The following is a 72089-nucleotide window of genomic DNA, read 5'->3' as shown; positions in this document are numbered from 1 at the left end:
TACCAGTGTGTGGGAAGTATTTCGCCTTCAATACCTGGGCACAGAGTGTGTTTGGGTTGTTCAACAGACGCCAGAACTGTTTGGCTAGGAGGGCGAGGTTGAATGATTGGAGCCATCTGAACCCGATACCTCCTGTATCTTTAGCCTGACACATTACATCCCAAGCTAACCAATATATAGGGCGCTTCGTTTCAGTTCCACCCCACCAAAATCGACTAATCAAGCCATTTATCTCAATACAAAACGTTTCCGGAAACCGAAAACAAGACATCACACATGTAGGTATAGCTTGGATTACAGATTTAATGAGAATCTCCTTACCTCCTGCTGATAAGTACCTTTCCTCCCACCCCTTCAGCCGACGCTTTATTTTCTCTTTAATTGCTGCGAATATAATTCTCTTATTTCTCCCAATCAGCGTCGGTAAGCCTAAATAGCTTGGAAATTCCCCAGTTTCCTTCACATTCAGATAGCCTGTCAGTAATTGCCTTCTGTTATCTGTTACTCCTGAACTGAAGAAGATTTCCAATTTATCAAAGTTGATAATCTGACCCGAGTACGCTTCGTAGTCTCTGAGAATCCGACATAGAGCTGTGAGATCAGCCTGGTTAGCTCTGCCAAAGATCAGGGAGTCGTCAGCAAAAAATAAATGCGAAATGCTGGGGCTGGAGCGTGCGACCTTTAAGCCATATATTTGTCCCTCCCTTTCTGCGCGGCTGATATTAGCAGACAGAGCTTCCGCACATACCAAAAATAAATACGGAGAGATGGGATCCCCTTGTCAGAGTCCCCATGTTGGTTGAACATGTCCCACAGGCTGGCCATTAATAAGAAAGGTAAATGAAATAGTAGAGATGCACATCATAATTAATCTGACAAAGTGAGCCGGAAAAGCCATTTTAGTCAGCATTTTTTCCAGGAAGTGCCACTCTACTCTATCATATGCCTTGCTCATATCTAATTTCAACGCAAAACATCCTTTTGTACCTTTTAGTCTAGTCTTCATACTGTGGAATGCCTCAAAGGCCAGGATGGCATTATCAGTGATCATTCGCCCTGGAACAAAGGCGGATTGAGTATCAGAAATCAAGCTAGACATAACATGTTTAAGACGGTTAGCCAAGACCTTTGATATCAGCTTATATAGCACATTGCAAAGAGCAATTGGTCTCAAATCCTTCATAAGAGTTGGATTTTTAACCTTTGGGATCAGAGTTATAAAGGTATGGTTCAGGTCGGGTGGCATAACACCAGTATTCAGCACATTAAGAATCATTTTCTCAACATCTTCACCAATAATAGACCAAAATTTTTGGAAAAATATAGGGGGCATACCGTCAGGGCCATGAGATTTTGTAGGATGCATTTGGGATAGAGCTAGGTGGATTTCTTCTTTTGTGAAAGGCAACGATAGGTTCTGTTGTTGTTCTGGGCTTACACTGTTATTTACTGCATATAAGAAGTCTTCACATGGCACCGCCGGTGTACTGCTAAAAAGCTGTTCGAAATAATCAGTGACAACCTCCGCCATTTGATCATTGTCGGTCTTCCACACCCCATTCTGATCATACAGCCCGTTTAGCTTGTTATTTCTCTTTCTAGCTGAACATTTGGCATGAAAATACCCTGTATTGTTGTCTCCTGATCTCAGCCATTCAACTTTGGATCTTTGCTGCCATTTTATTTCTTCTTGGCGCTGTATTTCACAAATTCTCCCTGCCACCCGCACTTCCGATTCGAACAGCTCCGGATCAGCCCTTCTTTGGATGTCAGCCAATTCGGCTTCCAATTGTCGTAGTTCCGCTCTACTGCTGTCGAGGCAACCCCCGCTCCATTGCTTGAGCCTCGCTGCTACAGCCATGATCTTCTTTTGGACTGGTTGCGATAAGCCTGCGCTATTCCACCCCGTTTCAACTACCGCTCTGCATGACGCCTCTCTCAACCACGCAGCCTCAAAGCGGAATAATCTCCTCTTCCCTCTCCGTGGTGCTTCATTTGATTCGCACTGAATTAGGATGGGATGGTGGTCCGAAGAGACTCGAGCCAAGGTAAGAACCCGGGTTCCCGGGAATAAGCCAATCCAGCTCTGATCGGCCAATGCCCTGTCAAGCCGTTCCCAAATTGCATCAGTGCCCTGTCTTCTATTGAACCATGTGAATTCCGTTCCGACAAAGCCCAAATCCATCAAGTTGCACTCCTCTATACAATCGTGAAATTCATTCATTTCCCCCTCTCCCCGAGTCCTTCCTCCTTTCTTTTCTGAGAGCCATAAGATTTCATTGAAATCCCCAAAACAGATCAACGGGAGAGGTTCCATCCCCGAAACATGTTTAATCAAATCCCAAGTTAGCTTCTTATTTATCCTCTCCGGCCATCCATAGATCCCCATTCCCCTCCATCTGACTGTGGAGTTTTCTCTGATCAAAAAATAAACACAATGGTTCGAGTATCTCGTTATCTCAAGATCAACACACTTTCGCCACCCAAAAATGAGGGCCCCACTTGCTCCAATAGAATCAATAATAAATAAATTGAAATTAGGAAAAGCTAAGTAAAAGTGACTGCAATCGTTTTTCTGAAGGCGAGTTTCCATCAAGAAAAACACATCTGGATAATTTTCCCTCATAATCCTCTTGAGGGTTCGGAACGTCCAAGTGTTACCCATCCCTTGAACGTTCCAGCTGAGTATTTTCATAATATTGGGTGGGACTAATCACTGGTCTCCACCCTTTGCTTTTCACAGATAAGAGCCTTCTTTCGGTTGGATCCTTCATGCTCATAGCTGGCTTCTGAGCAATCCTCTATTTCTCGAGTTCTTTTAGTCCCACTGACCCGGCCTTCTCCTGGTTGTTCAAATAACTGACACCTTACTCCGGCCCTTTGGCTGCCTCTAGCCAGCGATTTTAGATTTATCTTTCGGTGTTTCTGCTTTCCGCCAACACTGTCAGTTGCAACAGCGACCGTTACCATCGTTCAGTTCAGCCCTTCAATGTCCACCACCTCAGTGCGGGGTTTTTTTGCATTAAGCATCATCTGCTCTTCCTGTCTAGCTTGCATTGTTGTGCCTTCGACAGTCCCCGCCAGCACCAGGTCTTCCTCCATATCAGTTGCATCGTTGTCGTGAGTCACATGTAACTCTTTATTCAAGGTTGTGTCATTTAGGATATCTGCTCTAGGGTCCGATACCCGTACATTTTCTTCTTCCAGTGCATTCATATTTGATTCAGTATCCCTGGGGAAAGCCAGTTTACGTCTCGAGGCATCCATATTTTTCGAACCCGAGGAAGTAGGAGTAGCTAAGCTATCCTTGTGCTGTTCGCTTTTGAAACCCTGATTAAAACTGCGGAGTTTGTAGGGTGATGCTCTCAGTTTCGGATCATATGGCCATTCATCGTCAACTTCTCTAGCCAAGCATGCCTCACAGTCATCATAAACATGCCCAATAATACCACAGAGATAGCAGAAGTTTGGGAGTTTTTCATACCTTATTGGTACCCATATTTCCTCACCTTCGCTGTCCAGAACCATTACACCACGTGTAAGTCTACGTAGAACCTGTACCTTGATGCGAACCCGGACATACGTAGCCCAATTGACAATACTACTCTCATCCACCGCCACAACTTCCCTAGCTCGCGAGGCTATTTTGCTGATCGTTGCGGAATTCCTGCAGTTCAGAGGGATGTCCAACAGGCATATCCAGAATTCACAACTGTTCAGCTGAAGCTGACTGAATTGTGACGTACCTTCCATACTTGCCAAGATGACTAAGTGGCGATCATAGTGCCATGGGGCATCTGCTAAGACTCGTTCTTTATCCTTTAGTGATTGGAATTCTATCACGAAGAGACCCTCCCCGCATTCGTTTACTTTAAAGCCTTTATATGTTTTCCAGATAGAATTAAAGGCGTTGGACATAGCACGAATGTTCAATGGCTTCGGCGAGAGGGTCGCCTGATGAGTTTCTTTGACATATCCATATCAGCTCTCTGTTCATTAGGACCGAGGATAACGGCTGTAATTTCTTCGTCCGTGAGTTTAAGTTTTCTCCACTGTTTTTCGAGGCCCTCCATCGTTTTAGACAGACGGGGAGATGAGAGAACAGGGAAGAGGATGAAAGGGGAGTAACGGGAATCGGAGCTGCAAAAGGTGCACCACAGGGCAAAGATACCTAGTCGTCGACCTCAATGGAAGCCGCCGCAGGTCAGGAGAGACCACATATTAGGGCTAAAACATGCATCGAATTCAAGATTAAATGAGGAACGAAACAACAACTTTCTTATTCAATCACTCAATATAAAACTATCTTAATCCTCTTCTTCTTTTTTTTCATCAAGATTTTTTATAATTGTAAATTATGAATTTATATTTATTCTCACTTTCCAATACATTTTATGAGAAATTTTGTTCTTTCATAATGTTTGAGGTTTTGATTCAATCCATATACATTAATTAATGTTTTACTAAATATATATTTATTTAAGTTGTCTTTTTATTTTAAAAATAGATAAAAAAAAATTAATTAATGGATGTAATTAATAAAAAATAATAAATTTTTTATTTAACATTAATTATATTTAGTAATTTTGAAAGCATCTAATTACTTTGTAATTGATTTCACTTTCATTTCAATTCTTTGTGACTATAATATTTTTTATTTAGATATTTACGGTTCATTATTAAACTTAATTTATAATTGGTTTAAGAAAAATTTAGGGGGCGATTGGTTTGAGGTTTTCAAGAAATGGTAAGCGAAAAAGAAGGTTTCATTCATTTTATTTGTGTTTGTTTTATTAATTCAATCATTCCGTTTACCCTTTTTTAGTTTTGGGATTACTCCTCTAATCTCATTCTCTAACACCCCCTAAGGTTTTCCATTCTATTTCTCATCTCTTACTAATTTGAACATCTATCCTCCTTATAAAATTCTGCCTTAGTCTCTATTTTATTTTTTATTTTTATTTTTGTCGATATATTTATTTATTTTTACTTTTTTAATCATTGGATTAATTTCACTTTTGATACTTATACTTATATATTTTTTATTTTTTTCTCAAAATTTTGACTAAATTTTACTTTTTGATTTTGGATTTGATCCTTATATTTATATTTTTATATTTTTTTATCCCTATACTAATTTCACTTTTGATCCTTGTACTTATTTGATTTTTTTTTTGCTTGAAAAATATTTTTCACAAATAATTTTCTAATATCATATTATTCAGTTTTAGTATTTATTTTTAATTATTTTAAAATGATTATTTTCTTTTTAAAATAGAATGTTTAATTGTCTTTTGATTTATTTTATTTCAGTTTCCTATGTTTCATCGTCTTTTGATTTTAATGGTTGAAGTAATTGATTTTCATTCTTATATTTACATGTGATTAATTTATTAATACAGACACATGTATATATAAAAATTATTGTTAAAAATAGAACTCTGATTTATTTTCTCTTTTGAACCAAACAGACACAAATGGAATCAGGGGTATATCATTCCCTTTGTAGAACTGAAACAAACAGATAAGGAAATTCAGGGTCATTCCATTCATTTCTCCTTGTTTCCCTTTCATGATTCAGTTCCATTACCCCTACACGAACCAAACGCCTCCTTAATTTATAGTACTCCCTCAATTCCCTTATATAGGTCATTTTAGCAAAGTAGTTTTTTCCTCAAATATAAGTCATTCTAGGATTCCAAGAACTTTTAGTTTAGTTTTTTGGTCCAAATATTAAATTTTTTGTATTGGTATATGTGTTTTTTAATATTTCAATGCTTATTCCCGAATAATGATATGAGAGAGAATTTTTTTAGTTAACCAATATATTTCTTAATTTGTGTGAAATACCATAGAATGAGTTATAAGGAAATGGAGTGAGTAATATTTAAAAGGATAAATAATTTCTTAGTTCCCATATTTTTATCGTAACACAATATAGTTCCTCTATTTTAAAAATTACATTATAAAGTCTATATCTTTTGTTACTGTTAACTCATTGATTATTTTGTGTATTTTTTTAGATTTTTAACGAAGCATATCTTAGCTTTCAGGACAACCATAATGTGATACAAAATGACTCTGTTACTCTGTTATTTCACGTCTTCATGTTTATACTGAATATAACAGTTTTTTTTTGAAACAAGATGAATATTCATTCCTTAAATCGAATCAGCAACAATAGTCTCCTGCAACCAAACCGGAGCAGAAAAAGATAAGAACTCGCTAGCATTGGACAGGGCATGTCGTGCAACAACATGAGCACCCCTGTTCGCTAGACGTGGAGAGAAAGACACTTTATAATCGTGTCGACTACTTAACAAAAACTTACAATCCTGAATAATTGACCCATAAACTGACAAGTCTGGGTCAACCGATTTGACACTATTAACCACAATCAACGAGTCACTTTCAAATAAAACATTAATACAATTAAGATAAACACACCAATGTAAAGCCTCACATAGAGCTAATGCTTCAGCTTCCCTAATATCGTCAACAATTGGGATAATGCGACTACGACAAGCCATGAAGGATCCATCAGAAGATCTAAGTAAAGCTCCCACCCCACTTCGAGACTCAGCTTTAAAGGTAGCCGCATCACAATTGCATTTGACAAAGCCAAAATGGGGGTGAGACCAGCTAATATGTCGTACCTATGGCATTGTCGTCCACGCCGTATGCTCAATACGATGGTCAGCAGTATTAACATTGGCGTTGGCGTCGGCGATGATGGAAGTGGGCGGCCTTCGTTGCGTAGCGGGGCGGACGGGGACTGGTTGGCCTGCCTGAGATGCTGGTCTTGGGTGAATCTATGCGATGCCGGCCTCGGATTGGGCCACTGAGGGCGTGGAAAGGTGACAGACAGCAACAGAGAGATTCTTCAGCTGGGACTGGCGCCAGGCAGCGAGGTAGTTACCCGCAAGAGAGATTGCCGTTTCTGGTAATTGGATTTTGCTCTCCCAGACTACTTGATTCCTTTGATTCCAAATGACCCAAAGCGTCATTGCCATCTTGCTTATGGTTTCCTGGTCATTGGACAACAGTACCTGCAAAATAGAACCCGTTAGATAATCAGGTTGGAATACATCCGTATTGATCCCGGATAGGTTCCAACATTCTTGGGCGTATACACAATCCACAAAGAGGTGATGGTCATGCTCATTATCAGAATGGCAGAAGGGACACTGCATTGGAATTGACAGCCCCCTCCCTGCCAATATATGTCTAGTGGCCACACAACCCGAGGCCAACTTCCAGACAAACATTCTAACTTTTAGAGGAACATGCATCTTCCAAATTCTACTCCACCCATCATCCTGATTCTCCCCACCATATCCATCACAAAGCGCTCTATACCCTGATTTACTTGTGTACATGCCATTTTTGGTAAAGCTCCACATTGGTCCGTCTTCTACTTCTCTGGTTGGTAACACCATCCTACACACAATTCTGGCATCTGCCTCAGTCAATAGCTCTTCCACCTTCCCTCTATCCCAGATTTTCCTACCTTGAATAAACAGGTCAGCCACTTTTGTATCATCCTTCTGCATAACAGCATCACCCTGGATCCTAAAAGGTGCCACAGTATTCACCCATGGGTCTTTCCACACATATATTGACTTGCCATCCCCAATTCTCCATCTAACTCCCAGTCTCAATACCTCAATGGCTCTCCAAACACTCCCCCAAACAAAACTAGGATTATTGCCTAATTTGGAGGAAAGGAAAGGGTCTCTAGGGAAATATTTAGCTTTGAACATTCTACCCACTAAAGAATTTGGAGTAACCATCAACTTCCAGGCCTGTTTGCCTAATAAGGCAAGATTGAATTTTTGGAGGCTCCTAAAACCCAAACCTCCCTCTTTCTTATCCCTGCTAAGCCTATCCCAACTTTGCCAATGAATCGATCTCCTGCCCCCTGGTTTCATACCCCACCAAAATGAATTCATTATCTTCTCTAAATCCAGGCAAAGGGATTTAGGCAGTTTAAAAACACTCATACAAAAAGTGGGCATAGCCTGAGCAACCGCCTTAATTAGTACTTCCTTACCCGCAGCAGAAAGGAATCTAAAAGACCACGCACTCAACCTCTTCCTGAGTCTATCTTTGAGGAAACTAAAAATTGCCACTTTGGACTTCCCAATTAGTGAAGGGAGACCCAAATAGTGACCGGTATCCAGAGGATGAAAGACCTGAAGAGAGTTACATACCTCATTTCGCAGTTCCAGACCAACATTCGGACTAAAGAAAATTCCAGATTTTTGCAGGTTGATAGCCTGACCAGAAGCTGCCTCATACTCAGAAAGAATCATCCCAATTTTGTTACACTCATCCATAGAAGCCCTGAAGAACAAGAAACTGTCATCTGCAAAAAACAAGTGTGTAATAGTTGGCGCACCCCTAGCAATGAGGCACCCATGGAGGGAACCCTCAATAGTCGCCCTTGTAATCAGGTTAGATAAGACTTCAGCACACAATATAAATAGGTACGGCGACAGAGGATCACCTTGTCTCAGGCCCCTGCCAGGGTTAATCGGGCCCACAAAAGTACCATTAATTGACACAGAGTACTCCATGGTAGAAATGCATAACATGATCCAATCAATCCACAGCCCAGGAAAGCCTAATTTTTGCATAACAAGTCTCAGGAAGGTCCAATCAACCCTATCATAGGCCTTGCTAATGTCCAATTTTAAAGCCACCTCACCAATTCTACCCCTATTCGTTCTCTTCATAAAGTGTAAAGACTCAAAGGCCACCATAATACTGTCAGATATAGACCTACTAGGGATAAAAGCTGATTGAGACTCAGAAACCAGGAAAGGTAACACAATCTTGAGCCTATTGGCAAGGACCTTGGCAATCAATTTATAAAGCACATTGCACAGGGAAATAGGGCGAAAATCCTTCATACATTCAGGCCTATCAATTTTGGGGATAAGTACAATTATTGTGTCATTTAGATGTGGGGGAAATTCCTTGCGTGCCAAATAACCCTTACAAGCGTTAACAATCTCGGGCCCAATGAGGTCCCAAAAATGTTGAAAGAAACCCGGATTCAACCCATCAGGGCCAGGGGATTTGTCAGGGTGCATTTGAAACATGGCAATCTTGAATTCCTCAAAGGTAAAAGGGGAGCACAGGTCAGCCTGCATTGCAGGCGTAACAAGAGGGAAAAGGATATCCACAGCATCATAGCATGGGCTAGTAGGGCCAGCAAACAGATCAGAGAAATAAGCTTTGGCAATACTCCCCATATCATCCACTCCTTCTACTATCAGACCGTTCACATCCTTAAGGTGGCGAATGGTGTTCCTCTGCTTTCTAGCTTTGACACAGGCATGGAAAAACTTAGTAATTTGGTCCCCCTCCTGTAGCCAGAAATTCTTAGCCCTTTGTTGCCAATGTTTAGCCTCAGAATCAAGGAGGGAATTCAACTCACTCTTGGCCTGAAGGAAACTGGCCACATCAGCCGGAGCACTGCTATCCACAAGCCTATCCAACTTCTTCTTACATCCCTCAATTTGCTTTCTAAACCTTAGCCGGTACTTCTTTCCCCATTGTTCCATGCTGCTGGCACAGGCAGCCAGCTTTGCAGCAAGATTATGACAGCTACTACTTAGCCAACAAGTCTTCACCAGCACCTTGAACTCAGGATCTAAAAGCCACTCTTGTTCAAAGCGAAAATGACTACGTCTCACATTACTAACCGGATTATCGAACACTAAAAAGATGGGAGCATGATCAGAATAAGTTGAGATCAGAGTACGGAGCCGATATGTTGGGAATCTGTCCGCCCAGGCACTAGTGACCAAAGCCCTGTCCAACCTCTCCCTGACCCACATTCTAGAACCCCGACTCCTCTCCCACGTAAATTGACTGCCCTGTGTAGGGAGATCAATCAAAAGATTCTCTTCCACCGCCTCTTGGAACCGGCGCATCAACACTTGAGGGTAGCCTGGGCCCCCGACCTTCTCTGAATCAGAAAGGATGCAATTAAAATCCCCAATAACCAGTAAAGGTAGAATCGAGCAGGAACACAATTGAGTCAAGAGCCTCCAGGACCACACATGATTGGCTCGGTTAGAGTGTCCATAGAAGCCCACCAACCTCCAATCCCCCTTCTCAGCGTCATGCATCTGAACCTCAATATGGTGATCAGAGAAAGAAACCACCGAAGCCATATCAGACTTCCTCCAAAGTAGGGCAATACCCCCACTCCTCCCTCTACAATCGACTGCATAAGAACCTTCAAAGCCAAACTTCCTCCTCAGTCCATCAATACAGGAATTAGTAACCAGAGTTTCAATCAGGAAAGACCAAATCCGGCTTACTTATCTTAACAAGCTCACCGAGAGACCGAACTGCCCGGGCGTTCCCCAACCCCCGGCAGGTCCAGCTTAGGCAATTCATAATCCTCGGCGGGCCTGCTCCGCAGACCTCGCCGTTTCTATATCATTAGAAGAAGAAGAATCTACTTGGCTCGCAGAAACTGTCCCCTTCGGAGTATTAAGAACCTGATCAGACCCATTTCCCTGCAGCTTATTCACAATAGCATGTACTGATATCGAATCCGGGCCTGCGCGCCTACGCTTGCGATCATTTGCCAACTCAAGTCCCTCATCATCACTATCCACAGCCATATTCATTATCTCCCCCTCTTGCATTGGCTGTATAGTTGGGTTCCCTATTCCTGCTGCCATTTTACCCTTCAGCTTTGCCCCCTCCTGTCCCCCAGGGATATTCTCCTTCCCGACTTCCTTACCCCTGTTGGAAATAGGGCTAAGGTATAGCAGCGGAAATATAAAAATTTTAGCCTACTTCCTTTTAACCATAGGATCTGTTAATCGTTATTTCATATAAAGAGGAATAAGAAGAAATACCTTTCGTTGATCAATCTACTGTTGCAAACGAAGTGCCCACAACTTCAAAGGAGAGGTAAACTGTTTACCAATCTGCCCCTATTCGAAACAGACCTTCCAGACCTCCGAACGACAATCCCTTCGGTGGAAACGTGGAAGAATATGTCTCGAAGCTACTGTCCAAAAATCGCGACGATCCGACGGTTCAATCTCCGGGAATCCTCGAAATAGTGAACTGACCTGATGTAGGCGAAGAAAAACGATTTTCTCCCTTTTGATTGTTTTTCTTCTTTCGTGAACACGGTGAGGTTAAATACGATCCTTTATCAACTACATCCTTGAACTGAATCTTATGACTATGGGTAATGTCAAGTCACATATAGCGAGACGTTCATTTTACTTGTTATTGGCCGAGTCAACTCAAAAGATAGGTTAAGTGAAATCCGAATTTCTACTCTTAAGCTATCACCTTGCAAGGGTTTAGAGTCGAGTCTTCCACAAGCGATCCTTGGATGTATCTCCCATTCATCGGGAGTGATAAATGCTCAATCCAATGTATAACTACCCTGATATTACCTCCTGTGACACCCAACCTTTGCAATTCACACCCCAGAGTTATCTCTGTTAAGGATCGTGGGACCACGCGATCAAAGTCTCACATTCAGTAATTCAGGATGACCAATTAACATTCCTTTGAGTCTGAGGATTAGTTATACCTATTAATACCAATGAGATGAACAGGTGACAAGGATGAATCTACCCATCCTGTTATCTCAAGTCGGATCCCCAATCCTAATGAACAACGTTTCACCGGATCTATGTAACTGTCCAGATATCTATATATGTGAAGCTTGTGAGATCAGCTTTCTGTCGGACAGAAGACATTGTTACATACAAGTCTCAACAGTGATATATCAATCCTAAACATATCACTTGACTTGGGGTGGTTTTAAGTTTATTAGTTTATTATAAAGTTTTGTCTCACTTCATGCTTGTATGAACACTTTATAATCACTTTAAACAAACTTACGGATTTCCTTTTATTAGACTTTATTTAGTGCTTTAAAAGGGATTGCCTTTATATAGTTATAAAACATATATCTTATTAAAACAAATGATATAAAGAACAATTCATTTACAATAAGTTTGTATCCTGCAACAATTGTCTATAGGACACTAAACCCCAACATACTCCCACTTGGACTAAAGCCAATTGTTTCTAAAACTTATCCCAGTAGAAGTTAAATCACGATCATGTACTTTCTGGGCTAATGGCTTTGTCAACGGATCTGCAACGTTGTCCTCGGTAGGTACTCTTTCTATTCTCACATCTCCTCTAGCCACAATCTCTCTAATGATGTGGTATCGCTTTAGGTAGTGCTTGGATGCATTATGAGACCGTGGTTCCTTTGCTTGCGCAATGGCTCCATTGTTATCACAGTACAGAGTAATGGGATTGACAACTGACCACGCCCCCATTCAAGATAAACAGGTATCCTGATTGGGATTTAAAATCATTCTCATCTGTGAGATGACTAGCGTCTGAAAATCCTTCAATTTTCAGATCTCCTTCTCCGTACACTAGGAACATATCTTTAGTCCTTCTCAAGTACTTAAGAATGTTCTTGACGGCAATCCAATGCTCGTCTCTCGGATTCCCTTGGTAGCGACTCGTTACAGATAACGCGAACGCTACGTCAGGTCTAGTGCATACATAATCGAACCGATCACGCTGGCGTACGGGACAACAGCCATGCGTCGTTTGTCATCATCAGTTTTAGGACATTGATGATTGTTTAACTTTACTCCATGTACCATGGGTAAGTTACCTCGTTTCGATTCAAGCATGCTAAACCGATTTAGCACCTTTTCAATGTATGTAGCTTGTGAAAGACCAAGCAGTCTACGCAATCTATCTCTATAGATCTTTATACCAAGTATATAGGCTGCTTCACCAAGGTCTTTCATTGAGAAGTTACCGGATAACCATACTTTCACCGATTGTAATAGAGCAATGTCATTTCCCATTAACAGTATATCGTCCACATATAGTATGAGAAATGCTATAGAGCTCCCACTTGCTTTCTTATAAATGCAAGCTTCTTCGCAATTTTGTTCGAAACCAAATTGTTTTATGGTTTCGTCAAAACGCTTATTCCAGCTTCTAGATGCTTGCTTGAGTCCATAAATGGATCTCTGAAGTTTGCAAACTTTATTTGCATCCTTTGATATGAAACCTTCAGGTTGCATCATGTATACATCCTCAAGCAGGTTTCCGTTTAGGAAAGCTGTTTTCACATCCATTTGCCAAATCTCATAATCAAAATGAGCGGCAATTGCAAGCATGATTCTGATTGATTTGGACATAGCAACGGGAGAGAAGGTTTCATCATAATCAACGCCTTATTTTTGACGATATCCTTTCGCTACCAACCTAGCCTTGTAGGTGCTAACCTTTCCATCCATGTCAGTCTTCTTTTTGAAGATCCACCTGCACCCAATGGGTTTTATCCCTTCGGGTGGATCAACCAAAGTCCAAACTTGGTTAGTATACATGGAATCCATTTCAGAATCCATGGCTTCAAGCCATGCTTTAGAATCTGGACTAGTAAGAGCCTCTTCGTAGTTTTCGGGTTCGTCGTCTAACACGGGAACCTCATCATCATCTCCCACTAGAAAACCATATCTAACTGGGAGTTCACGAACTCTTCGTGATCTACGAATAGGTGCCACTGGAGTCTCATCTAATGGGACTTCTTCGGGTACCTCGACCGCCTCCGTTGTTTCAGTCGTTGTTTCTTCCTCTTGAACTTCGTCGAGTTCAATCACGCTTCCCTTTTGTGTTTCTTCGAGAAACTCTTTCTCTAAGAAGGTTGCGTGTTTGGATACGATCACTTTCTGATCATCTGGATGATAGAAGTAATATCCCATAGTTTCCTTAGGGTATCCAATGAAGAAACATTTATCAGATTTAGAATCTAATTTGTCGGACGCAACGCGTTTGACATATGCTGAACAACCCCATACTCTCATGAAAGAGAACACGGGTTTCCTACCAACGAACAATTCATATGGCGTGGAACTAGCGGATTTAGTTGATACTCGATTCAGGGTGAAGAGGGCAGTTTCTAAGGCATAGCCCCAGAACGTCTTTGGAAGTAAGGCCATGCTCATCATGGATCGTACCATATCTAATAGGGTACGGTTTCTCCTCTCGGATACACCATTGTGTTGTGGTGTATAGGGAGGTGTCCATTGTGAGCATATCCCACATTCAGTTAGATAATTCAGAAAATCATCAGAAAGATATTCGCCACCTCGATCAGATCGAAGTGTCTTTATTTTCTTTCCTAATTGATTTTCCACTTCATTCTTGAAGCATTTGAACTTGTCAAAAGCTTCTGATTTGTGCCTCATCAAGTAGATATAACCATAGCGAGTATGGTCATCTATGAAGCTAATGAAGTATCTGAATCCTCCTCTTGCTTGGACTGACATAGGGCCACATACATCTGAATGAATGAGTCCTAGAGTGTCTGATACACGCTCACCTTTATTGCTAAAGGGTGTCTTTGTCATTTTACCTTTTAAACATGATTCGCATGTTTCCAATGATTCAGAATCGATTGGATCTATAAGCCCATCTGAATGTAGCTTTAGCATGCGTCTCTCGTTTATATGACAATGCCACAAGTAAGTTGAATTATCTAGCTTATGTCTTTTGGTATCAATTGCGAAAACAGAAATCTAACACATAAATCCCATTTTGTGATATTCCTGAAAAATAGAAAATCCCATCTCTATAAAAATCGCAATGTTTGTTCTTTATCGAAATATAGAACATACCAGATGTTTGGAGTACCGGCTTTTCCCTTCTGGAGGGTAGCTCGGTACAAAGAACAATTTCTCTTCCAATGCCCCATGTCACCACAATAGTGGTACTTTCTTTTAGGCTTCTTCACTTCCTTTCCCTTAACTTTAGTGGGCATGGCTTTCTTACCTTTCTTGGGATGTTTAGGATCGGGAGAATTCCCTTTCCACTTCTTTGATCCCTATATGACAATAGCCGGTATTGCCTTGCCTTTCTGAATATTGGGCTCAACTGACTTGAGCATATTTGCAAGCTCTTCAAGAGAGGTTTGCAAGTCATTCATCTGATAGTTCATGATGAACTATGAATAACTCTTTGGGAGGGATTGAAGAATTAAGTCTACACTTAGTTCGTTATCCATCGCGAATCCAATACTAGAAAGTTTGGTAATATAGTCAATCATCTTGACATAATGTATCATGATTGATGTGCCCTCTTGCATCCTGCAACGATATAACCATTTGGATATCTCGTAGCGTTTGCACCTGGTTTGTTTCCCAAACAATTCCTTTAGGCGCATGATGATGGAACAGGCATAGTTGCCTTTGTAATTCCGATGTCATCGATGCAAGTATGATGCATCCGGCATGATCGTCATCAGCCTTGTGCTTCTTGTAAGCATCGATTTCCTCGATTTGGAGCATCATTATTAGGGATAGGGGGTATCGATGTATCAAATACATACCCTATTTTATCGAACTTCAAAACAATTTTGAGGTTGCGATACCAGTCGGTGAAGTTTGAACTATTCAACTTGTTATCGTAAATGTGTTTTGCAGATTGGTGTTAGTCATGATTTTAAGAGTGTTTCATTAAACTGAGAGTGAGAAAGAGTAAACGTATGTTATTCATTTGCTTTAAAGTATAACAATCTAAAATTATAGGCCTTTTAATTTATTTCAGATTGCTCCCACTATTTTGCCAAATTAATAACCCTCCATATTAATTCGAAGAATTTCACAAATCCTTTAGTGAGCTAGGATCCTAACTCCTGAGATTTCGCCTTAACTTTAGCCAACAAACTAGTCTCATTCGTTAGGTAGATTCATTCAATCAATCACATCTCGAATGCGATTCCTAGGTTATTGGGTTACTAACCACATTAGTAACTAATATGTCATTCATATTAATCCCAACCATTTTGCCCATTAGTGTATGACAACATGAGTTTGCCCATCCAATTATCATACTCTAATTTAAGTATTACCCCATATTCATGAAAGAACGATTTTCGATAATCCAGGTGTTACCATAAGACCCCGAGCTTGACTTTGGCCAACAACCCAAAGGCCCCCAGTACTGCCGGCTGAATTATAATATTAGGGAGGGGCAACCGATTTTAATAACTTATTTATTTACTTAACTTTTTAATGAGTGATTTTTATTTAAGTCTCATAATCTAACTTAGTCTTGATTTGCTTTAGCATACATCAGACACACATTCACACATACATTGGTGTTATGGACATATCATCTAAATTATTCCGTCGAGCCAGAGACAGAATAAAAGGGCAAACCTAAGAAAATACTAACTATTACATATTTCTCTTTAGGTCCTCCGTCTTCTCCATGGCGCCTTGAAATTACATATTAATTTCTATACTACTAAAAGAAAACTTCAATTGAATTGAAGGGAATCAGATGAGAGGAGAAATTACAATAGATAGTAGAAAGGCAGGACGCGCATGCCCTATTTCAAAAATACCAAAAGACTAAAAGAGGGTCCAAATATGTCCATAACTCCAAACATGCAAAGACTCAATTAAATAAATTTAATTGGTTGATTACATAACTGTCTTATGTAATATGTAGGTTAATCACATTAACTTATCAAATTAACTTTCATCCAATTTTACTTCTAATCGTTTTATATCTTTATATTAATTCTTAGATTAATATAACCATACAAAACGTTGATTATGCATGTCCCAATTATTTTGATTTCAATTCATTTAACGCTTTGATTTACAACTTGGTAAAAACAAACTTTTAAACGAATTTTCATTCGATAATCAAAACAGAAAACTATTAATTTCCGAAACATGTATATATATTTTATATTCAAAACTAATTTTAAACACATATATATTAGATTTTCAAAACGGTTGAAAAGCGATTTTCAGAAATAGGAAAAACTACAATAGATTTCCGTTTTATCTTTAGAATCAATAAAACTAATTTTATTAATCTAACCATAAAACTAATCGATTTTGTTATAATGATTATCAACCGAAATAATTAGGAACATAAGCATAATCAGTTTTAATTAACAATTAATCAAAACTTTATTTATCTTTAGAATTAATCAATCAATACTATTTTTCAATTAATCCTAACCATAAATATTTATTCAATCCTATTGAAAACTTCTATATTTTCATATATGAAATAACGGATTTAACGATGGCTCTGATACCACTGTTGGAAATAGGGCTAAGGTATAGCAGCGGAAATATAAAAAATTTAGCCTACTTCCTTTTAACCATAGGATCCGTTAATCGTTATTTCATATAAAGAGGAATAAGAAGAAATACCTTTCGTTGATCAATCTACCGTTGCAAACGAAGTGCCCACAACTTCAAAGGAGAGGTAAACTGTTTACCAATCTGCCCCTATTCGAAACAGACCTTCCAGACCTCCGAACGACAATCCCTTCGGTGGAAACGTGGAAGAATATGTCTAGAAGCTACTGTCCAAAACTCACGACGATCCGACGGTTCAATCTCCGGGAATCCTCGAAATAGTGAACTGACCTGATGTAGGCGAAGAAAAACGAATTTCTCCCTTTTGATTGTTTTTCTTCTTTCGTGAACACGGTGAGGTTAAATTAGAATCAACCCTTATGAGATGTAACCAAAATAGATTACCTCTAATTAACCAACACAAGATCAAGGAGAAAGAGGGATGAATTAGATTAATCAATCGATGGAATGCCGAATGAATTCTTGTCCACGAACTTGGGGATGGGAATTTTTTTCTCTCTCTAACTAAGCAATTTCGAAAATCACTTTAGGGGAGGGTAGAGGCTTGTGTCGAAATTCACATGTAGGAGGGGTATATATATTTGCTTGTATCTAAACCCTAGTTAGATAGGAATAGGTTACTTAATAGGAATCCAATTCGGAATAGGATTTCTAATTATTATCTTACTATATATCTAATATAATTAGGATAATAATAAATAACCTAGTTAGATAATAATAGGAGTATATTAATCTAATTAAAACTCCTAACTTGATTATCTCTTAATTAATTTAATTTCACAATCCTAATCAAATTAGGATGAATGGAATAAATTAATTCCTTACTCAAATACATATAAATTTCGGCCCCTCCATGTAATTGGGCCTTACTGGGCTTAATTTTGGGCTTCCATCTATTAATCATATCCATCTCTCCTTTTGGTTCCAAGTCTTATGTGTGATCCATTAGGTCCTTACTACTTCTGGCCGTATGCAACCTATTAAATTAATTTCTTCAAGAATTATATTTAATCCCTTGCATAACGGAATGATGTACAGAGTATGTTATTGGCAAGTCCATAATCATTCCCCTAGAGTCCGTTAAGAAGACAGGTTGATTCTGTCGTTAACCCTTCCGTATTAGTTACGGTATAATACGATCCTTTATCAACTACATCCTTGAACTGAATCTTATGACTATGGGTAATGTCAAGTCACATATAGCGAGACGTTCATTTTACTTGTTATTGGCCGAGTCAACTCAAAAGATAGGTTAAGTGAAATCCGAATTTCTACTCTTAAGCTATCACCTTGCAAGGGTTTAGAGTCGAGTCTTCCACAAGCGATCCTTGGATGTATCTCCCATTCATCGGGAGTGATAAATGCTCAATCCAATGTATAACTACCCTGACATTACCTCCTGTGACACCCAACCTTTGCAGTTCACACCCCAGAGTCATCTCTGTTAAGGATCGTGGGACCACGCGATCAAAGTCTCACATTCAGTAATTCAGGATGACCAATTAACATTCCTTTGAGTCTGAGGATTAGTTATACCTATTAATACCAATGAGATGAACAGGTGACAAGGATGAATCTACTCATCCTGTTATCTCAAGTCGGATCCCCAATCCTAATGAACAACGTTTCACCGGATCTATGTAACTGTCCAGATATCTATATATGTGAAGCTTGTGAGATCAGCTTTCTGTCGGACAGAAGACATTGTTACATACAAGTCTCAACAGTGATATATCAATCCTAAACATATCACTTGACTTGGGGTGGTTTTAAGTTTATTAGTTTATTATAAAGTTTTGTCTCACTTCATGCTTGTATGAACACTTTATAATCACTTTAAACAAACTTACGGATTTCCTTTTATTAGACTTTATTTAGTGCTTTAAAAGGGATTGCCTTTATATAGTTATAAAACATATATCTTATTAAAACAAATGATATAAAGAACAATTCATTTACAATAAGTTTGTATCATGCAACAATTGTCTATAGGACACTAAACCCCAACAACCCCCACTATTCTGCCCTGCTTTCAAGGTTTGAACAGTGTTTTCCAAAGTAGGTCCACCCCCAAACTTGAGGGTCGTAGTCTGACTACCCGGTTCTCTCAGCCACCTCACACTCAACACATCCCCGCCCCTGCGTACAGGAGCCTTTAACCAGTCCCCCCACTCCCTAGTGATCTCCTCAAGTTTCAACGTAAAGATCTTATCACAAAATCTATCAGTATGCCCCAACAGACCGCATATATAGCAAAACGATCCCAATCTCTCATATTTGAACGAAATATAAGCCCACTCCTCCTTTCCTTTTCGGATTTTTTTCATCCTTTTCAACGGCCTTCTCACGTCAATTGAGACTCTCAGCCTCATAAATTGTCTACGAAGTCCGATGTTATTATTGATATCATAAGCCTGGAATTTTCCAATAAAGTCCCCAATCTGTCTACCCACCCCCTCCGACATAGACCCAATAGGCAAATCATAAACCTGAACCCAAAAATCAGCAACATACAGTTCAACCAAATCAGGCGACGGTTCATCTTTCCAGAGTGAAACCACTAGCAGGTGATTATCAAAGGACCAAGGGCCCCCTTCCACTACACGGGCCAAATCAATTTCATGATAAAATTCAAAAACAAATTTATTGTTTGAGAGCTCCGATATAGCCACTCCCCTACCTGGTCTCCATAAGGTGGCCATTCTAGCCTTCATGGCTACAGTATTAATAGAGCGATCAGTAAGGAACCGACCAATCAAGGTTAGCCCTCCATTTTTAGGAATAGGGTTGGATGATGGTCCACTAAGATCTAAGGCTTCCTCCTCTCCATCCGACAACGATAGGTTGCCTACGGCCCTCTCCATACCAGCCATAAATAGCAAAAAGACTAGGGAAACAAAAATTGGCAGACAGCAGTCCAGCAACCAGAAACACAGATCAGCACAACCAAGAGAACCACAACCACAATTGCGCCCAAAGAACCAATCCACTAGACACAAAGAATCAGGTAAACCCAATGAAACAATACACAGAAGACTGCAAGCAGATACAACCAACAACCAGAGCCAAACTTTCCCAGACACACAACCAAGCAAACAGAGACAACCAATGCCAACACAGCAGACAAAATGTGGACAGAAAGAACTAACCCGACTACCGAATCGGTAGTGAATGGAAGCCGGAGCAGATCCGAGGGCAGAACTCGCAGAATCCCCAATCTGTGGAGCGACGGTAAAGAAACAGAAATCCCTAGAAGCAGCGGCCGAATCAGAGAGGCAAAGGCGCCTCAAAAACCAGAAGCAAAGAGCGAAAACAAACCAGAAGCAAAGTAGAAACCAGAACCCGCAAGAAAACCGCGCACCAGAGCAGTGCGAAAACAAAACCGCTCACAAGAACTAACAGAGCGCCGGAGGGACAGACAGCCTCCTACGACCACTGGCGGCGGAGAGAATGGCGAGATCGGCGTCGGAGTTCAGGAGGACTCGTCGGCGGTGAAAAGATTGACGGAAGGGGCAGTGCTATCGCGAATCGCCGGGAAGAAAAGGACGGGAGCGGTTTTCATTTTTTATTTTTTGAATATAACAGTTAAAATCTAAAAAAAAAATAGATAAAATGACCAAAAAGTTAATAGTGACAAAAGATAGAGACTTTACAATATGTTTTTAAAAAATATAATGACTAAACAGTGTGTTAGGTAAAAAGAAGAAGACTAATAAATTATATACCTTATTTAAAATAATAAATTATTCTTTCATAATTTTTCTCTCATCTTCAAAAAATAAGCAATTTCTCTCCCCAGCTACAAACAAAATGGATTGTCACATAAGCCTTTCTATCTAGGTGTAGTCATTAGAAATCCTCTTGCAATTGAATATGCAATGAGATGTAGATCCTCTGAGGAGTAACTAATCTAGGAACAAGTTAGTTATTCTCTAATTAACACCTAACTCCACTTAACTTACATTTACGTCTAGTTCAGAAATACTTAATAACAAAACTAACTCTTGATAACATAAGTAATATTGGAGATTCAGTCTTCGGATCCTCCCCTTACACTGGTCGAATATCTCTTTCACGCTTCTAGAAGCTTTCTACTCTCATAAGGTGGCTTTAAGGAATCCTCTTCTAATTGAAAATCCTTAACGCGTGTAGATAGAGCCACCTGATAAGGAAGGTTGACTTTCTTAGTTCCTTCCCTTATCAGATACATACTCAATTTCTCTCCTATTCAGATTAGGAGCCGCCACTCCTATATAAAGGGCTCTAAGTCCTTTACATAAATGTAATCTGATCATAACTTTTGTGATCTCTCCCTCTCTATAAGCTTTTGTGTTTTCCCTTTCTAGATAAAAACTAACTTGAGCATTGGAGTATCCATTGTTAGGGATCTTGCCAAGTTTGGATTGTTTTGCAAGACTTGGGAAGGTGTAAGAACTCAAGCACACTATCCTAAGAATTCACTATCTGATCAACCTACATCAACGAATGGATCCCTTCATAGCGGAATTTCTCGCTATTTTATCACCGGTACAATGAATATGGACATGAGAACTTTTAATCTGAGTTTGATAATTCTCTCTTAGAAATGCACATGGCTTCTTCGAGGACAACATATAACTCCTCTATCACACCCAAGGCATCGAGGAAACAAAAGAATAACCTATTGAATCCATTGAAAGGAGGCTGGAATCCACCCTGTAGGCTAAACAGATAAAACTCTAGAAGGGAAAAGATATCGTTTCGAGCAACATTGACCCCTTCGATCTCTCCTCTCTCTATGTTGGGAAAACCCCTACTTTTTTACTGTTGTTCTGGCTAGCACAACAATGTTAAAAGGATATGCCGCAAAGAGGGTGATGATAGGCATTGGTAAGTCTATCGATCTTATCACCAAAGAGGTAGTATGACAATCGCATGTAGGTAATTTTAGAACTCATTAATGGAAGATGAGTTTTTTTTATGTGTAATTTCATGTTCTACATCCAGTATTCTAAGATTCATATTCTCTCATTAAAAAAACTCATCTTTCATTAATGAAGTTTGAAATTGCATCATTTCATAAATCCTAGGCTTGAAATTGTATTGTTTATATGTAAAAACTAAATCTTATTTTCTCTGATAATTACATGGACAAATTTATAACTTATCTTATTATTGTTAAGAGAGAAGTTATGAAATAAAATTTTGAGACCCTCTAGTATGCTATTGTTAAGAGACGGTGATTAGAAACAAAAAAAAAGGTAATTTGTGGATTTTTGCTTCCATTTTAGTATATTATATTCTTATTTTCTATATACGATTAATTTTACATTCAAATATGAGATACTAATTGGTCTGTTGATAATGTTTAACCTTTTAAATTCCAATAGTTATTGTATTATAATTAAAATAAATAAAAAAATTTAAGGGAAGGCCTCCAACAATGAAAGGCCTCCCACGCATAGACAGGCTCCCCTAGAACATCCACAATAAGATTGTATACATATTTGAAAACAAAATAAACATAATAATGATGAACTTAAAAAAAAAAAATAGTAAAAATCAAAATGTATACTAAGATCAGTCAATTAAAGTAATAGGAATTCAGAAGAAGTGGAGAAATGAGGGACCTGGAATATCACGAATTTCAACTTTGAATTTCATGTTCATGCATGAATATCATACGACTTTGACCACCTCCCTCTTGCGCTTCGTATTCTCATTGGTTTTGTGGTAGTTACAAGTTATACTTCGTTTTTTCTTTCCATTTTAATATTATTATTTAAAAATAATAATAAAGATAACGATAACTTATTTTAGCTCCATGCATATATTTTATGTATATACAATTTATCGATTAATAGGTTAAAAACTAGTTTTGATTAATGGGATGATAACAGGTAGAGTATCTGTAATGTCAATCTCAAACTCTTATTTTTATTATTTTTTAATTACTCGGTCCTAACGAGTATAATTTTTTAATCTCATACATGTCCCATTTAATTCACATGTATCTGCGGACACCCTTATCCGTTAAGAATCAATACATAAAATAAAAAATATTACAAATTTAACAAAGTGTAAATTTAATAAACAAATTGAACTTTAATAAATAGGAATAAAGTAGTTTAATGGTATCACTCAATGATTGAAGAACAAAAGGTTGGAGTTTGAATCCCACATCTAAAAAACAATAATATTTTTTAGGGTTAAGGTGCAAAAATACCCCCAACGTTTTGGGTCAGGAGCAATTTTACCCCTAACGTTTGTAGCCAAGAGCAATTTTACCCCCTGGCAATTTAGGCTAATTTCAGACACTATTAGAAAACACATGTATCTTTATTCACTATTTTGCACCAATTGTATATCAATTCATTCTAAAAAAAGGATTTCATGTTTTTTGTAATTTAATAATAGAATTGGAGATTAATATTTATAAATTCGGTAAATTTTTTGAATTTTTTGTCTAACTCATACAAAAGACAGTTTATTTTTTTTACTTTTTTTCACATCCCAACATATGTTTATGAGTTGTTACTAATAAAATGACGCACATGTGAAGTGTATATGATAAATTTCATGACCAAGAAGACAGTTTGATGAATTATTTCTAAAATTGACCCAATTTATCAGCATTAAGGGTAAAATTGCTCTTGGCTATAAAGGTTAGGGGCAAAATTGCACCATTTTAGACGTTAAGGGTAAAATTGCTCCTGACCCAAAACGTTAGGGGTATTTTTGCACCTTAAACCTATTTTTTAATATATAAAAGATTTATGACGGGTACCGGGCACCCTGAGGGATATTCTCATACCTGTTACTGATAATGGTTTTGGTCTCATATCCTTTTATATAGAGTACGGATAAACTAATTAGGATTGGATAGTGTCGGGTACCCGTGGGTATAATATACGTTGCCATCCCTATTGATCGGCAATTCGACCGACGATTCTAAGGGCATTAACGCATGCTTTCCATATCTAGTTTAAATGGTTTTTTTTAATTAAAATTTTATGCATACATTAAGATTCAAACTCGAAATTTCTAATTTAATCAATTTTTTATTACTATTCAAACCAACCTTAATTAATGTATATTTTTTTTTTTTATGTATTCTTAGTTTCTAACTTAAAAATTAATTTTGTTAATAATAATTAAATTTTGCTAACACGGAAAAGTCGATTATTAACAACATAATCAGTTGTCACTTTGTGCTAGTAAGACCTTTAATTGATTTGATAGAGCATAAATTAACTCTTTCCCAAATTATTAACATTTTAGGTATTTTTATAAGAGTAACTTGTATGATATCAATATCTTGATTTGATTCTCCTTATTATTGTTATTATTATTATTATTGGGTGAAAATATATATATAGAGCATGAAAATATATAAATTCTCTCTAGACATTTTCTAATACCATATATAAGACGTATATTAGGGTTGAGTTAGAGTTATATAAGGAGGAAGGGTCATGTAACATGTCGAGAAGAAGATAGACTTATTTTTCTCGTTTTGTTTGCAGGCTTCGTCTTTCTTCTTTTATTTATTTGTTTTATAATAAAAAAAGAAAGGTCCTAACCAACATTTACGCGCACAGCTATTAATTTCGTATTTTCATGCCTACGCTATAACTAACCCTGACCTGACCTGACCCATTTTAATTTTTAATTACAGTTCCATGAAAAAGGTAGGAGCTGACGTGGATAGTACTTTAGAATGGTGTGAAGTGGACCAACATAATACGTCCACATTTGAAGCTTCTTTCAAAGAGCAGCCAAGCCACCATATAATCCCATTCATTCAAACACCATACCCCTTTCTATCATTACTTTAACCACTCCAAATTCATCACATCTTTTATTTTTATTTTTTTAAAGCAAATTAATCACTTTATTAAAGAATGGAAGGAACATCCGAATCCGGATGCCTCGAATAAATACATGACTAAAATAATGAATGAATGAATTAGCATATGAACGTGCATTTCGTATCAGAGTATAGGTTGCACCGTTCACTAACCTTGAAATAAACTTCACCGTAAACCTATGGTGATTATGAAGTAACTCTCTCATATCGCTAATAACTTGACCAAATTCTGTAAGATCCCTTCGTTGTGTCAGTACCAAGTCAGTTACTATTTTAGCATCGGTCTCAAATACTACAGAGCTGTAGCCTAAGGACTGTACCCAACCAATGCTCTCATTCAATGCTAGTGTCGCTGCCATTTTGACCGAGAACATGTGTGAGCACGAACTTTTTCCGGTCCTAGTGATGAGTTTATGTTACACCTCTAGCTAACAGTTGGTGTAGGTGAGCTCCACACGACGCGCTACGAGAGATACGAGCTAAGGATCCGAGCCTTATTTTCTGAGTCATTTTAGTTCGTTTTACTTTATTCTATCAAAATCTATTTTGCTTTATCATTTTTGAAGAAAAAAATACTCGAAGCCAAAAATGATCTTCGATCGAAGACCTGTTCCTAGATCGAGGACGAAGGTCTTCGATCGGTGATCCTTGACGGTTTTGGACAGCTTCAAATCAGTTTTCAAGACAGTTTTCTTCCTTTTTCCACTACTAAAAGGAGAAGAAACTGCTAGGATGAGGGAAATAACTTCTTTTGATCATTTTGGCAAAAGGAAAGACAGAAAAAGGTAAAAAAAAGAAAGAAAATTCATTTGAAATCACGTGAAAGTGAATGAAAAGGAGGGTTTTCTACACTGTTCAACGAAAAACAAGTCAGTTTGAGAGATTTGAACACCCAAAATGCACAATTTACAAGGTTTTAGTTCAAAGAAACAAGTTTATCACAACTGTTCTTCACTAAACGCCAATTCTGAGGTATTACACTTTCAGAATTGACCTTTTGGGTCAAATTTACTCCAATTTGGAGGTTTTTCGGTCTAAGTATGTGGGATACCCCACATTCTGTTCACTGCAATTGCTTGCTGCACGGGTCTGGGTTGCTGCTCAAAATCTCAATCACGTCTTCGCCAGCCTACCTTACATAAATAAACTGGAAAAGCATTTCAGAGGTAACATCTGAAGGTTTGTCTGCTACTTGTTTCACATTAAACAGATGACATCCGTGTTCCACATTATTTGGACAAAGTAAATGTTGGTCCCGTGTAACGTGATAGTATTAGTTCCAACGGGGGGTTAGGAACTAGTTAAACTTTTTTTTTTATCTTAAAGGCTGATTAATTTTAATTTTAATACTTTTACTCAGTTTCTAGACCAGCACCGCTGAGTATGTTTTGAGACAGCTTTAGTCAATTTACTAACTAGAGCTGTTTCAGTTGTGAGTTGGGAAGCAACACTTAAGTCAGTTTCCAACTCAACACTCAGATTACTCAGATTCATCGTGTACATATTATTTTACTGAGCAATGTTAAGCAAGCAACACACACACACACACACACACACACACACACACACACACACATATATATATATATATATATATATATATATATATATATATATATCAAGAGAAAGGGTTAGAAGTTACTCAGCAGACTTATCCTGGTTCGGCCTCTCCGCCTACGTCCAATCCCGGGAATCCATTTCGAGCTTTTTCAATCCTCTACTGAGCTCTTTAAAGGTAGAGCACAAACCTTTTACAATAGCAACTGAGTATGCAAGAGTACCGTCCTCTATTCGTCTACTCAATCCTATCACTACCACTAAGCACTATAACCGAGTACTCAGCCCCTCTCTACCACTGAGTACTATAACCGAGTACTCAACTTCTCTAACCTTTTACAGATGATACAAGATTTGTTCTCACTTAGTGAAGAACACTTTAGATGAATAAAATCACTCTAGAATTTTACACAATGATTGGAGTTGGTGTAAGAACTTGCTTTTTCTTTTTGACAGAGCTTCTAATTTGTATTCACTCAATAGTTTGACTTCATGAAGATCTGCTTCTATCTTATGTGTTGTCCATTATCCAAGTGATGAATTGGCCTTTTTATAGTGATCTTTGAGGTGCCAATGATTTGAATCCTGACATAGCCGTTGTGGGAAAACGGTCTTCATTCGTCATCACTTGGCCAGCAGTCAGTGCTGCAGGCCAATCCTGTCTTCTGTTTTCGTCAGGAGCCAGGTTTGTCTTCTAACGCCAGGTTTGTCTCCTTGTGCCAGGTTTGTCTTCTAGTAATTTATCAAATGGTCCATGCTTCTCGAAAAGGTACTTTCGACAGATTTCTGAGTCTTCTGAATTTTGCTCAGACTTTGTCTTCCAAGTTGACGGATCATTGACGTTGACTTGGCGACTACTCAGCTTGACTCAGTGGCTTCGACTTCAAGCTTTACTGAAGAAGACATTTCTTTCGCATAAGCTGAGTTGCATTTTACCCAGCTTCTTTGCATCTACTGACTTTGTCTTGACTATCTCTTATAGATTTTTAGTTCCTGTTCTCCACAAGCCCAACCCATTATACTCCGGACTCCAGATCCATGTATCCTGATGGGCCACTACTTGAGCCCCCTATCAATGCACCACCTCAAGCCCCTTTCAACAAATCAATTGAACTCCATACACTTCTCCAAACAAAACTGGGATTAGTGCCCAATTTGGATGTTAGGAAAGTCCCTCTAGGGTAATATTTAGCTTTGAACATACGACTAACCAAAGTGTGAGGCTCATCAATCAATTTCCACCATTGCTTCCTTAATAGTGCAAGATTGAAATCCCTAAGGTCTCGAAATCCCAATCCACTTGTACTCTTCCTCCCACACAAGCGGTTCCAGTCAAACCAGTGAATCCGCTTACTCCCATCTTCCTTTGTACCCCACCAAAAGGAATTCATCATCTTATGTAGCTCATCACAAGTGGATTTAGGTAGCAGAAACATGCTCATGCAAAACGTAGAGAGCTTGAGCTATAGATTTCAGAAGGACCTCCTTTCATGCAGATGACAGGAACCGAAAAGTCCAATTATTGAGAGGTTTTGTCAGTCTTTCCTTCATGAACCCAAATATGGAGTGCTTCGACCTCCAATTAAGGATGACAAGCCTAAATACCGACCAATGTCGAGTGGTGCCTGAACCTGAAGGATATTGCTAATAGCCAAATGAACATCTCTCTTCATATTTGAGCTAAAGAATATCCCAGATTTACTAAGGTTTACTGCCTGCCTTGAAACACTTTCATATTCGGCTAGTAACCCCTTAACCTGATTCCCTTCTACCTCCGTGGCATGAAAGAATAGGAAACTGTCATCAGCAAATAAGAGATGTGTAATGTTTGGTGCCCCAATGCAAATTCGGCATCCTTTAATACTACCTTCCATTTCCGCTCTCTTAATTATTTGGGAAAGGACTTCAGCACACAATAAGAATAAATACGGAGAGAGAGGGTCTCCCTGCCTAAGTCCTCTCCCAGGCTAAATAAGCCCAACATTATCTGAGTTTACTCCAAAGGAATATAAGACTGTGCTTACACATAACATAATCCAATCAATCCATTGATCACAAAAGCCTACTCTATCTATAACTTCCTTCAGGAAGCTCCAATCCAACCAATCATATGCCTTGCTTATATCAATTTTTAGGGCAACTTCACCCTTGGCCCCTCTATTCTTTCTCTTAATGTAGTGGATAATGTCAAATGCTACTTGCACACTATCAATTAGTGACCTGACAGGGAAAAAAGCCGATTGGCTCTCCAAGATTACCTCAGGGAGAATTGCTTTGAGCCTGTTGGCCAGGACCTTAGCAATTATCTTATATAGCACGTTACATAAAGAAGTAGGTCTCAATTCAATCATTCTGCGAGGATTTTCACATTTGGGGATGAGAATAGCAATAATATCATTTAGTTGTGCAGGGAATTCACCCTCACATGCTCAATTATACATATTAACATGCAACATTTACATATACATGTATTATAAGTAATTCAAAGATATTTTATTGAATTCAAAATACATGTTCCAAACATTACATATAATAGAAATATGTTTAGATCCTAAGCAATCCCTGTGACCTAATATGTTTCACAAAAACATCTCTCTTGACAAGTTTTGTTAGAGGGTCAGCAACCATGTCATGAGTCGAAACATATTTCATACAACTTCTTTGCGTGCAACTAAATCTCTAACAAAGTGATACTTAATCCCAATGTGCTTTGCTTTGCTATGAAACCTTTGATCCTTAGAAAAATCAATATCAGATTGACTGTCACTGCTAATTATTACTAGAGAGCTTGCAGTAACAATGTTTAGGTGATCTATGAATCTATTCAACCAAACGGCCTCTTGGGCTGCAGATGAGTAGGACACATACTCAGCTTCCATGATGGATAAGGCTATACATGTTTGTTTCTTACTACTCCGGGAAATTGCCCCATTTTCGAGTAAAAAGATGTAGACAGACATGGATTTTCTTTCATCCAAGTCTCATTCCTAACCTGCATTTGTGTATACTCTAAGTAGAAGATTCTTTCCTTGGTAACACATAGAATAATCTATCATTCTTTTAAGATATCTTAGTATTCTCTTCACAACTGACCAATGAGCTTGACCTAGGTTGAATTGATATCTGCTTTACACAATTTTAATCTCAACATAAGAAAAATGCCTTATCAAAAAGACATATTTGCATTAGTTACTCGCATATTAACATTGCAAATTATGAGTGTTTTTGTTTTACCTTTTCTGACAAACTTTAATGTTTCACTCCAAATCTCATGAAATATAGTGTTTGGTTAGGTTTATAAAACAATAGTTTTTAACCTTTTCAAAAGAAACAACAATGTTTTGGAGCTTCTCACGAAATATCCATTTTTTTTTAGTTTTCCATGAAAAACTTTTTATATTTATTTGATTTTGAAAAAATTATTTTATTATTCTACAAAACATGTTTATTCTTTAACATTATTTCTATCTTTATAATAGTACGCCAAAAGAACAAGTTTTACCATTTTCAATAAATTATTATTTTCAATTTTTAGGTTATTTTTGTAAATTTGGCCGATAACGACCTCAAAATAAAAAATTTCAAGAATTAAAGTTATTTAGCATCATATTTACCATCAAACCACATTCTTTAATTTTCAAAATCATCAATTTTAGAGTTTTCTCTCTCTAAACATTAACTTTCTCCCTTATAAAAAAACAATACTTAAATGAGCTTAAACATAAAAAGTTGAAGAATTAAAGTTACTTAAAGTATTATTCAACTCTTGAAAATTTTCATTTTGAAGTCGTTATTAGTCAATTTGGAAAAATAAAAAATTGTCAACCACAAATACTATTCTGTAAAAAATGTGAAACCATGTGATTTTATTTAAAATTAACCCTTAATTCTAATATACTTATGTTAACAGCAATAATTCAAAGTAGTCTTTCTTAATGAAAGATGAAATTAAAAGGTTAATTAAGCTGTTGAAATTTGTTGATGTAGACTTTACCTATTACAATTAATTAATACTATTATAGAGTCAGCGTTAATTAAAAAATAAGCTAGGGAGCAAATAGTACTAGTAGTAGGCCAAGTACCACACTGCCACTGCGTAATATTATTTCCCACAATTAAATTAAATTAAATTAGATCCAATTTCGTATCTATAAAAACAGGCTCACCCAGAAGAATAGGCAACTTCCATTTTCCCTATATTGTTTCATTCATTTCTTCTCTCCCCCCTAAATTTTTGTTTTTATCTTGTTTGATCAATTCGGATTTTGGTTAGCTAGATCATGGAAATTCCACTAAAGAACGTTTTGCTTACCTCCAATGGGGACGAGATTTCTCACTATATTGCTTTGCATTTGGTCAATCGCGGATGCAGGTTAATTTTCTCTTATATAGCTTCACCATTTTTAGTTATTTTTACTTGTAATGCATGTTTGGTTGCTGAGAAATAGATGTGAAAATGAAAACAAAACGACTGATATTTTCAATAATCTGATGGTTTTCTGCGTCATCTGTAAAACGGCCGATTCTCAGCTCATCTTTTTACATACAGATGTTCAATTTCGTTATGTTATTAGAATTAGAATTATTACTGAAAATCAATCTTGTGTTTGTTTGGGAACCGATTAGGTTGGTTTTGATGGGAGATGAGAACCGCCTAAGAAATACTCGCGAAAAGATTGCTAGTTCAGTGAAGAAGGGGGTTTTGTCGTTGGTGGAGATTGTAGGAATAGATATGGAGGAGGAAAGGGAAGGAGCTTACGATGAAGCAGTATATAAGGCATGCCAGATTTTGGGGAATTTGGATGCATTTGTCCATTGCTATGCATATGAAGGTAATTTTCTTTTATTCCCCTTTTTTCTGCTCTTTTGGGAATAATTTACTGGATATTATGTGTTTATACTATGTGGACATTCTTTTTGCCCATCGTGAATAGCTGAATATTATATTCATGTACTAATCCTCTTTTTGCTCTTTGTGAGTAACTGCTCATTATATTCAGATTCTAACTACCTATGTGTAATATTTTATTCAAAGTTATGGGAGACAGAGGATTGAAAAGTCAGGCCATGAAATATATGTATTCTACTATCCTAGTCTAAATTGACTAGAATTTGGAAATTACTGGGTAAAATATCTATCATTTGCAAACCTATTGCATGAAATCAAAGTTAGACTTTTCTGTTTTGTAATACAGAAATCAAGAAACATGCTTAAAATCCTATTTCCTCTCCCTAAAAAAATAAAAATAAAATTATATAGAAACTATTCATGTAAGTTTCTGCTTGAATGGAGTTTACTGAAGGTTAGATATCTAATTCTGCTTGGTAAGGCTAATTGGAGGTTAAAAACTTCCAATTTTAGTCCACCAAATCGGTGGGATTTGGAGGTTAAACAATAACCTTTGATCCATCTCACCTTTCTTCCCCTTCCATAATTTCACCCTACCTAATCTTCATCCAAGCAGACCCTAAATATCGCCATTCATATGATGGGAAGGTGCAAAACACAGGAATTCTCAATCTTGTCACTTTGACCTTGTCTATTTAGAAACTTTGAGGAAAGAAGAAGGTAAATTACTTCCCCTGTTTTGGTCAAAGGGTCAAGAAGAAAATAGTGGATATAGGGAAGGGTATTGAGGGAGATAATTTGCCAAAAACGAGGATAGTTTTAAATTTATGGAGAAAAAGTAGGCATCATAATTCATGTCAGTCATTCTCTTTAATTTGTGGAACCGAACACTTTATGATGGGCTAACTTATTATATGAGTAGATGTTTTATGCTTGTCTTATTGGTGGGCTAATCAATATCCTGGTTCACAAATGTCCCACTGCTGGACTAGAACTATGTTCCACACATCTTTTACATCCTTAACTTGTGCTACCTATAAAACCTTGTCATTCCTTTTACTTAACATTATTCTGATATGGGCCAAATGGTTTAATGCTTTGTCTCCCTACTTAGGTAAATCTCAAAGAACTAAAGACAATCTTTACAAAGTCCATACAACATGGATCCAATAATTTTGTAGGATGAGACCTTGTAATTTTTTTTGCCTGGACCTGGTTTACTTTGAAACGTAGAGTAGATACCGTAACTTTGAACTTGCTGCGTTAAAAACTTGCATAGGGACTTGTTGTAGATACTAAGTTTGGGAATTCACCATGGTCAAATTGTATGTAAAAACAAAAAGGCCGTCATGTTACAGGGTAATAGTAATGATATGGATTTGTCTTTTATGCCTCAAGAACAATGGAGAATCCCCAATTCCCCACTATATGAACAGAAGCAGCAGTAAAAGGATGGGTCAAATATACTCTCCTCCACTCTGATCTATGTTGCATGGAAACTTTAATTTCCAGTGTTTCATTTCACACTTCCAAAACTTTTTGAAAAGCAAAACTTTGTGAACCTGTATGAAACGTTTCAGGTCACGTTTCTGTAATTTGAAAAGTTGGAAACTCGTTTCTTAAAATTTGAAAACTCGTGTTTCATAGTATGCAATGTGTTTTTCGAAGTGGATCAATACTAATCATATGTTCAGTACATTCTTAATACTTTCTAGATAATGATCATCTTCTACAAACTTTTAAATGGAAATTTTTTCTTTTTTCCCTTTATTATGTGAGTTGTATGTAATTTTTTATTATATACATATATAAAAAAAAAAAATTAAACACGCATTCTTATAATTTTAAAGTTCTAGAGATATATCAGTATATTTTTTATTATCTACACATTCCCCTATGTTTATGCTTCCTATATTTTATACAAATATAGCGTCCTGGTTTTGTTTCCGTATGTGTTTCCCTTTCCATGTAACATAGTTCCGATCTGCTGCATTTTAGGAACAATAAATTAAATGTTACTCTTTTGAGTAAATGTTATTTGAGAACGATAAATTGATGTACATATAACATAGCTCGAAGGTAAGATATGAAGTTCATAAGATCCTTTTTTTTTTTTGGTATGAAATAGGAAAAATACAAGACCCTCTACAATTAGCAGAAGATGAGTTCAAAAAGATAGTGAGAATAAACTTTATGGCTCCATGGTTTCTGCTAAAGGCTGTTGGAAGAAGAATGCGCGATAACGGTTCAGGAGGTTCTATAATCTTCTTATCCTCTATAATTGGTGCTGAAAGAGGAATTTATCCAGGTGCTGCTGCATTCGGTTCATGCTGTGCTGGAATTCAGCAGTTAGCTAGAGTAAGTAAAATGTGTAGTACGTAGTTTTTCAAATTCGCTTATGATTGAACGCCTCTAATTCAGTGTTGGTTTTGCAGCATGCAGCAATGGAATTGGGGAAATACAAAATAAGGGTGAACGCGATAGCGCGGGGTTTACGGGTGGAAGATGAATTCCCATTGTCAATAGGAAAGGAAAGAGCAGAGAAGATGGTGAAAGAGGCATCACCAGTAGAGAGATGGTTAGATGCTAAAAAAGATTTAGCATCATCAGTGATATACTTAATAAGTGATGGGTCTAAGTACATGACTGGTACAACTATATTGGTTGATGGAGGCCAATCTTTGTCAAGGCCTCGGATGCGTTCTTTCATGTAATTCTTGTTTTGTTTTTTTGGTTGAAAAGAGGGAATCATGATCATGAATCTTACTCCATCAATCTGTGTAACAAGCTCTGCTCTATTCATTTCACTCTGTTAGATAGAAATTTAATGTATCTTTATTTTAAGCCTAAATTAGCTTATGTACTTATCCTTTATTTATCTCAAAAAGATTTATTGATTCCTGAATTGAAGCGCGCATACTTTAAATAAATTAAAGGGACTAATAAATTATTATATATAAGTGTAAATAAGTTTTCTTTTAAAAAGGATAATTGACTTTTATTATATGAATAAATTATAAGAAGTTACTGATATAGATTAAAGTCGATGGAGAGTTTTAATCTTAAACTCACAAAGATTTCAATCTTCTCAAGCTAAACTTGAAGGTTGAGTTAACCCAAACAAGGATAAACCTTGAGCTCCCATGGAGGCTTTGATATTTTCATAAAAGTTAGCTAACATTACAAAATAAGGAGCTTATATACTCCACCCAAATAAGAGGAAAAGGACCCCAAAGCCCTCAAGTAGGGTTTTCATTCTAGCATTATGGATAGGGCCAAAATGGGGAGGGAAGTGATAAGGGTAGCTTAGTAAATAAAGAGTGGTGGCAAAACAGTAAATTCATATGGGCAGAGATGATCCCCAAACAATCAAGAACTTGGTGGATAAGTCTTCATTTCCTGAGCACGCCCCGCGCCTCCTGCATCACGCCCCGCGTACTGGAGCCTCTGGATTGAGGGAGCTCACGAAGGTGGTCTTCACGTGTGGTGTCCTTGGGAGTACGCCCCGCGTGTTTGACCTCCTGGATTTGGAAACTCCGGCTGGTGGGTTTCACGCGTGGCGTCCATGGGAGCACGCCTGGCGTACTTGGTCTCCTGGATAGAGTTGCTTTCTAAAGCTGGCTCCACGCTCCGCGTACTGGGACGCACGCCCCGCGTCTCCTGATGGCTGCCTTTGCTCTTTCTTTCCTCGGTCGGCTCTCCCCGGATCTCGTCCCTTGGTTCCGGGATCATACTAGACGAAAGGATGTCCTCATCAGTTACTGTAGCTGACATAAACGTATATTACTCATGTAAAAGCATTAAAAATTCAAAATATTGTGTACCTATACAATTCATGTCAATTATATTTCAATCTTTTTTAAAGCGTCACGATTCACACCATAATGAAACTCAACCAACTTGCTAATCACTCAAATTTATTTATCCTATTTTGTTATTTTTCAATTTATAAAGTGGAAACTTTCCTATTTAACCTGATATCACCATATTAATATAGATAAAAGCATGATGACCCGCGAGGCTAAACCGGGTCATATTCATTTCGCAGGCCCATCCCATACTTAGACCCATGGTCTAAGATCGGATGGGACCCGAATAAAGGAAACGGGTGCAGCGAGTAACCGCCCCGAATGGGACCCGAATAAGCGGAAACGGGTGAAGCGAGTAACCGCCCCGAATTCCTAAACGGAGCATCAAGACTCCCACTCAGAACCACGTTCGTTGCCATGAAAGCCACGAAAGGGACATGGCCTAAAAAGGGGGAACCGCCCTCAGAACGTGGCCCACTAAGGAGTAACCGCCCTCGGCGGTTACCTAAAAAACACCTATAAAAGGCCTTAAGAACAAGGGAAAAAGGTACGTTCACATTTTTTGCCCTACAATATTATTGTCAAATTACCAACCCTCTTACAAAAACTGACTTGATCGTCGGAGAGTTTTCCCGGAGATCCTGTCTCCGGTTCTGTTTTGCAGGTACCTCCGGCAGGGAATATCAAATCGGATCCGGCAAGTTATCATTGGTGCGGTGAGCGTGGACCTTTTTTACCAACGTCTGGTTAAAGGTACACAAGGAACATGTCAGAACCATCACGAACGGCCGGCGTTACAACCAGATCAACCAATATGAACTCCAGGGGACCACGGATTGTGAATTCGCAACCTGCAAGTACACGGCCTGTGGTGCCTAGCTCGTCGGGCCCTTCGGGACAATTGAGTCCCTTATTGGAAGTTCAGGTGCAAACTGAAATGGAGATGTCCAATAGTGACTTCGTGCAGATGGCGGGACAAGTCTTGGCTTCGAATATGAGCCAGGCGGCTGGAGATCGAATGATTAATTTATTAACGGCTCTCGCCGAACACAATACCGCCGTAGTGGCTGCTCCTCAAGAACCTGTGGTCATCTCAACACAATCACTGACTATCCCTGTCATATCTGCCCTCCCGCAGCCATCTCAGGCGCCAAATCAAGTGGGCCAGAGTAGTCGCACAAACCCACACAGCCACCCAAGCAACTACTCGCACCCAGATCTCATTACGACGATACATCCGATCGGGCAGCCATCCCAACCGTTGCCAGGAGTGCCAGGAACTCTTCCGCTACAATAAGTGCAACCTTTTGTTCACAGACATTCGGAGTTGATGACGCCTGACGCAACTATGTCTGGGCGAGAGCACACTTAGAACTTTGATCCTATAACGGGACAGCGGTTAGTCCCCCAACGGATCTCAACACCGATTGGTGGGTGGATGCCACCCAGAATTCACCAGCAGCGGATAGAAGAAGTCCGGTGAGTACCCGATATTGACTTAGAAGATCACTTACGGAGCATGATGGAGCGAATGGGGTACTCGCCTAGGCCGAGAGCCGAGGTCCAGAGCGATTCACCTTTCACCCCTTCGTTGCGGGAATTCATTCCAGATCACAGAATCAAAGCGCCCGCGATACCTAAATACTATGGGGATCCAAATTCCGACCCTGAAGCACATGTCAGGAACTATAGAGAACTAATGGATGTCGCAGGAGCAAGTGAAAGCATCATTTGCCGGTTATTCTCGACGACTTTGGGTGGGGCTGCATCTGATTGGTTTCAATCTTTACCTGCAGAATCTATTCACAATTGGCAACAATATAGTCGGGATTTCTGTGCGAAGTTCGTGGACTGTAAGGCGGCAGATGTGACGGATAGGCAGCTGAAGGAGATCAAACAGAGAAACTATAATTCCCTAAGGGAATTTGTTGTCGCATTTAACGACATTTTGGTGCGATTACAGAACCCGGATATCGTGAGCATTCGCAACATCATGGCGGATGGAACCACAGATTGGAGCATGCGGGAAGAAATCATCTGCAACAAGCCACACCGTAGCCGAACTTATGAAGATAGCAAAGGAATTCATGGAAGTGGATGATGTCAACAGGGAACATAGGGCTCAAACCCGGCGAGAAAGAGATGCCGCTAGATCCACTTCGGACAATCGGCGCCAGATCCAGTCCAAAAGCAATTTTGTTCGAAGAGGCGATCGCCCCTTTCAAAGTGGAGGATATCAGACACCATTAAACACGACTCGCCAGGAGGTGTTACTTTGGATCGAAAAGAGCCCCCTGAAGAAGGATGTGCGGTTCCCCGAGGTAAAAGGTCGAACCAGTTTGGGGCGACATCCTAACAAATATTGCAGGTTCCACAGATTGAACGGCCATGACACGAATGATTGCTATGAATTAAAGAAGGAGATTGAAAGGCTGATCGAAAGGGGCAAACTGAGTCAATTTGTACGAAAAGAGGCTAATAATGAGAAAGCAACGTTACCGCATGAAGCAGAGGCAAGGCCCGAAAAGAAGCAGAAAAAAGGAGTGATAAACGTGATAGCCGGCGGGATCTATGAGCCTCCAACAAAAAGAGCTCGCCGTGAACAGCGAAAAAGCAACACTCATAGGGGGGATGCCCTCAACTACTCATTTGCGCGAATCACGGAGCCGCATGCGGATGCTTTGGTGATCACAATGGCTGTGGAAGGCTGGGACGTCAAGCGGGTCCTTATTGATACTGGCAGTTCTTGTAATGTTATTACTCGGACTGCATTCAACAAGTTGGGAATTAATGACGAGCGAGTGGAACACACCTTCATGGATGTAACTGGTTTTGGGGGTCAATCCTCTCAAACAAGTGGACAGGTGGTGTTGGAGGCAGAAATGGGCGATAAAAACCTAAAATGGCGAGGTGATTTAGAATTCGCAATTGTTGATCTCCCATTGGCCTACAACATAATTCTGGGACGCCCATTCTTGTCGGAAACGGAGTCGCTCATCTCAATGAAACATTTAACATTACATTTGCCAACACACCAAGGGCGAGTCATAGTTGAAGGTGATCAACTTGTATCTCAACAGGCCTATACATTGTCACTCGAACCAAAGCCAGACGAAGAGGATAAAGTCGAAGAGAAGCTGCCAGCGGAAGCATTAGGAGAAACGGAACTATTCGCCATCTCAAATAACAAGAACGTGCAAATAGCGGCTGGACTCTCAGAAGAAACAAAGAAAGCCATTACCGAGGTATTGATCCAATGCGAGTCGGCATTCGCCGCTCCGAATGAAGTGCTGAAAGGAATAAGTCCAGATATAGCAACCCATCGTTTGAATGTGGACAAAGGTGCAACCCCAGTGCGACAGAAAAAGAGAGGGCACGCTCCAGAGCGGCAGAAGGCGATTGAAAAAGCTGTGGCGGATTTGCTAAAGTCAGATGCGATTCGAGAAGTCACCTATCCGGAGTGGCTAGCCAATGTGGTGCTAGTCAAAAAGCCAAATGGAACGTACAGAATGTGCGTCGACTTCAAAGATCTAAACAAGGCATGTCCGAAGGATATGTATCCGCTTCCTAACATTGATATATTGGTAGATGGGACTGCAGGATATGAAGCTTTATCATTCACCGACGTGAAATCCAGTTACCATCAGATACCCATGGAGAAGGCGGATGAAATCAAAACATCGTTCATAACTCACCAGGCGACTTATTGCTTCAAGGTGATGCCCTTTGGATTGAAAAACGCGGGAGCAACATACCAGAGGATGATGAACAAGATATTTTCAGACAAATCCGGCGAGAACTTCTCGATCTACGTTGATGACATGATCATCAAAAGCAAGAAAATGCAAGACCACCCGCAGGATATCAAAGAAATCCTGGAAGTGCTAATCAAATATGGCCTCAAATTGAACCCAGAGAAATGCACATTCGGAGCAAGAGCGGGAAAGTTCCTGGGTTTCATTGTTAGCGGCAAGGGAGTTGAGGCGAATCCCGAGAAGGTTAAAGCAGTAATGGAGATGAAAACGCCGAGGAGCATAAGAGAAGTACAGAGACTGAATGGGCGGTTGGTGGCATTAGGGCGATTCATATCATGCTCAGCTAGGAGATGTCAACCTTTCTACAATGCCATCAAAAAATCCAAGTCCTTTGAATGGACGCCGGGTTGTCAAGAAGCATTCGAGGGGATAAAGCGATTACTGTGTTATCCGCCCTTAATGAGCAGGCCGGAGGAGGGAGAAGATTTATTTCTCTACGTATCCGTCACCAATATGGCGATATGCACTGTGATGGTGCGAGAAGAAGAAGGGCAACAATATCCAGTGTACTACGTGAGCAAAGTCTTGAAGGATGCAGAACTCCGGTATTCGAAGTTGGACAAAATGGCCCTCGCAGTGATAACCACGGCGGCTAGATTGAAACCATACTTTCAGGCGCATACTATCATTGTGAGAACTGGCATCCCAATGCGAAAGGTACTACAGAAACCTGACGCATCCGGCCGGTTGATGGAATGGTCAATTCGCCTGGGTGAATTCGATATTCGCTATGAAGGAAGACCGGCGCTAAAGAGTCAAGTACTCGCCGATTTTGTGAATGAATTCACCTGGGATGATGAGGAATGGCCGAAAACACAAAAAGAAGAGTGGAGCATGTACACAGATGGGGCATTATCTACAGATGGAGCTGGGCTGGGAGTCGTCATCAAGGGCCCGGAGGTTATTCGCCTATGCTATGCAGCAAAATTAACTTTCAAAACTACAAATAACGCCGCAGAGTACGAAGCAATGATATGCGGATTGAAGTTGCTCAATGAACTCACCCCAGAAAGGGTGGTAATCTACAGCGATTCCAAACTCATGATAAACCAGATCACAAAAAATTATCTGGTGAAACAGGAGGAGCTAGTAAAATACCATCAGGTGGTCGGCAGATTGACACAAGAGTTAACGCACAAGGGAGTCGTTTGGGAGATGGTGCATGTTCCGGGAGGCCAAAATGCAAAGGCTGATGAATTGGCAAAAGCAGCGGCAAGTAGAGAACCATGGAGTCAAAAGGCATGCAATTTGGAAATAAAATCGGCACCAGCATTCGAGGTTGATCAGATTATGGTCATCGAAGAACTGGAAGACGATGAAGATTGGCGGATGCCCATCCGCCAATATCTGGAGCAGGGAGATTTACCGGTTGATAAGAGCTTAGCCAGAAAGCTAATTGGGCAGTCAACTCGATACTCAGTTCGGGATGGAACTTTGTATCGGAAATCGTACACATGTCCATGGTTGAAATGCATTAGTCGCAACGAAGGAGACTACGTGCTGCGAGAACTACATGAAGGAATTTGTGGCGCGCACGAAGCTTCGGCGGCGTTGGCAAGAAAGGTCAAACTGATGGGATACTACTGGCCCAAGGTGGTGGAAGATTCTCAGAAGATGGTTGCGGAATGTCACAATTGTCAAATACATGCGAATGAAAAGCATGTTCCCGGAGCCGAACAAATCGCTATAATGACGGCGTGGCCATTCGCAACATGGGGAATCGATATAGTGGGCCCATTCCCAGAAACGACAAAGAAAAGGAAGTACTTGATAGTCGCAGTTGACCACTTCAGCAAATGGGTAGAAGCGGAAGCAGTAACCGCACAAACACCTGAGCGAATGATCGAGTTCTTACGAGAGAACATTATCATGCGATTTGGAATCCCACAAAAGCTCATAACCGACAATGGCACCCAGTTCAACTGTACCAAGTTCAAAGCATACTGCGAAAGCATGGGGATCAAAAATCATTTTTCTTCCGTAAACCATCCCCAATCGAATGGTATGACGGAGGTTACCAACAGGGCCATGATTCAAGGCATCAAGAAGCGGCTAGGAGACAAAAAAACAGGTTGGGCGGATGAGATACCCCATATGTTGTGGGCATACAGAACCTCTGTAAAGGCAGCAACAGGCGAAACACCTTTCTCGCTAGTTTATGGAGCCGAAGCAGTCCTACCTGTTGAAATCAAGTCGCCCACAGATCGGATAATTTATTATTGCGACACACAAAATCCTATCAACATTAGAGATGCTTTGGATTCTGTGGAGGAACGAAAAGAAAAAGCTTACATGCGAATGGCAGTGTACCGCAATAGAATCAAGAAATATCATGACAGAAGAGTGCGAAAAGTAATAATCAACGAGAACGACTTGGTCTTGAAAAAAGCGGATAAAATACAATCCAGAGATGGCAAAGGCAAGCTGGGCGTCAACTGGATCGGACCATACAAAGTATCCAAGAAGCTGGGGCCAGCCACTTTTGAAATAGAAGAAATGAGCGGAAAGAAGCTCCCGCGCACCTGGAATCTAGAGAATCTACGCCTATATAAAAAGGCCGAGTAGTTCGAGGAAATGACGAGTACTCTTTTTCCTTTTATGAGTTTTTCCCATTGGGTTTTCTGATAAAAGGTTTTAATGAGGCTTTGATCCCACACAGTTGGTGTACCTATGTAATAAACCTTTTCTCTTTATCAATAAAGGTATTCAATTATTACATTTATTCAATATGTTACGTCCGAATGCGGATTGTTCTTAAAAACACATAAATGTGTTGCCTATTAAAGAAAGGCGGATGCATGATTACGCATCACTCGCAAAACCCTTAGGGTTAAACTCAAAAAACACATAAATGTGTTGCCTATTAAAGAAAGGCGGATGCATGATTACGCATCACTCGCAAAACCCTTAGGGTTAAACTCAAAAAACACATAAATGTGTTGCCTATTAAAGAAAGGCGGATGCATGATTACGCATCACTCGTAAAACCTTATGATTAACCTTATGATTATATTATTTTCGAAAGAAAAATAATAGAGTAAGGCATAAAATTAAGCGAATAAACGAGTACTCAAAAATTGCAAAAAGGGTTTGGCCACCCTAGCGAAAGCAAAAATTACTATGAAGAATTACAAGTATGAAGTCGGCAAAAGGCAAGGATCATACATGAAAATAAAGTGACAATAATCGCACGTATAGGCAAAGCGGCAAGTGAAAGAAAATTAATATATACGGGCAGTTTGTTACATACAAAAAGTCCAAATATAAATTAAACTATACTACAGCTTCCTCTCCTTCACCCCTATTGCTTTCCTCGCCTCCAGCGACTCCCTAATCTCCTCCAGTGGGCGGATCTACTTCAAGCTAATCCTCAACCCTCGAATCAATAACTGCTTCAGAGGGCGGTACCTCTTGCTCAGGCTGAGAGATGTCCTGCGGTGCCCCTTCTTCCGCATTCCGGGTAGGGATCTCGCCGATAATTGGAGATTCCTGAAAACTCTTCCAATCTAAGAGGAGCACCTCATCCATATCAGCATCCTCGGCTTCCAGCTTGTCCCACTTCTTAGTTAAATCCTTTTCAGGGATGGGAACCTTGGGGCGGTTAAGTACGAGACCCTGATGTCCATGCTCATAAGCGGCATGAATCCGCTCCCCATACCAGTAGATGCGGGCACCGTCTTCAGCCAGAATTTCCTCAGTCCTCTTCTTTTGTGTCTCCTTGGAATCAGCTAGATCATCGAGGGCCTTTCGCAGCTCATCGGACTTAGCCTGAAGAGATTTAAGAGCCTCCTCCTTCTCGCTCACAGCCTTCTGAAGGGCGCCTTCTAGGACCTTCACCTTCCCTTGGACATCATCATAAAGCGACTTCTGAGTCGCCAATTCAGTACCAAGACCTTCCAACTCCTTGGCTCGCTCGGCATCCCTTCGGAGAATGCCCTCAGCGAAATTGATAATCTACATATAAGACGGCTCACGAATAAAAAAGGGCGAATAGAAATAGGCGGTTACAATTTACGCAAGATCCTTGAAAGAGAATGACAAGCAACAATATACCTCTACAGAACGCTTCTCGATCCCCTCCACAGCGGTAGGGAACGGTACTTGTTCGCGCACACGGGAAGCAGAGGGAAGCCGCCCGAGGACATTGCATATGGAAGAGACAATGTCCTTGCAAGAAAAACTCACGGCCATGCCAAAGGTCCTAGTCCACCATCCGCTGATGTCAGGAATTGGTTGCAAAGGCGTAAAGAAAAATATCAAGAGAACAGCAGATAGCTCATGAGGAAAAAACTAGCAATATAGAAAGAGGGAATAGATCAAGATACCTCGTGAATTGGGGTACTGCTCTTTCCTTTGGATGAGGCGGATACGGGTGTACCGCCAACAGTAAGGGACACGGAGGTGTTCTTCTTCTTGGGACGAGAAGACTCTGTATCCGCACTTATCTTCCGCTTCCTCGTCAAAGGAAGATCCTCGGAGGCAGAAGCGGGACCTTGTGAAACGGAGGCCCTTACAGGAGAAGCCGCCTCAATGGAAGGAATCGTTCCTCCAGAAGAATCCGCCCCTACAACGGAAGCGGTTCCCGCCATCCGCTTCTTCCTTCTCGCTAGGGCTTTAGCCTCCCGATCTGCAGCGATTTGAGATAAAGGATCACCCCTGCAAAGGGTTAAAAGAAATCATCAACTTGGAAATAAAAAGTACCTTGTACAAAAACGCGATAAGGGATATAGACCACGCGATCCCCCTCGCGGTAGGCAATCGCTACTCGGCTCCTTAGCATATGGAAGGCCTGATCATATGTCCATACAAAAGGAGGGGTACTCTTCAGGAACTCGATGACAGCGGATTCTTCCTTACTGGGGTAACCGAAGTTCAAACTCTTCACATTGGGCCGGCCCCAACGGCGAAGGAAGTTCAGATTTCCCTCATTAAACTTGATAAAAAAGTAAGAGTGATCCCACTCGCGGATCTTGTTCAGCTTCTCGTCAAAACCATAGTATCCGCTCTGGCGGATGAAAGTGAAATATCCCGCCGAACTCTTGAAATGATGAAGCTTGGAGAAAATTTTGAGCGAGAAAGGAACCTCCAAACAATCCGCCAGAAATTTATCCAGGGTCAAGTCGGCCCATCCATTTGGATGTAACTGCCCGGGTGCGATTCCGTAACCACCGAGGACGGAAGCAATCTCATCCGCCAGCGGATAAGTGAAGCCGCAGATAATTTGGGCGACGAAAATGGTGAAATACCCCTTTGGGTAATCGCCCGGTCCTCTATCCTCCCCGGGAATGATGGTCTCGAGACCTTGGAGCCAAGGATATTGCACCCGCAAATCCTCAATGGTCTCACGACAAACTAGGCTTCCCGACCTGTCCCTCTTTGGTAACAAACGGGGGGTTGGGACAGGTGGCGGAATCAACTTCTTAGGGTCAAAATCTAGACCCTCGTCGGTTGTATTCGCCAGATGGAGGAAGTCAGCGGGGTGGGAATCAGACCCATGAGAACTGGTTGAAACTTCATCAACCATCTCATCAACTTCATGAGAAACCTCGCGGACGTAGTTCTCATCGAACGGTGCGAAGTCGAGGTCGGGGTTCGACATGTTGAGGAAAAGAAATAAACAGAAGTAAAAAGCCGAACAAGGTACAAGTTATGAAGAGGAAAACTTACATGGGAAAGACAACACAGAGAAGTGACGGAAATAAGAGGTCAACGCCGGAAAAGATGACGCCGGAAAAGAAATAACGAAAGAGGAAAAATTCACAAGTTTTTGAATTTTGAATAGACAAGCAAAAACGAAGCGTCCCCTATGAACAGACCCTAAAGGGCTCTTGTATCAAACTAAAGGGGAGGCATGTGATGACCCGCGAGGCTAAACCGGGTCATATTCATTTCGCAGGCCCAGCCCATACTTAGACCCATGGTCTAAGATCGGATGGGACCCGAATAAAGGAAGCGGGCGCAGCGAGTAACCGCCCCGAATGGGACCCGAATAAGCGGAAACGGGTGAAGCGAGTAACCGCCCCGAATTCCTAAACGGAGCATCAAGACTCCCACTCAGAACCACGTTCGTTGCCATGAAAGCCACGAAAGGGACATGGCCTAAAAAGGGGGAACCGCCCTCAGAACGTGGCCCACTAAGGAGTAACCGCCCTCGGCGGTTACCTAAAAAACACCTATAAAAGGCCTTAAGAACAAGGGAAAAAGGTACGTTCACATTTTTTGCCCTACAATATTATTGTCAAATTACCAACCCTCTTACAAAAACTGACTTGATCGTTGGAGAGTTTTCCCGGAGATCCTGTCTCCGGTTCTGTGTTGCAGGTAACTCCGGCAGGGAATATCAAATCGGATTCGGCAGGGAATATCAAATCGGATCCGGCAAGTTATCAAAGCATTTGTTGTCTTGTTTGTAGAATGAGTCTTGGGGTTTTCTTAGAGATGGATTAAACATTTATTCTAACTTCAGATTTTACATCGCACTAATGCCATAAAAAAAAATACATTTAATATATATATATATATTGGTATGTTTAAAATATTAAAACATTATATTCTTTTACTAACATTTTTTTTAAGATACCAACCTTATTTATTGTAGACTAATCAAAGGTAACCTGATTTATTGCAGAGTAATCAAAGGTGATACAGATAGTATACAATGATTTTGATTTTAAACCAATAAAGAGTTAATCCCAAGAGAAAAGATGAACAAACTCCAATTGAGATTGATTATGATTAATTTAGGGCAAAATACGAAAAAAGTGCTCGTGGTTTACCTTATTTGCAAATAGAGGTCCGTGGTTTAAAAGTTTGTAAATAGGAGTGGCTAGTTCTAGGAGCTCCACTACTTTTCATCTGAGCTCCATACGTCGTGTGTCCTCCTTGACACACCGTGTGGGAATTAATTTCCTTTGTCCTCCCTATATCTCCAACCCGATACAGTGTGTGGGCAGTAGCACACGCCAAGTGAGGGTTTTTCACTCAATTCTCTTTTTCGCTCCCATTCCGAGCCTTATGTTGGAGATGTCTGTATCATTCTCTCCTTCTTTAAAAGAGTTGGACTCTGACTCATCCTTGGTAGTTGCAAGAGGTCCATCAGGTTTCCATGGACTTAAATCCCGCACATTGAAAGAAGTTGACATTTTCCCGAGCTAATTTGGAAGGGCTATATGATAGGCGTTGACACTCACTTTCTTAGTCACCTTATATGGGTCGTACTTCCTCACTATGAGCTTACTACTCGGAGCACTAGCAAGCCTCTCCTTGCTTAGGTGTACCACTACTTTATCCCCAACTTCAAATTGGAGATCTCTCTGTGTTCATCCACCTTAGCATTTAGCTTGATATTCCGTTCCTCGATGCTTTGCTTCACCTCTTAGTGCATTTGGTGATAGCCATGGACAATGTTTTGGGCCAATATGCTCTTCTTCTTCTCTCCTTCTGGGTAGACCTCACCATGGGCCGATGAGCCCACCCGCCCGGTCCGAGCCCAGGCCCATTTACCCGGGCCTGGACACATAAAATTAGTGTCAGGCCCGGCCTGGCCCAAGCCCGATTAAGCCCGCCTAGTAAATGGGCGGGCCTGGGCTATGTAAATACCCAGCGGGCCCGGCCCGGCCCGTTATATATATATGTATTTATAAATTTAATTATATAAATTAAATGAGTCCATAAAAACCCTACATATATAAATTTATATATAATTAAATAAGTAATCAGTATTTACAATTTTTTAAGACTTATTAACTATTATGTTTATTATTTTTTATTAAAAAAAGTTAGTATTTTATTTTAATTGATTTTTTTAATATAGATATGGGCTTGGGCGGGCGGGCTTGGGATTCATTTTTTAGGTCCGAGCCCGAGCCCGACTATATTAGTGTGGGCTTGGGCTTATTAGATTTGATCACAAGCCCGACAGGCCCAACCCGAGCCCGACCCATGCCGAGGTCTACTTCCGGGGTGTCCTTAATGTCAAGCATGTGATTCGGGGTCTTAGTGTACACAACTTTGAAAGGTTTTCCCCGTGGTTGAACTTACGGTGGCGTTGTATGCAAACTCAGCTTCTGCCAACACATAATCCCAGATCTTCGGCTTGTCCTGACACTTAATTCTCAAGAGATTACCCAAGGTCCAATTGACCAATTCTGTTTGCCCATCGGATTACGAATGTGCGGTAGTGCTAAACTTCAAAGTAGTACCGAGAAGAGCCTATAGAGTACGCCAAAAATGGCTAGTAAACTCTGTATCTCTATCCGATACTATGCTTTTAGGAACATCATTCAACCTTACTACCCCCCGAAAGAACAACTTGGCAATCATGTGGCATCATTTGTCTTACAGCATGGGATGAAGTGTTCCATCTTGGAAAATCGATCCACCACCACAAAGATAGAATCCATACCTTGCTGAGTTCTAGGCAGCCCCAACACAAAATCCATGGATAGGTCTTCCTATATTGATTCTGGAACTGGTAATGGCATAAGCTAACCCGGATTGGTGGCATGTCCTTTAGACATTTGGCAATCCCCACATCGCTCCACAATGTAAGCTACATCTCTTCTTAGCCTTGGCCAATAGTAACGGGAACTCACAGCTTCGAACGTCTTGTCTCTCCCAAATTGTCCCTCCAAGGTTCCTCCATGAAGATTCCAAAACACTCACTCTTGGATAGACGTGCAAGGTAGACACAACTGGTTTCCCTTCACGAGATATCCATCATATAACTGATACTTGCCTTCCTCAGAATGATCTTTGCACTTCTCCCAAATAACTCCAAAATTCGGATCCTCCCGATAATCCTCTTTGATGTGCTCAAAGCAATCTAGCTCAATGATCACTATTTTAAGGCGCGTTACTCTTCGACTTAGAGCGCCGCCACTTTATTTTGTTGTCCCGCCTTGTGGAGAAACTTATAAGGAAACTTGTCCATAAAAGCGGACCACCTTGCTTGCATCGAACTTCTGAGTTGTTTTTGGCTTCCCAAATACTTGAGAGCTTGATGGTCGGTATAGAGAATGAACTACATGCCCATGAAGTAGTGTCCCACCTCTTTAAAGCTCAGACCACCATATAGAACTCTTTATCGTAGATGATGCACATAATTTATTGCTGAAATATGCAATAAGCCCCTTTTCTTGCATCAACACACCTCCAACTCCTACTCCACTTGCATCACACTCCACTTCAAACAACTTATTAAAGTTCAGAAAAGCTAACACTAGAGCCGTGTTTAGCTTTTCTTTTATCAATGCAAAACCACCCTCTTGTTCATCTCCTCATTTGAAGCCTTTCCCCTTCTGCAGACATTTGGTTAGAGGTGCCACAATTGCACTAAAGTTTCGCATAATCTGTCTATAGAAGGTAGCTAATCTATGAAAGCTCCTAATATCACCCACATTCCTCGGAGTCGGGCACTTCCGAATAGCTCTCACTTTCTCTTCATCAACTCGGATATCATCTCCTCTCATTATATATCCAAGAAATACCAAGCTTTCCATGAAGAAATCACTTTTTTCTGCATTGGCATACAACTGATTTTCTCTCAACACATTCAACACTACTTTTAAGTGCTCCATATAGTCTTCCAAAATATTGCTATGGATGAGTATATCATCAAAGTAGCCCGCAATAAACTTCCCGATCATGAGGCAAAGTACTTGGTTCATAATCCACATAAAGGTGCTAGGTGCATTTTTCATTCCGAATGGCATCACCAACCACTCATACAACCCATCTCGCATCTTAAGCACCATCTTCCCCACTCATCCTCGACTCTAATGTGAATTTGGTGATATACACTCCTCAAGTCAATCTTGGAAAAGACATTCGAACTGCTAAGTTGGTCTAACATGTCATGAAGTCTTGGGATTGGAAACTTGTAATGGATAATGATCTTGTTAATAGCCCTACTATTCACACACATTTTCCATGATTCGTCCTTCTTTGGCGTTAGCAAAGCTAGAACCGCATATGGGCTCATACTCTCTCTCATGTACCCCATCTTCACCAACACCTCAACCTTTCTCTTTTATGATCTCACTCTCTTTGGGACTCATCCGATGATGAGGGAGACTAGGTAGACTAGCCCTTGGCACTAGATCAATATGGTGTTAAATATCCCGTAGAGGTAGAGGTGGTAGCCTATGAGGTAGTTCTTCGGAAAAGAGATCATCATACTCTTCTAGCATTCGACCCACTTCTTCCAGCAACTCTCTATCTTATTCTTCACCATGTGACTTCCCATTTACCTTGACCATTACTGCATAAACTGTTTGGCTTTCCTCACACTCGTTGATAAATGCCTTATGAGTTGGACAAACAATTAAAATAGCCTACTTCTTAGCTTTTGGCTCCCCAATCATAACTGTGAGCACATACCGGACACCATCCTTCACAAATCTATCCGTGTTCCTCCTCTTGGTATGTCTAGCATCTCGGTCAAATTGCCATGGCCGACCGAAAATCAAGTGGCATGCATCTATATCCACTACGTCACAATACACCTCATCACAATATTCCCCTATGACAAGAGGAATTTTGCATCGTTGAGTCACTTTCAGCTCTCCCACACTTTTAATCCATCCCACACTATAGGGGTTCAGATGCACTTCCATAACCAAGCCAAACTTCCAAGCCTCAACAACACGAATGATGTTCGCTTGACTTCCACTATCAATGATCACATTGCACTTCACTCCTTTCACAAGACAACGAGTGCAGAAGAGTTGGTGCTGTTGGTCCTCCTTAATTCGGTTGGAGACCAACAATTTCCTCACAACATAGACAACATGGTCATCTTCATAACCCCCATCATTCTCATCTTCAATAGGCTCACCAATACATCCTCTTCTTCCTCATAATCATCCTTATACCTTTCCACCACATTCGCACTTTATCTCTTAAGACATTCATTGAGCGGTGCCTCGGCTCATTGCATCGGAAACACTTAAATGGAGCCATTTATTGTTACCCCTAGAAGATGATGGTGCCCCCTATAGGGCCTTGTATCCCCGTTAGGTGCCCTCCTTGCTATAGGATCCTTGGTTCGGTTTGTGCTAGCTACACTCTTACCTTTATCATTGCCCTTGGAAACCTTCCTTCCGACATATGACCTGTCACTTCTGAATCTTCTATAGCCATCTCGTGCCCTTACACTTAAGTGGGATTTAGCCTTTAAAGTAAGATTTCGAACGTCTTGCACCTAGATTACCATTTGCATCCCAATTCTGTCTTGAATGTTATACCTCAGCCCCTCAAGATACCTTAAAGTCTTTTTGGCTTTTGGTTTCCAACAAGTTAGCCCTTGTCAAAATCGTCAAGAACTCCGAAGTATACTCATGCACACTTTTTGCCCCTTGTGAACAACTCTGGTATGAATTGTAGATGTATTGTTCGTAGTCGGGTGGCAAGAACCGTTCCCTCAACATAGACTTCATCCGTAACCAAGACCGCATTGGGATTTGATCATTGATCATACGATTGCGATTGTGATTAAAATCGTGATTTGATCTTTAATCTTGCTCTTCCCATTCATTTGAACTATCATTTCTTCACCTTTCTCAGCTTGTAAAGCTTGGACATAAAATTTCTATTTCTTTCTTTTATTATCTTTTTAGAGATTTTTTGGGTAAATTAGATACGTAGTGTACAATCTTACCTCATATCATATTTTGGTGTACAACCTTCAATTTTGCACATTAATATACACCATTTTATGGATGATCTTCCACTAGAGTGTACAACCGGGAAAATGACCGGTCAATGCAAGTCAACACGCTTCATCATCAATTTGATCTCTATAAAATTCAAATTTGACCTCCTCTTATATGAAATTACTTTTTTACCTTCAAAATTTTTAATATCCATTACTTAACTATCTCTCCTACTTCTTTTTTCTTCCTTTCCTTTGTCTCTCATTGACCATATCTTTCTCTCTCCTTCGTTTATATCATTCTTAGTACCCGAGTCAAAAGGAAAATCTTTAAAGGAAATGTGTGATGAACTAGGGAAGGAAATGGAATCGAAAATTTTGGACGATCTTCTTCAATTTAATTAAATAGTCTGAAGAGCCCAAGATGTTTCTCTTGTTTAGTATTAGAAGTAGTTCTTTATTTTTATTATTAAAAAAATCCATTATACAATTACATAATCCATATTTAGAGCATAAACTAACAATTTCCTCTTCTGTTAGTTTCATTTTCCCCTCAGAAAGTTTAAGATCTATTAACGAATCAACATATGATCTATCCTTGCTTTCTCTATTCATCCAACGGAGGGTCGCCTTTTTTAAGAACATCAAGAAGAAGAAGAAGAAGAAGAAATAGTAAGCAAGAGAGAGAAAAGTGAGAGAAGGTTGAATAGATAGACTAGGGAAAACTGTTCTCATTTTATGGGAAGAATAGTATATGGGGATGTTGGTTTTGGAGGGAAATCATTTAGGGGTAAGAAAGTAATTACACAGTAGTGGGTCCTATTTTTCTTAATAGATGGGTTGAAATGAGGGACGTTGTAGTTTGACTTGCGTATACCGGTCTTTTTTTCGGTTGTACACTTTAATGGGAGACCACCTGTAAAGTGGTGTATATTAGTGTACAAAATTGAACATTATACACAAAAGTATGATATGAGGTAAAGACTATACACCACATATGTAATTTAACTGAGATTTTTCACGAAGAATTCTTAATTGTGCATTAACAGATCAATCCATACGCTCTGATACCATAATAAAAGATGTTGAAGTTTAATATTATGAAAATGGAAGAACAAGGCCTAATACATCGTCAACTCCCTAAACTTGTCCATAATAGTAGATTGGCTCCATGAACCTTGCAAGTGTCTCACCAGCTCATTGAACTTGATTATTTCGTATCACCAACTCCCTGAACTTGTCCATAAAAGTATATTAACTCTCTGAACTTTATAAGTATCTCATCAACTCCCTAAACTTACTTATTCGGTAACAACTAAATACAAAAACATAATACTAACTCTCAATCCTTCGATCTCTCAAACCTGCAACACTAACTCTTATAATAGGTTGAAAGGTATGAGAAAAGAAAAAATTACCTCTCGAATAGATGAAGATGCATTTTTAGAATTTAGGTTTAATAGGTTTTTGTATTTAGTTGTTACAGAATAAACAAGTTTAGGGAGTTGATGAGGCATTTATAAAGTTTAAGTAACTAATCTACTTATATAGTATGTTTAGAGAGTTGGTGATACGAAATAATCAAGTTCAAGGAGATGGTGAGACACTTGCAAAGTTTAGAGAGTCAATCTACTACTATGGATAAGTTCAGAGAACTGGTGATGTATTAGACCTTTTTCTTATTGTATTCGTTTGATATTATTAGCTATATATACATAGATTGCATACAAGTCGATGTTAGTGGTGTTCATCGGTCGGTTTGATCTGAAAACCGAACTGAACCGAAATAACCGAAAATCGAATAACACCTAAAATGAGAACTGAACCTAACCGAATAATATTAGTAAACCGAACTGAACCGATTATTTCGGTCGGTTCGGTTTTCGGTTTTAACACATATTAACTAGTTAACATAAAAAATAAATTAATATTTATAATTTTATAACTTTTATTTTAATTAATTTAGTTTAATGTAAAATTTTAAAAATAGTTACGCAAGTTGAGTAGCATACAACATAAAATTTATGTAAAGTTTGAAAATTAAAAATTAAACTTTATTAACATGTAATTATAAAAAAAATGTCAAATCAAAGTGATTCAAATTTTAAAAATATAAAACGACCACAATTCGCATTACAACCATAATTTACACTAATGTTATTGATTTGATCAGTATTAATACAAGGTTTGAATAGTATTAATGTATCTTAGTAGAACAATATTAATGTATTAGACTTAATATTGATAAAAAAAAATTTATAAATAGTTACGTTCTTTGGATGGTCGGAGGAAAATGCAAAGTCTAAGTCATATAAAGTCTCTACCTACATTATAAATCTAAGGCCTAATACTCCTCCAGTCCCCTTAACTTATCTAAATTGGTCATTTTACCCCCTCAACTTATTGAATGTCCTATTTACTCCTTTAACTCTATAAAAGTGGTATTTCTCACCCACTCAACTTGTCCATTTATCCCCCCAACTCATAGAATATCCTATTTACCCCCTTAACTCCATAAAAGTGGTATTTTTCACCCACTCAACTTGTCCATTTACCCCCTCCCCAACTCATAGAATGTCCTATTTACCCCCTTAACTCCATAAAAGTGGTATTTTTCACCCATTACAATCCGTCATCGAGGCCTAAATTGATACATTTTTTAAACGTTAAACCTATATTTGTGTTATTTTGTACGTGGAACCTAAATTGATACTTACTCAAAATCATAGACCTATTTTGGTACCTTTTCCCTAGATATAATGTCTTTAACTTGTTTATATTAATGTTCTTGTTTTTTTATAAAAAAAAAATGTTCTTGTTATTTGTATGTTTTATTTATTCTTTCTCTTTTCAACTTTTTTTCCTAGTTAAGTTTTGATTATCTAATTATTGTAATACAATATTATTATAATAAACACATGAATGATTAATATAATTATCAAATTAAAACAAAATAAAAAGTTGATATTAAAACTATATATTTTTAAACTCATTTGAATAAGTGCTATTAATTTTGCACTATAAAGGGGTAAGAAATACCACTTTTATGGAGTTAAGGGGTAAATATGATCATAAGGGATGAGAAATGCCACTTTTATGGAGTTAAATGGGGTAAATAGGACATTCGATGAGTTGAGAAGGGGCAAAATGACTAATTTGGACAAGTTAAGGGGGTGGAAAATACCATTTCTATAGAGTTAATGGGGTAAATAGGACATTCGATAAGTTGGAGGGGTAAAATGATCAATTTGAACAAGTTAAGGGGGCTGGATGAGCATTAGGCCAAAATCTAATTAATCTCTACTTCGATCGGTTCGGTTAATTCGGTTATTTGTCATAAAAACCGAACCGACCGATATTATCGATATTTTTAATATTTAAAATCGAAACCAAACCTAATAGACCGAAAATTGAACCGAAAAAACCAAAATTTATCGGTTCGATCAATTATTTTAGTTCGGTTCGGTTTTTAAACACCCCTAGCCGATGTAGCATTGTACCCTAACTAACATCCTTTCCGCCTATTTTATCTTTCTTACAGTGTCAGTTAACTGCTTTTAATTTTGATGCATTGATTTCAGTCAATTTAACTTCATTTCACTTCATTCCATCATTACCACCATTCTACAACCGTTATATCTCCATTCGGTCAAATTATGACGTAATTTGATTAGGGTCATTTACATGAAAATCATAAATAATAATAATATTATTATTTTATCAATTTAAATAGTTTAATTTTTAATATATCAAAAATGTTAGATTTTATTTTGTAAATGTCAGTTTAATTTTTTAAAAAGGTTAGTCGATAGAATGGGAAGCCAAAGTTATATTTCCTTTAACTGTCAACATTCTTTGTATAATATAATTGAAATTAATGTTTGACAAAATTATAAATAAATTTTAAAATTTGAATTTCCTTGTAAATCCCCCATTTGATTAGGTGTGTTTGAGTTGAAAAAAAAAGGGGTTAACTCAATTCAAGTAATTATTTAATCTGATGCATGCATGATATTCAATTTAAAAAAGGGTATATATATACTAATAAAAATGAATAATGAGGACATAGATTTACTTTAAAAAAAAAAGAAACATTAAAACAAGACATTTATTTATTACTTTCCTCTATAATTTTTATTTATTTTACTACAATTGTGTATTTATTTATGAAGGAAGAGTTGAATGGCAACAAATTAAAATGGAGTAAAGGAAAAGAACACAAATGATTGCAACTTCACACTATTATTAACTTAGTCAACACAAATAAACTTCAATTTTTATATTTTTGACATGTCTTGCTAATTATATATTGTGAAGGTGTTCCATCATATAATAATTCTACTATATTAATTATAAGGAAATTAATTTTTGCAAGGAATTCTGATCATAGCTTAGGTATTAATTGTTGCTTCTTCAATCGTTTCAACAATGACACCTTCATGTTTATTTTCTGGAATTTTAATTTCTCATTTAGCTCTATATTTACCAATTTGAAGAATATCTAACACTATTTCATAATTCATTAGTAATTGTATTTCAAGCTAAGCTTGCTATCTATATATATATATATATTAGAGGTATTGAATTTCACTTTGTCTAAATCATTTCTTACTCTACCACGTGGATTTAAGAGTTAATTATATTAATTTATGCAAGTTCAGAAAGCTAATGAAACATTGTATAAGGGGTGTTTGGTTGCTCATTTTCCTCCTCATGTTTGCATTTTCATTTTAAAATGAAGAGATTTAAATGTTTAGTTAAACACATTTTGTTTGTCTTTCATGTCCAAAAAATAGCTTTTTACAAAAGTAAGAATCCATATTTTTTGAAAAGCAGTTTTTTTTTTCAAATAGCAAACAGCGAACCATAACAACAAATAACAAACATATTAAAACTATATTTAGTTTAAGAGGTGAACTAGTTAGCTTGAGCCAAGTGGTATATTAAACCATATTTGTGTTAGAAGTTCTTAAATTTGGAACTCACAATATCAATACTTATTTTCCCAATTTATCCAGGAAATTTATATACAAGTTCATTTTAAAAAACCATGTCAAGTCATAATTTGGAATTATATCAAACTAATAAAATCATTATTTTTAAATATATTTTAAAAATTAGAGTTTTAAAATAGAAATATAATATATATTTCCAAAAGTTTAGAATTTATGAATTGATGTTTAGAATTTTTAAATTAGAGTATAAAAGTATTTTTTTTTTTGTTATATAAAGAAAATAGTGATATTAAAAATTAAGTTTGATAATATGATTTAGTTGTAATTTTAAAGTTATTTGTGATATAGGGTCAAATACATGAATATCATAAATAACCATAAAATTACAACTAAATCATATCATCAAACTTAATTCTTAATATGTCATTTTTTTCTATATATTACAAATAAAGTATGATTTTACACCCTAATTTAAAAATTCTAATCCCAATTTATAAATTCTAAACCCTAGAAAATATATCCTAGACACCTAATTTATAAATTCCAATCCTTAAAATATATTAAAAATGCTGATTTTACTACTTTGACATAATTCAAAATCACTACTTGACATAGTTGTAAATAATTTTTCAAATCTAAATTTCCCTGGAGAAATTTACATGAAATTCACAAATGGGAAAATAAATACAAATAAATCAAATTTAAATTTTTTATCTATTATCTATTAAATATGATGAATTTATTAATGTAAAATGTCAAGTCATAACTGATTTTAGAAAACGCAAAAGCAGTTGCTATAAGTAACTGCCAAATTGAAAAGGCATTATCCTTTCATTGACATAATTAAAATAAAAGTTTGACTTAAGTGTAGATTATTTCAAAAACTTGAATTTCTGTGTAAATGTTTCAAGTTTATTTATCCAAGTAATATCAAGGGAAAATTACATAGAAATTCATCTTTTAAAAACTATTTACAACTATGTCAAGTCATAATTTTTTATTATGTCAAACTAATAAAATCAGTACTTTTAATATATTTTAAGAATTAGAATTTATAAATTAGAAATCTATAATATATTTTTTAGGGTTTATGATTTATGAATTGGTGTCTAGATTTCTTAAATTATAATGTAAAATTATAATATATAGAAAATAATGACATATTAAGAATTAAGTTTGGTGATATGATTTAGTTATAATTTTATACTTATGATATTTATGTATTTGACCCTAATATCAAACTGAGGCCTTTATATATGGGCTTTTTACAAGGGTGAAATACATGAATATCATAATTAAGTACAAAATTACAAGTAAATCATATCAGCAAACTTAATTCTTAATATGTCATTATTCTCTATATATTATGATTTTATACTATAATTTAAAAACTTTAGACTCCAATTCATAAATTATAAACCCTAGAAAATATATTCTAGACTTTTAATTTATAAATTTCAACCCTTAAATTATATTAAAAGTACTGATTTTATTAGTTTGATACAATCAAAAATTATAATTTGATATAGTTGTAAATAGTTTTTGAAAGATGAATTTCTGTGTAATTTTCCCTTTTTACAAAATATATGACTTAATTGACATGGATGTAGGTAATTTTCCCCCGTTTTTTTTTTTTTTTGTTTGAAGGTAAGTGAATGGGCCATTATATATGGGGTCTTTCACATGAAATTCATATATATAATAATATTTATTATTTAGCCAATATTGATAATTTAATTAATATAATATTAAAAGTATAAGTTTTTATTTAATAAATATCAAACCGTGTAACTGCTTTAGTGGATGAAGTTATAGTGGGAATTCGTCTAACTGCCCACTTGACTTAATTGATAATTTTAATTGACAAAGTTATAAATAATTTTAAAAGTTGAATTTCCATGTAATTTTTTATATAGGGTATTTATATGGGCTTGCTAACTAAAAAGTGAAAAACTAGCCCAAGAAAACAGTTCTGAACTCTCGGCCTCGGCCTCAGCCTTTGCCAATTGTTTGTTAGGACATAATTTGTCGGAGAAATTACCAAATATATCCATTGTTTATTACTTCATCCACTCTCTCTTTTCATATTGACTTTTTAAAAGAAAAATTTGGATACATTAATGCAAATCAAAATATTAAGTTTGGCAAATAAAATATGATGGTTTATCCGCCATTTCATAAGTTCTCATATAGAATAAGTAATTCTGACTAAAGTTGAATGTGTATTTTGGAGATTCTTGAACCGAATCGAATACGTAAATAAAAAGACTCAGAATTAAATTGAACTGTTGACTCTTTTTTTTAAATCGATCCCAATTGTACAGGTAACTTAATCTGATACAATTCTGGAGATTTTTAAATTTCTAACATTACTTGGTAAATATGTTAGAGATTCTAGAACTAGACTGAATATTCGAAAAGAAAAAAATTTAGAACCCAATTGAACCATTGACTTTTTTTAGGATCGAGCCGAATTTTATCATTGACTTTGTTAGATACAATTATGGAGATTTTCAAATCTCCGAATAGTATAGAACCGTACTCACCCCTAACTCTAACCCCTAACTCTAACTACTTCGTGAGCCACACCATTCCCATAACGACCAACAAACTTGACACTAAGATGTATGTTAATATTAATCCTTTATGTGATGTGGAAGTTGGAAGTCTTTTGCATATGATTTGTGGGTGTTTACATTCAATTAATGTTTGGTGGGCACTTCATAAAAGCTTCAGCTTTAGGAATAACGTCATTGCAGGCTTTCCAAATCAAATTCCAACCCCAACTAATGCACTAAATAATTACTATCATGCTCCAACCTCCAAAAGTAACCATCTTGGTCACTTGAAAAGGATAAAGAAATGCTAAGAGTATTAGTTTGATCATAAGAATTAAACACATCTCTAATAACATCTACATCCCACCTCCTTTCTCCTACGGTGAAAAGTGAAGAAACAATGGTCATAGCAATTGAAAGAAGAATTTCAATGGTTAGTTTTCCGTTCGACGCTCCCAACAATCAAAGATCCATCTCGATCTATAAACTGTTATCGTTGTATGTCTTCTAGAGCCCTGAAGTAGAATTTTTCTTTGCTTCTATTGAACCGCTACAAACAAAATTAGCATTATAACCTCTAGAGACATTTAGAAAACTGCAATCCTTGAAATAATTGGTTTTAAAGATGCGAGAGACTAGGGTGTAATGAATCTCCAGCACTGTTTCCTTAACATAGCAAGGTTAAACTCCTTAATTTTCTTAAAACCCAATAACCGTTAGTGAATTTAGGTAAACATAATCTCGCCCATCTCAGCCAACGAATACCCCGACTACCATTACACCACCCGAAGGTGTTAAATGACTAATCTTTACATGTAATATGTTTCTCCTCAAATTCCAATTTTCATGGTAAAATTCTCTTTATTCTTAATTATTATTTTAATTATATAATTGTTTAGATATGTCTTACTATAAATAATAACCAATTTAAGAATTTTTTTAATTAAAAACATATCTACAAAACATCATATAAAAATTAACAAAACGATAAAGTGGGCAAGCTAGGGATTAAACTTTTATTTGGGGTAATTTTTATAAAAAATTATCCCATTAGATCTGGTTAGAAATTTTTTTCCTGGAAGGGACTGTTTTCCAACCAGAGTTAACTTTTATATTTTTTAAATTTGTTTAACTCATTACGGCGCCATAGGCGCCGTAATGAGTAAGTGGACATGAATCCCATTCCTGTCCATTGTCCCAACAAATGTTTAATTTTTTTATTTTATAAAAATAAAAATAAAAATTTTAAAAATATATAAAAAGAAACTAATGTCATTTTATAAAAATAAAATTACATATTACAATAATGTTATTAAATTTTTATTTTATAAAATTTTGATTAAAATTTAATTTAATTTTGCTTGGAAATGTTAGGATTAAAGCATAATTTATAAAATAGATTAAAACATAATTCATAAAATAGATTAAAACATATATTAAAAAAGAAGTTCTTACTTGTTTAATTATAAAACTTGTTTTTCTCTACTATTCTTTCCAATAAAAAAAAATAAATAAATAAATAAAACTTGTTTTTCTCTAATATTAGAATTGCAGACTCTAACTTTGGTCGTTTTACTTTTTAAAGATGCGTACAACATAACTTTCAGATTTAACTTATTTTTTTTTTCTACAACCGAGTAATTAATTGATTATATTTTATGCAAGTTCAGGGGGCTAACTAAATATTTTATGCAAGTTCAGGGGGCTATCATGACACTTTGAAAATTAGAGAGTCAATCAAATTTTTTTAGACAAGTTCTAGAGGCAAATAATGTATTAAGCCTTTTTGTTTGATATATTTGAACATTGAAGTTCACTGCATGTGTTTTTTGAGTTATTTAGAGGTTCACGACACGAAAAATGGGTGAAATCGAAGTAATGAACCCTACTGTGGCAATGTGTTGTACAATGGGGTTCATTTATGCAATTTTTATTTTATTCTCATTTCTAAACTGTTCTTGCAGTATAGCAGTACTCGTAACAACAGGAAACGATGAAAGAAGGTCAGGAATGCCCGAGTAGTTATGTAAACTAATTGTGATTTAGTTTCATTTTAGGGTTTTGCTCGTAATAAGTTAGTATATATTTGTTTTATTTTCTTTTGACGTGTTATAGAATGAAAACGCAATCACATGCTAATAAATTGGTAACCTAATCTCTAATCGATATAAACTACAATTCGTTCATTCTTTTTATATATAATGCATTATTTAACTTTCATTTAGCTTAAAAGAGATATTAATAGGTTCAAGGAAAAAGTATAAAAACAAATCTTGTAGTTACACTTGTTTTTTATTGGCACCCATGTGGTTTAAAAGTTTACAAAATGGTACCTTGAGGTTCATTCCGTTAGTAAACGCATACCAAATTGACTAATGGTGTTAAAAATCAAAGAAAAAATAGTTAATTTGGTCCTTATATTTATTTATTTTATAAATTAATATTCATTATTATCTAATTATCATAAACAAACCCGAAAATAAAAAATAAAAAACAATTATATCATCTTCTCTCTCTTTAATTTTTTATTTTTTTTCTTAATTTTTTCTTCTTTCTTATCTTTCTTAATTTTTCTCTCTCTAAAATCAATTTGGGGTATAATTAAAGAGAGAGAAACTATCAACGAAATCAAAAGCTCAGATCACAGAAACTATCAACGCATCTGATAAAAAAAATAGCAGATAATTACTGAACCTTGTATAATTGCTACTACTGGTACTGGTACGATTCCGGCCAATTTCTCTTCTCTGAATGTCTCACTACGCAGCACCGAATCATCAATTTCAGCGCAGCTGTCTAACTCGAATTCGAAATCGACTCCTCTTTTCACGGTGGCCGCGGCTTATTTCATGATGCTACTGCTGATCAAAATCGAATGTTAGAGTTTCACCATCAAATCTATGCTCCTCCTCCTCCGAATCTCGTTTCCGAAGAGAATAATTGCATGAGAAAATTCAGAGATGATCTTTTAAGGATTCCGGCGAGGGAGAAAACAGTACGGGTTCTAATAAGGCTGCGAGGACTGGAATTCAAGATCATCAATCGAATAATATTGTTGCAACACCTATGCGGGCAGTTGGAAACGGTGGAAATGCGTTTCGGATGTTACGGATAGATGGCGGAGGCGGGCATCATGGGAGAGCCGCAGATGTGGACATTTATTGATCATACTGGAGATGAAAACACTACTCATTCTCAATAATCTAAACAATTTTATTGATCGTTTAATTAATGTAGGTGTGGTTAATATTTAATTATAACTAAGCAAGATTTCATGTCTATTAATTCATCTTCATCTGCTTCTATTTTTCTTTCTTTTTTTTTTTTGGGGGGATTGGGTTTTTATGGGATGCGTTGATAGTTTCTCTAATTTGAGCTTACTTTGATTTCGTGATTGTTTCTCTCTCTTTAATTATACCCCAAATTGATTTTAGAGAGAGAAAAATTAAGAAAGATGAGAGAGAAGGGAGAAAAAATAAGAAATTAAAGAGATTGAGAAGATGGTATAATTGTTTTTTATTTTTTATTTTGGGGTTCGTTTGTGATAATTAGATAATAAGAGATGTTAATTTGTAAAATAAATAAATATAATGATCAAATTAACTTTTTTCCCTTTAACTTTTAACACCGTTAGTCAATTTGGTATGTGTTTGCTAACGGAATGAACCTCAATGTACCATTTTGTAAACTTTTAAACCACGTGGTGCCGATCGAAAATAAGTGTAATCATAAGGTTTATTTTTATACTTTTTTTCTAGGTTCAATGTATTTAGAAGTGTTAAGAAGAAGGTCGCATCGGAAGATTCGTCCAAGATTTGTTAGAGATATTAACCTTCTTAAAACATTGGTATTTGTTTATTAAGACGCTAAGCCTAATAGTTAGACCAAATATCAAATCATTTAAACCAAAGAAATACAAATCAAAGTGTTGAATGGAAAAGTATATGAATGTTAAATGTATAAGATATAGGGAGTAAGTAATCCATTGAATTAAGAGCACGTGGGGGTGGGGATGGATGGAGGTATTAATTAATTAAATAAAACATGTGTGAGTTTGAAGGAGACAAGGATCGATTCAATATGTCATTTATTTGGAGCATGTGAGAAGGAGGAAGGGCTGCGCGGACCCAATATCAATTTTTCCAAATTCAAACCCACATGTTCTTTTCCCTTCTCTTCTCTTCCCGTGACTAAATAATATTAACTTTCAACATTTATATTATATTATATGGGAATGGGATCTTTATATACAAGATGCGTAACAACAATAAAATAATAGTTAATATTCTCAAATAATATTATATTATATGGGATCTTCTCTTCTGTTTCTTTTTTTCTATTTGTCTTCAAGCCTTCCTCTCTTTTGTGGACAGATTAGGTTTACTAATTTTTATTGTATTTTCTTTAATCAGTGTTTATATATTTTATTTGATTTCATTTATCCGTTTGAATTGTATCTTCTCTCAATTATTCTGCTATTTATACCATTTTTTAATTTAGCAAGAGCGGAAACGATTTATTTTATACGTGGATCAATATATCTACGTGGTTGCAATAAAAGAAATGACTCAGATCCGAATGTTCGAAAGGGCCTAAATGATGAAAATTCGATTGCAGTTGCTTTTCTACGGAATTTGATTTCCATGAAGTATATGTATTTTTGTTTTTCCGTATGTTTTATGTCTTTTATGGCCTTTTATGCTTTTTGTAGTCGTTTTGATCCCATTGTGAATTTTGTAAGGTTTTTTACCTTTTTCATTTCATGTTGTAATTGTTCTTGAAGTTACAAACATTTTCATCAAAAAAAAAAAACAATAAAATAATAGTTAATATTCTCAAATAATACAAATGTGGTGGACTACATGAGTATTAAACCGTACCTTGTACACCGCACGTAGAAATCAATATATAAGTGTTTATTGTGATTGAGGCAATGAAACGATATTCCAACTCTGCAGAGGAATGAGAAGCTATTTGCTACTTCCAGGAGGATAAGGAGATAAGAATTTATCAAGAAAACATTCTAACCACTTATTGACTTGCGATCACCTTGATCACCACCACCCTAGTTAATATTAGAAAAACATTGAAATTGAAATTGTTTAAGTTGTCCGCTTTTGGGAAAAAAAAATAAATTGTGCGATTTTGTACCGTTAAGTAGTGAGCATTTGGATATATGGTGGAACGTGTCTTCTGATTTTTATATCTAATAAATTTTAAAATGGCGGAACGTATTTTCTGATTTCTATATGAGAAATAAGGTATTATTAAATGTAATTAGTTAATAACTTTAATTAAAAATTTATTATAACAGTTGAAGTTTTGGGTAGATACAGATATAGATCATAATATATACTATTAGCCAAATCATATACTGAAATTAATAGTATGTCCTGTAAAAAAAAGAAAATTAATATATGTGTTTCATTTTTGTATGACATGAAATTTTTTACATTAATGGTCACATAATGTAAATACTGCATCCGTCTCATAATATAAGTTATTCTAGAGATTTTCACACAAATTAAGAAATACAATTAATACAGTGAATTTTACATTGGTTAACTTAAAAAAATTCTCTTTCTTGTAATGGTTCGGCAATAAGTGTTGGAATGTTAAAAAACACATAGATTAAGATAACAAATTTAATACTTGGACCAAAAAACTAAACTAAAAATTATTGGAAAACCAAAACGACTTATATTTTGGAAAAAAAATCACTTTCTAAAACAACTTACAACATCTCCAAGAGAATGTTAGTGCACTTCCTAAAAATAATATAAATAATTGGCTCTTAGTGATTTAAGAGTGATTAAGACATATTATCTCCAACAATACTCCTTATATTCATCTTTATTTATTATTTTATCATTAAAATTATTGATTGTTGTTATATGTACCAATAGTGTGAAGAGAGAGACCCTTCAATAATAAATTATTAATAAAAAATGAATTAAGAGGCACTAAGAGGTGGATAGATGCTCTCTATTAATAGAGAAGATGGAGAGACTCTTAGGAGCCGTTTGGTAAGATGTAATGACATTCGTAATGGAATGACCATTACATTGAAGGTTCATTACCATGTTTGGTTGCATGTAACAATTTTATTGTAATGGAATAAGAAAACATTGAGTTAAATTTTGTTAAACAAATCTTGTAATCACCATTACATGAAAAAATGACTTGAATTCTCATTACATTGTCATCTAGCCTCTCATTTCACAAATCTCACATCTCAATCTAACCTTTCATTCTTGTCAAAAACGCAAAAAGTAGAAAACATGAAAATTGAAAACGAGAAAAAAGAAAAAAAAATGAAAAATGAAAAAAAACGGAAAAGGGAGAAAATAGAAAAACGGTGAAAAATGTTGAAAGTGGAAATTAAAAAGAAACGAGAAAAATGTAAAAAAAAGTATATGAAAAAGCGAAAAACTATACACTAATTTATTGATTTCGGTTAATCTAATTTTGTATTTGATTTCGATTCGATTTTCACATTTTTCATATTTTTCGTTGATTTTAATTATCTAAATAAAATTTTATGATTACATTTAATTAGGAAAATATAAGCACTGTAATGGTAATTACATCCCATCATTTTCTTTTTAATTGTCAACCAAACATGGTAATAGAATCATCATTCCATTCTATTCCATTACAACTTTGATTACATTACGACCTTGATTACATTACATTGCATTAGGGCATACCAAACGGACCCTTAGTGATTGAGGAGTCACTAAGAGTCTGTTGGAGCTAATTTTTCATTCTCTCTCCTCAAATTTTAACTTAAGAGACTGTTGGAGATGATCTTATATAATGTGACAGAATGAGTAATTTATTTTTTTGGGAAGAATAAGTAATTTATTTGTCTATTTCTTTTTATATAAGATAAGGTTTTAGTCTCTATATTTTGAAAAACATATTATAAAATTTATATTCTTTGTAATTGTTAAGTCTTTGTTCATTTTGTCTATTTTTTCTAAGATTTTTAACCATTATTTTTAACATAAAAAGACAGATAGAAAATAATAGAGTAACATGATCGTTTGGCTTTCTTGAAAGTTAAAATATATTCAATTAAAAATCTAAAAAAATAGATAAAAAACTGAATTAATATTGATAAAAGATAGAAATCTTATAATATATTTTTTTAAATACGAAAGCTAAATAATTTGTCCCTGTCAAAATATGGGGACTAATAAATTATTTAACCCATATTTTAGTGGAATTTATATGTAAAATTAAAAATTATTGGATTACTCTTTATATTAAAGAAAATTACGAAAAAATGTATGGAAGTTGTAGATATTATTCTATTCTCCATAAAGAAGATGTCACCATCGATTTGGCTCAAAATGGTCATAAATGTAGCAGAAAAAAGTGGCGGCTATCCACTTTTCATCAGCCGTCAGCTGCACTTATTTCTCTTTTTCTCAAGAAAATATACACACACAGGAAAAAAAAAAATCTGTGACAAATGTTAATCTCACAAACTATCATCTATTTATTTTTTAATAATATATACTGGCTGTATGGATTCTAATTAAAATAAAAAGGTTCTTAATAAAAAAATTGATAAATATAAAATAAAAATTTGGATATATTTTGAATCTAAAATATTATATTATTTGATTTTTTTAAATCTAAATCTATATTATAACTACAATTATAATAAAAAATAAAAATATATATAGTAAAAAAATAATAATTTGTGCCTTTTTGGTCTTGGATCTTGGAAGACCACACCTTTAATCTATGCTCATGATGGCCATATATCTTATCTAAATTACGATTGCACGCATGTATTCTTACCCATTAAGAATCACCCATATAATAAATGAATTACAAATCTAATAAAACACACATTTAATCAATCATCTACAAATTCAATAAACATTCTAAATTCAAAAACTTTAAATCACTTAAATTAGCAAAAAAAAATTTAAACCACAATAAAAAAAATTCATTTTAATATAATGTTAATCTCCATTCGTCAACCTTCAAGAAATAAAATTGATATATCTAAATACATACTGGCTACCAAATAACGAATAATAACCTAGAAGTAATCTCATACTTGTCATGTACCTCTCTCACAGGTAATTTTCTAAAATTAGCCACATAAATTATAGATATACATATATGTGTTGGCTACTAGGTATGTAGCACATAGAAGACTAATGAAATAAAAGTATCAATTTTTGTTTTTTTTTTAATTTATATTGAGCCATTTTGTTATATAGATATACATGAGATGATGGTAGCTAAATAATCGATCGAGTGGAAAAAGAAAGAAAGAAAGAAAGGGAAATCTTTATTAATATATATGATTACTTTTGAAAGAAAGAAAGGCAAATACATGCACCACGAGGGATAATTCAGCAGCTTCATGGAAACTTATCTTAAAGAATATTCACCAAATCAAAATTAGCCATGAAACTTTTCCACTACCTCATTACAATTAATGGCGATGACAAACATTCTCTACACTACACTCATAGATTCATTAAACTTTTTCATTCTCATTCTCATCCCTCCTCCATCTATACTATACAACTAGACTGGAACCTAATCTCCCAAAACAAAAAAATATATATATTTTTTAAATTCAACAAATCAATATTAAAATTAACGATTTTTATGTTCATACTAAGAAATTTATGGTTATCCAATCTGTTGAACTATGCTTCGAACGATCAATCAACCACACAGATAAACAAAGTACACAAAGATCACAGATTGGATCTTGAAACAACAATCAAAAAGAATACACACAGAATTTACCCTGGTTCGGCTTAACTGCCTACATCCAGCAACTTCACTAATCAATGGAGATTACAACAAGATTGAAACAGTTTCTCCTTTTCCAGAAACTCTCGTGTTTTCCCAATCCCCAATTCAGATTATCACAGTGTACACTTATGACTTAGTCTAAGAATCTCTCGTGTGAAACTACTTCCCAACCCAGACCTTTTATAGCCTTTACAAAGTTGTGAAAATACCCAAAATATCCTTACTCAAAAATGTACAAACTCAGCAAGACCTACTGACCAGTGGTAACACAGCAAGACCATGTTGACCTGTATTATCACCTCAGTATCATGCTGACCACAGCCATGCTGACTTGATAACTCAGCATTCCGACTTCTTGATTTTACTCTTGCTGACGGGTTGACTTACAATTACGCTGACTTGTTGACCCAGCATCATCATCAGCAAGTGATAGAAAACAACGACTTACAATCTCCACCTTGTCTTTCTATTCACTCCATCAACTAGTGAAGAAAATACACTCAAGGACCACTGACCATCCTAACCAGTTTCAAGCAATGTTCAAATTTATTACTTGAAACAGATTTGGTCAGCATGTCGGCTGGGTTATCCTCAATTTCCACTTTCACCACCTGAACAGTACCAGTGCTAATCACATCCCTGACGAAATGCATTCTCACATCTATGTGTTTGGATTGCTCGTGAAAAACTTGATGTTTTGACAGATGTATAGCTCCTTGGCTATCACAGTAAATCTTCAAACCATCAATCTGTATCACTCCAAGTTCCGTTAAGACTCCTCTCAGCCACATAGCTTCTTTTACTGCCTCTGTAACAGCAATAAACTCAGCTTCGGTTGTTGACAAAGTCACAACTGACTGTAGACTTGCCCTCCAACTTATTGCAGTTCCAAACACAGTGAATACGTACCCGGTTTGGGATTTTCTGGTGTCAATGCTACCAGCATAATCAGAATCAACAAAACCTGCTACATCATCCACTAGGGCTTCAGCTCCACCATAACTCAAACCTTTACTCAGTGAGCCTTTGACATACCTCAGCACCCACTTCACCGCTGACCAATGAGCTCTTCCTGGATTTGCCATGAACCTGCTGATGAGACTCACAGCATGAGCCAAATCTGGACGTGTACAGACCATCGCATACATTAGACAGCCTACAACACTCGAATATGGCACCCTCTCCATGTCTTCCTTTTCCTCATCAGTTTGAGGACTTTGCTTACTGCTCAGCTTGAAGTGACTTGCAAGTGGAGTGAGAACGGCCTTTGAATTCGTCATACCAAAACGTTCTAACACCTTGCTCAGATAAACTGACTGACTTAGGAATAGCTTCTTTCTTCCTCTGTCTCGAGAAATTTGCATCCCTAAAATTTTCCGTGCTGACCCGAGATCCTTCATCTCAAACCGTGTGTTTAGTTGTGCCTTTAACTGATTTATGGCTGCTTTGTTTTGACAAGCTATAAGCATGTCATCAACATATAACAAGAGATAAATCTTAGAGCCATCACTAAGGTCTCTACTATACACACACCAGTCATAACTAGACCTATGAAAGTCCTGACTTATCATAAACTCATCGAACTTCATGTACCACTGTCTAGGGGACTGTTTCAGACCATATAGAGACTTCTTAAGCAAACATACCCGCTGGTCTTTATCTCCTATTTCAAAACCCTCTGGTTGTTGCATATATATGACCTCATCCAGGTTTCCATGAAGAAAAGTTGTTTTGACATCTAACTGTTCTAATTCTAGATCAAAACGAGCTACAAGAGAGAGAATAATCCTGATAGACCTATGTTTAACAACCGGTGAATAGATTTCATTAAAGTCTATACCTTCCTGCTGAGTAAACCCTTTGGCCACCAACCTGGCTTTAAACCTAGGTTCCTCTACACCAGGTATCCCTTCCTTTCTTTTAAACACCCACCTTGAACCGACCAACTTCTTATCAAAAGGTTTATCTACCAAAATCCAAGTTTCATTTTTATCAAGGGATTTTATCTCATCCTTCATAGCGTTAAGCCACTGTTCCTTGTCAACCGAATTCACAGCTTCCCTATAGGTTACAGGTTCAGACTCTTGTACTTCCTTAGCAACACTAAATGCATAAGCTACAAGGTCCTCAAAACCATATCTAACCGGGGCCCTAGGGACTCTTCTTTCACGGTCTCTAACAAGTCTATAGCTTTGACTGGACTCAGTATCATTACCATCACTGACTTCTTGCTCGGTTTTACGGGTGTTTTCACTATTTTCTTCAAGCTCCACCTCATTCTTAACACTCTCAAGGTTTTGAATGGACTTAGGACTACTCGGTTCTAACTGAGTTTTTTCTTGGTTTTTCCGATAAGGAAAATCCATCTCATTGAACACAACATTTCTGCTGACTATGGATTTCTTATAACCAGATTCTAGGCACCACAACTTATAGCCCTTGACTCCTATAGGGTAGCCTATAAAAACACATCTTAGAGCCCGAGGTTCTAATTTTCCCTGTCTAACGTGTGCAAAAGCTGAACAACCAAACACTCTAAGTTTTTCATAATCCTCTGGGTAATCAGACCACATTTGCATAGGTGTTTTAAAACCTATAGCAGATGATGGGCACCTATTGATTAGGTAACACGCAGTTTGCACTGCTTCAGCCCAGAAAGACTTAGGGAGACTGGATTGGATTAACATGCACCTAACTCTTTCTAGGATAGTCCTATTATACATCTCTGCTAGGCCATTCTGCTGTGGAGTTCCAGGAACGGTATGATGTTTAGTTATACCTGACTTCTTGCACAAAGTGATGAAATCTTTATCAAGAAACTCCAAACCATTGTCGGTTCTCAACCTTTTGATTTTCTTTCCTGTTTGGTTTTCCACTAACACTTTCCAATCCTTGAACGTTTGCAAAGCCTCATTCTTATGAGCTAGAATATAAACCCATACTCTTCTAGAGTAATCATCAATAAGAGTCATAAAATAGGCCCCCCACCATGAGACTTAGTTCTTGTTGGCCCCCATAGGTCAGAGTGAATGTACTCAAGAATGTCCTGGGTTCTATGTATTGCTGACTTAGGAAACTTGACTTTACTAGACTTCCCTAAGACACAGTTCTCACAGAAATCTATCTTTCCTATGTGATCTTTACCAAAACAACCCTGCTTCCTAAGTTCATGTAAACCAACTTCACTCACGTGACCTAGTCTAAGGTGCCAAAGATTGGTTCTATCAGTTTTAGACTCGGTGAGATTTGCGGTAGAGACTAACACAGTACTACCTAGGAGTGTGTATAGGCCATTACTCATGGTACCTTTCATAACAACTAAAGGTCCTCTAGATATCCTTATGATACCCCCTTCGGCTCTATAATTGTATCCTTGTTTATCAAGCGTACCCAAAGAAATTAAATTTCTTTTCAGTTCTGGCACATACCTCACACCGGTCATAATCCTTTCTTGACCATCGAACATCTTCAGCCTAATGGAGCCTTGACCCAGTACCTTGCACAACTTGTTGTTGCCTAGAAGAACCCTCTCACCTTCCTCTTGAAAGTCTTCGAACCACGTCCTGTTGGGAGTCATATGGAACGTACATCCGCTGTCCAAGATCCAGTCAGTGTTTGGATCTTTATCAGTGACAGCAAGGACCTCAGCGCTCTCATAACCTTCTTCTACCACAGCGGCTTCGCCTTGATCTTTAGGCTGACCTAGACTCTTGTTCCTCTCAGGATAGTTTTTCCTGAAATGTCCTTCCTTATGGCAGTGAAAACACTTGTAGACCTTGCCTTCTTTATTGCTTGAGGATGTAGTTTTGGACTTTTTCCCGTTCTTGTTCTTTGGCTTGTGAGAGTCCTTTTTCTCAGACCTTCCACGAACAAACAATCCTTCTGCAGCTTCAGTGTTGGTGTTGGCCTCAATCTGTTTTGACTTTAGCGCCATCAGAACTTCTTCCAGACTTAGTGTTTCTCTAGCGTACTTCATGGTTTCAACAAAATGACTGAAAGACTGGGGTAAAGAATTCAAGATCATTATGGCCTGATCTTCATCTTCAATCTTTACCTCTATGTTCTCTAGGTCAATTATGATCTTTGAGAAATCATCAAGATAGTCTTCAACTGGCTTGTCCTCGTTCATCTTGAAGCCGAAAAGCTTTCCCTTAAGATAAACCCGATTGGTGAGTGTCTTCGTCATGTACAACTGTTCAAGCTTGAGCCAAACCCCAGCAGCTGAGGTTTCCTTCGAAACTTCTCTTAGCACTTTATCGCCAAGATACAGGACGATCGTACTGTAAGCCAATTCAAGAAGATCTTCTTTCTCCTCCTTCGTCATTGTCGCCGGAAATTCCTTCTCGCCCTTCAGAGCCTTCGCAACCTTCATTTGAACCAAGATTGCCTTCATCCTCTGTCTCCATAGAGCAAAATCTCCCTTACTATTGAAACGCTCGATCTCGATCTTTGTAAAACCCATTGCTCTGTTCTTGATTAGCTCTGATACCAATTGTTGAACTACGCTTCGAACGATCAATCAACCACACAGAGAAACAAAGTACACAAAGATCACAGATTGGATCTTGAAACAACAATCAAAAGAATACACACAGAATTTACCCTGGTTCGGCTTAACTGCCTACATCCAGCAACTTCACTAATCAATGGAGATTACAACAAGATTGAAACAGTTTCTCCTTTTCCAGAAACTCTCGTGTTTTCCCAATCCCAAATTCAGATTATCACAGTGTACACTTATGACTTAGTCTAAGAATCTCTCGTATGAAACTACTTCCCAACCCAGACCTTTTATAGCCTTTACAAAGTTGTGAAAATACCCAAAATATCCTTACTCAAAGATGTACAAACTCAGCAAGACCTACTGACCAGTGGTAACACAGCAAGACCATGTTGACATGTATTATCACCTCAGTACCATGCTGACCACAGCCATGCTGACTTGATAACTCAGCATTCCGACTTCTTGATTTTACTCTTGCTGACGGGTTGACTTACAATTACGCTGACTTGTTGACCCAGCATCATC

General features: G+C 37.3%; 1 protein-coding gene across 1 annotated transcript; it reads left to right on the top strand.

Moving 5' to 3' along the window:
* Positions 1 to 30792: 30792 nt before the first annotated feature.
* On the top strand, positions 30793 to 34379 carry LOC136208275 (uncharacterized). Its single transcript, XM_065999083.1, has 4 exons — positions 30793 to 30997; positions 31252 to 31457; positions 33603 to 33832; positions 33910 to 34379. Exons 1-4 carry the CDS (start codon positions 30906 to 30908, stop codon positions 34186 to 34188), a joined length of 807 nt encoding a protein of 268 aa, XP_065855155.1. The 5' UTR covers positions 30793 to 30905; the 3' UTR covers positions 34189 to 34379.
* The last annotated feature ends 37710 nt before the right edge of the window (positions 34380 to 72089 follow it).

The sequence above is a fragment of the Euphorbia lathyris genome, chromosome 10, assembly GCF_963576675.1.
Source record: "Euphorbia lathyris chromosome 10, ddEupLath1.1, whole genome shotgun sequence".
NCBI lineage: Eukaryota > Viridiplantae > Streptophyta > Magnoliopsida > Malpighiales > Euphorbiaceae > Euphorbia > Euphorbia lathyris.
Note: the sequence above shows the minus strand (reverse complement) of the source record. Positions and strands in the feature narration are given on the sequence as shown.

Bases quoted from the DNA above. Each gene is read 5' to 3' on its own strand.
- LOC136208275 (XM_065999083.1), top strand. From the start codon at position 30,906: ATGGAAATTCCACTAAAGAACGTTTTGCTTACCTCCAATGGGGACGAG. The intron at 31,458-33,602 runs GTAATTTTCTTT...GGTATGAAATAG, and splicing joins CCATTGCTATGCATATGAAG to GAAAAATACAAGACCCTCTA. The intron at 33,833-33,909 runs GTAAGTAAAATG...TTGGTTTTGCAG, and splicing joins GAATTCAGCAGTTAGCTAGA to CATGCAGCAATGGAATTGGG.